This window comes from Asterias rubens, chromosome 18 (assembly GCF_902459465.1).
Source record: "Asterias rubens chromosome 18, eAstRub1.3, whole genome shotgun sequence".
NCBI lineage: Eukaryota > Metazoa > Echinodermata > Asteroidea > Forcipulatida > Asteriidae > Asterias > Asterias rubens.
Genome location: NC_047079.1, coordinates 2,126,087 through 2,198,175, shown reverse-complemented (window position 1 = coordinate 2,198,175; position 72,089 = coordinate 2,126,087). Strand labels below are relative to the sequence as shown.

General features: G+C 39.7%; 4 protein-coding genes across 5 annotated transcripts in view; 2 read left to right on the top strand and 2 right to left on the bottom strand.

The window, feature by feature from the left end:
- The window catches only part of LOC117302575 (alkaline phosphatase, tissue-nonspecific isozyme-like), an 11,703-nt gene extending 6,842 nt beyond the window's left edge, over positions 1–4,861 (top strand). The window contains exons 6-10 of the mRNA XM_033786553.1: positions 1–94; positions 2,097–2,102; positions 4,047–4,169; positions 4,473–4,523; positions 4,665–4,861. The exon at positions 1–94 is cut by the window's left edge and continues 107 nt beyond it. Coding sequence (XP_033642444.1) covers positions 1–94; positions 2,097–2,102; positions 4,047–4,169; positions 4,473–4,523; positions 4,665–4,861 — 471 coding nt within the window. The remainder of the gene's footprint in view (positions 95–2,096; positions 2,103–4,046; positions 4,170–4,472; positions 4,524–4,664) is intronic.
- Positions 4,862–9,998: 5,137 nt separating this feature from the next.
- LOC117302574 (complement C1q and tumor necrosis factor-related protein 9-like) lies at positions 9,999–17,321 on the bottom strand. Its single transcript, XM_033786552.1, has 2 exons — positions 17,185–17,321; positions 9,999–10,811 (listed from the first exon to the last, which is right to left on the bottom strand). The coding sequence occupies exon 2, from the start codon at positions 10,809–10,811 to the stop codon at positions 9,999–10,001; it is 813 nt and encodes a 270-aa protein (XP_033642443.1). The 5' UTR covers positions 17,185–17,321.
- Positions 17,322–24,783: 7,462 nt separating this feature from the next.
- Positions 24,784–31,533, bottom strand: LOC117302573 (complement C1q and tumor necrosis factor-related protein 9-like). Its single transcript, XM_033786551.1, has 2 exons — positions 31,440–31,533; positions 24,784–25,584 (listed from the first exon to the last, which is right to left on the bottom strand). The coding sequence occupies exon 2, from the start codon at positions 25,582–25,584 to the stop codon at positions 24,784–24,786; it is 801 nt and encodes a 266-aa protein (XP_033642442.1). The 5' UTR covers positions 31,440–31,533.
- Positions 31,534–44,232: 12,699 nt separating this feature from the next.
- LOC117302529 (ubiquitin carboxyl-terminal hydrolase 48-like) lies at positions 44,233–70,317 on the top strand. 2 transcript variants are annotated; one of them, XM_033786503.1, is made up of 27 exons: positions 44,233–44,311; positions 45,650–45,799; positions 46,515–46,635; positions 47,639–47,698; positions 48,407–48,497; positions 48,747–48,837; positions 49,458–49,515; positions 50,814–50,938; positions 51,424–51,532; positions 52,129–52,262; positions 53,108–53,190; positions 53,899–54,075; positions 54,841–54,936; positions 56,222–56,425; positions 57,445–57,605; positions 58,007–58,170; positions 59,307–59,413; positions 60,816–60,887; positions 61,743–61,867; positions 62,561–62,677; positions 63,315–63,487; positions 64,319–64,449; positions 64,538–64,728; positions 65,507–65,641; positions 67,229–67,406; positions 68,137–68,166; positions 69,103–70,317. In XM_033786503.1, exons 2-27 carry the CDS (start codon positions 45,666–45,668, stop codon positions 69,129–69,131), a joined length of 3,096 nt encoding a protein of 1,031 aa, XP_033642394.1. In that variant the 5' UTR covers positions 44,233–44,311; positions 45,650–45,665; the 3' UTR covers positions 69,132–70,317. The 2 variants fall into 2 exon arrangements, with proteins under 2 accessions (XP_033642394.1, XP_033642395.1); XM_033786504.1 differs by lacking the exon at positions 44,233–44,311 and adding an exon at positions 44,376–44,527.
- Positions 70,318–72,089: the final 1,772 nt, after the last annotated feature.

The following is a 72,089-nucleotide window of genomic DNA, read 5'->3' as shown; positions in this document are numbered from 1 at the left end:
ATGGAGACTCTATTTATTGTAACTGCCGACCATAGCCATGTGTTCTCTATAGGAGGATCAGCTGATCGTGATAGTCCAATACTCGGCAGAGGAGGTAAGTTTCATCCACAAATATAACTTTAAAGGCAGTGGACACTATGACTTCTAACAAGCTTAAGCTCAATGAAAATAAAACTGATACATCGATTGACCCTACTGATTCTGTCAGCAAAATAACATTTGATTCTCATAATACGACAATGATCAAGCAAGTTTCCAGCCTCTGCCAATCAATACATTTTCAATTACGTAACTTAAGGAGAATCAAACGGTACCTGGATAAGGATACTCTCCATCATGTTGTCAGAGCTTTAGTCCTCTCTCGTATTGACTATGGCAATCTCCTTTTATTTGGTGCAACGTCATATGAATTGGACAGAGTTCAAAGACTACAAACTAGTGCAGCTCGTTTAGTATGTTCCACACCCTTGAGAGAACATATGATTACCCATCACTTAGGGAACTTCATTGGCTACCAATTAGAGAACAAACCCATTTTAAGATTGCTCTTCTCGGTTTTATGCTTTAACAAAACTACACCTCACTATAACCACTTAACTGTCACATTACACTCCTCCACGATTTCTTCGATCAATCGCTTGAATGCTCCCCGAGCAAACAAAGTTCTGGGGCAGAAGGCGTTCAGTGTGGCTACATTATGATTCCAATTGCAAGTAGAGTGCGATGCGCATTCTTTACAAGTTGCTTTAATTCACTTTCCTTGGTCCCTGCCTGCTACCAAATGTAAAAAAAATTCATAGAGATAGAGATCATAAACAGTTTCTGTGCTGCAGATGGTTTGGAGCATCCAATCATGTCCAGCACAAATGTGGGAAATTAAAAAGCCTCCGCTTAAAAGTGTTGGAAAAAGTTTGCCGAGATCTTATTAAAAACAATGATACTAACGATTTGCGAGATGAGCGTAAGAGATCATTTAAAAGGAACACGTTGCCTGGGATCGGTCAAACTGGTCTTTGAAATGTGTTTGTAACCTTTTGTTATAAAATGCATATGCTTATAGAAAGATGCTTTTTGGTGATACTTGTGTGGATCATTGTTTTCTACTTTTAAAATATCTTTCTAATCATATGCATTTTGTAATAAACGGTAACAAACGCTTTTCAAAGACCAACTCGACCGATCCAAGGCAACATGTTCCTTTAATGAAACAACATTGAAAGAAGTTGTAAATACTTGCACCTGCTCAACCTAAATTAGTAAGATGCAATTGCAGTGACAAAAGTTTACTCATCCTAGTTTGATTATTTTTTTCCATTCACTATCTTACTAATTCATTGGTATATATGTCTCTGAGAACGATCAACAAAAAACATTGTCAAACATTACCTGCTGAATTGTTTATCACGTTAAATAAACCAACTCTGTTATCGTTTGCAACAGTACAATTGAAAGGAACCCCACCATGGGTGGGGGATCTGCTTACCGGAGGCTAAGACAGAGGAAAGGCCATTTAGATGGAGACAGTATTTGTGCACTTTTAGAGCCTCTTTGTTCTGATGGGGATGAAAATGTTTAGTTTGGTAGCAGGCAGGGGACCAATTAGACTGTTGTAAGGCCATGTATAGACAACTTGTAAAGAATGCTCATCGCACTACTTCTCTTGTGAATCATACATGGACAACTAGGTAAAGTAGTCATGACAAAACAAGAACTCTCAGTGGCAAAGCATGGTTGTGGCTTAAAAATAAAAATGTTGTACTTGTCACTTTAAAGAGCATGGAAACAGTGTTTAACGATCATGCTAGTTTTTGTGTTTTATCAATTCAAACTAAGGGTTATCTTCAAAATGAATTTTTATTGTTGTCGGAAAAAATACTTCGCCCCAGCAGACATGCAAACCACAATGATAGCCCAATCACAACCAAATGGGAAGTATTCTGAGAACAAATAAAAATTAAGACAGCACAAACTTTCTTGATGTGCAAGGGGAATTAAAAAATGTGACTTTCAAAAAAGAGGCGCTGTTCACAAAACTTTGTTTAATGCAATGTCAAGAAATATGAGTGGGGCGGAGCCAATGTGGGGTAAATTCTAAGATTTAGGTCAACAACAAGTCCTGATCAATGTTGGGTAATGCACTAAGCCTACAGAGTGCTTATATGAAAAGCTGCCAGATTGATGGAATTATTACTTCTTTTTGTTATAAATTCAAAATGAAACAAATATTTCAAAACGCATTTCTCCATGTTTTTTGGGAAAAGGGTCTACTTTTGAGACAGCACTGTTACATTAGGATACAATTGCCCAAGTTTTTCTTACCAGAAATAAAAAGTCAAATTTTGGCCCTATTCAAAACCGAAAGGAAAACACTCTCCTGAAAAAACAATGAAATTTTGAGGTAAACAAATATGGTTAAAAATGTTGATTTTGCAAGTTCTAAAAACATACTCTAATGCACGTTCTAAAAAAAGCACAAGGGTGAAATTTATAACAATAATTTGTTGTCTCAAGTAAAGCCAAGGATGGTAATTTGTAGTGATAGAAAAGGTTTTGGGTGGAGTGGAGTTGTAAATATTAACTAAAAAACAGTTGTTCAGTCCCCCAAATCGGCTTAAAGTGGCCTAAACACAAATGAACTGTTACCATGGCAACGTATTATATAATGATTTGAAATGTAAATTTTGTTTATTTGGACACCAAGTCCCTACCATCCAGAAAGTATAAGAATTTGTTTTCTTTTTTTTTTCACCATGGACACGTATGTCAATATTATTTGAAAAGACCCTTAAAAAGCATTTTTTTTACGTTTTTGGGGAAAAAGTCTAGTTTTGCGGCAGTACTGTCACAACAGGATATAATTGCCCAAGTTTTTCTCACCAGATATGAGAATACCAATGTTGGCCCTAACAACAGCCGAAAGGAAAATTTTCTGAGACCCCTAGCAGTTGACATTTTGGGGTCCAAAAATAGGGTAAAAATTGCGATTTTGCAAGGGGTTAGTTCAAAAAACTGTAATAAACGATGCAAAAATGGCACAAGGGTGATATTTAAAGCAATATTTTTTTTCTCAAGGACGGCCAGGGATGATACTTTGTAGTGATATACTAGGTTTTTTGAAATATTTTAGCATTTTGGTGGGGTGGAGTTGTAAAAATGAGCTAAAAACCAGTTTTTCAGACCCCAAAATCGGCCCAAAATCACCAAAAAACAAAATGAGCCGTAACCATGGCAACGGGCTATATATGGAATTGAAAATGCAATTTTGTTTACTTGCACCCCAATGCCCTTCCACCCACAAAGTATAAAAACACATCATTTTTTTGACCGTGAGCAAGTATGTTATTTATTTACCTGAACTGACTCATAAATACTAATTGTTATGTTATGTTATTGTTATTGGTAATTACTCAAATTAATTATGAGCATAAAACCTTACTTGGTAACGAGTAATGGAGAGCTGTTGATAGTGTAAAACATTGTGAGAAACGGCTCCCTCTGAAGTAACGTAGTTTTCGTAAAGAAATTTTTCACGAATTTGATTTCGAGACCTGAGACTTATAGTTTGATGTATCGAAATCAAGCATCTAAAAGCACACAACTTCGTGTGACAAGGGCGTTTTTACTTTCATTATTCAACTTCGACGTTTGATATTTTATTGTCTTTGACAATTACCAATAGTGCTAGTGTCTTTGAACAAATAAAAGCTATATCTTTCTAAATATCATTTGTATGCAAAATAGTATACGATGAATTTAAAGAGAGACTGTTTCTAACTATTATTATTTATTTACTTCCCTTTTTTCAATGGGCGATATCTCTCGATAAATCCAATTGTTTGTAGACTGCAGCTTGATTATGTTTTGAAACAAAAAGTAAACTCCGTTAAGTTACCCGAATTCAGTGAATTTTACTGAATTCTGACCAGTAAGTAATGTTAACAAGTTGTGCAAGCTTCTCAGTTTTCTATAAGTGAATGGTGACTCATCGTCAAACCATTCATATTTAAATTCTAATTACAACAAAATGGTTTTGCATAAATGGCAAGGTCTGATGAATGACGGTTTGCCATTTACAACACTCTCATATGCAAACGGCCCTGGAGGAAATGAGGAGTTAAACAGCTTTAAAAGTACTGGTTCGAGACGGAATCTGACGGATACCAACACAGGTAAAGCTCCAATTGATTACTTTTGAGTATTGGTTTGTACCACTCAAGTACACCACTCAGTAAAATTAAATCCGAGTATATGCAGACTTTTTGATTTGTTTTAAATCTTAAACATATGATAACTTGGCAAAGTTACAGGGAAGTATTTGCAAACACGATTTTGCCAAGGGAAAGTGCCCCTTTGCCATTTCATAGAGTTAATCATTAACTTGTGTAAACAATTATTTTACTGGTATTGTGATAAATATTGTTTTATCATAATTTTTATTGTGATAAACAATGTTTTATTATGTGTGTGTGCAGAGGCTGCCGATTTTCACCATCCAGCGCTTGTCCAAATTGATTCAGAGACTCATAGACCTTTTCGCAAATACTTGGGCGCGCGCGGAAAGCTTGTAATTAGGTGCATTGTGGTCTAGCTGGTATCCATATCTATCCCACAATGCACCTCATTCCACAGTCTGCGCTTGCGCATTGGTATTTGCGATAAGGTCTATGGTGGAGAGGACGTCACTATTTACGCCAATGGACCAATGTCGCATCTTTTTCACGGGGTACATGATCAGCACTACATTGCCCACGTGGTCAGATATGCTTCCGGGTTAAACTGCCACAATGGAGCGCCCTCTACTGGACCAAATTCCATTTTGGCTTTACTGTTGTTTTCTTTCGTACGGAAGTTTATAGATTGAAAAAGAAATTCAATGAATGTATTTTGTCCAGTTTGTAGCAAAGACAGCCAAGATTATAGTGTTTGCAAACAGTAAAACAAACAACCCAAAACATGACATCTGTTAACTTTTTTTACAACCGCTTAAACCGGACCGACTTTTTTTCAGTAATACCACTTTTGAATCATACAGTTAAAAAACGCCAGGCCTAAATGAGAAACTGACTGCTTTAGTTTAGTGTTTGATGAAAACAAATCACAAAAACAAATTACTTGGACATTTATGAACCTGCGATCTTTATATTAACGTAGCCCTGGTGTTTCCTTGCCTTGTCAATATACTTGTTCGCCAGGGCCAGAGACGTGGCCAGAGACCAGTTGACCCGCTCTGTAAAAATGAGTAAAATTTCACGCAATGCAGTAGCGTGCAATGGACGGTTACATGTGGAAGGGGTCGTTGTGGAGAGGTTTTTTATGTTGTAACAATGTTTTTTGTTCTACTTCTTTAGGATCTATATTTTCATTGTCAATATTCAGATAACTTAATTTTAGCCATGAAGCTAAAAAAACATGATTTTTTTAAGTGAACGTATTTTTGTTTCATGTGTGCCTCTTTTATTTCTACATAGCGCGAAGTATCGCTGATTTGTTTTCCTCGCAGTTTTGTCGTTCGGTACACCCCGACGTACATTATGGTATCATCGGAAACCTTTGACCCTCGTCTTTCCTAATATTAGAGGAGATTAAAGCCATGGTTAAAACTAAGGCTGCACAATTGTTTGACCAACAGAGGGCGTTATTTATAATACTCGGATGTTATTGTGGGCTTCGTGTGTGTGTTCGACCCCCCCCCCACCCAGTTTGTAAATATTATTTCAAATGTGACGTCAAGATCACATGGGGCTCCCTAGGGTGATCAACCATTTCCCTCCAATAGACCGTGTAAGTCTCACGATGATAAGGTCGCCACTGAGCTTCCGGGCACCACATAGCCATCAGCTGGGGGAGATTAACGTGCGTGCAATTGTAGTGTGATTTTGTTTCTGTCTGATCACTTTTTGTCAATCCCTAAAACATATTTGTCGAATGATTACAATTACAGTTACCAGTCACTAAAATCTGTTAACTTAAACAAATTAAAATGAAGCAGTAGAAGTGCCCGATTGGTAAGTAAAGTGAATTTGTTGACTACACTAGCACACCGAAGTTAGTTTTGTTTAAATAAACATAAAATGTTCATCTTATTCGAGCAAAAAAATCAACCTAATGTTTCTATGACACATCATTGCCCCCTGGGACCCAAACTCCCACGGCAGTTTCGCTTTTATTCATTGAACATACATTTATTAAATTTTAAATTAAATTGTTACCTCAAACAAGGTAAAAAAAAAAAAAATACATTGTCAATTTTAATGTATTTTGTCAGAGCAGACTAATTTGCAAGCACATAAAGCAACATAAGGCCAGTTGTGTATTGCTTTTTACACGAACGTTTTACTATACTACTCAAGTCAAGCTTTAACAACTTTTTTTCAACAAACTGAGGATTTTAATTTGAAGACACCTTTTCTGGGGTACGTTTACACTAAACCATAAGTTAATGGCTAAATTCTGTTGTTTTGAAGCATTTTCTAATACCTTTCAAAATTCAACAAATAATTGTGAGCATAAAAACCTTACTTGGTAATGAGCAATGGAGAGATGTTAATAGTATAAACAACATTTGTGAGTAACGGCTCTCTCTGAAGAAAACTAGTTTTTGAGAAGAAGTACTTGCTCGAATTGTTGAGGTCTCAAATTCCATGCATCTGAAAGCACACAACTTGTGCGATAAGGGGTGTCTTCCCATTATTCTCTCGCAACTTCGACGGCCAATTGAGCTCAAATTAATGTTCACGGGTTTGTTAATTTAAGAATATGTTGAGATACACCAAGTGGAAAGACGTGACTAGTGCTTGAAAGTTTTCTGTGTCCTGCCTGTGCCCTTAAAGGGTAATTTTAAACTGATTTTCAATTGTATCCTTTGTTTTCTCAGAGTCTACTTTCGCACAAATGCTTTTGGGAAACAAGAATATTCAATGGAGCAAAACAAATTAAATGAACACATTGCGAACAAAATGTATTTACTATTTGCAACTTTTGGATGAGATTGAAGTCTTTTTGATTGTTTAACACGCAACGCAGGATTCCGCCTTGGGCCGGTGTTTCATGGAAATCTGTTCCCTGAGATTCTGTCCCAATTTTCGGGAGGACTTACTTGTCAGGAGATTATGTTCTCCCAAAATTCCCTCCCCCTTATACGGCAAACTTGTTACAAACTACTTGTGACAGCGCCTTCGTTTAAGTCACCCTCACTCAGCCCATGTTATAGTTTCCCAAACAGGGGAAAGAATCTCTGGCAGCAGTCCTGGATAATTGCTCGTGGCCCATGAGGTAGTTTCCTCCTCCACAGTGAGCGGTGACCATCATGGTGGTTTTTTTTAATTTCGAAAGCACCCTCTTTTGGTTCAATCTGCTTCAGACCGTAATGATATCGGAATCTCCGACGACAAATCTTTAGCACTCCGGCTCTTCGTTAACTGCGGCCCCCACCAGCCTGGGAAACCTAGGAGGGACCAGTTCATTTCGTTTGTTTGCAGTTTTTTCGAAAGCAACAAGAAAAATGAGCAGAGTTTTGTTCCTCCGACAACGGAGCCTACAATCCCGGCCAAAATGCTTGGGCCAACCATTCCTACGTTATATATAACCACTCCCTGTACATTTCACACTGACAATAAACCTTGTCTGCCCCCGTCAATTTTGAATGTAACGAAGACCGGCAGTCGGAACAAACATTGAAATGGGGCAGGGGGCCCAAAAAGATATGGCCGGGATTGCAGTCTGGGTAACAACACCGCACACTGTACGGTCGTAGTAAATAGAAGCAAAAGAGGGCGCTATTGTAATTTTCATCCCCTGGTTTCCAAGAAAACGGTGTTCGCAAGCACACACACAACCAACGTTCGGATCTGCACACATCACATTGTACATTGGTGACAAATTTATACGAAGAGAGCGCTTTGAAAATATATTCCCAATTAAAATAACAGCGCCCTCTACGTATATTTTCTTACAGTTTGCCGTCTACATAGGGTGCGTTCGATTAGCTTCCCTTGGTCGACCCCGCGGTGCTCACTCGGATAAGAACTAATCGAACGATCACACTCGCCCTCTCGTGGTGACGGCATGCACCTCAGGTCACCCCAACTGACCCACTCCACAAGCAGGGCACTTGGGGTTGACTCGGGTGAACCCCTGAAACGACGTACAGGCTATTTGAACGTACCGAGGGCAGACCGGGGTTGACCTAGGGAAGCTATACGAACGCAACCATAGATTGTTGGTTGTGTACAGGGACCGGGGTTTATTTGTCGAGGGTTTAGGTCCAATGCGCAGGTGCGTAAGTCAGTCAATGCATGTGCTGATTAATGAGGCACTAGGACCGATTTGCTCGACCCCACCGGTCTCATCTAGCAACACTGGGAAGGGCTGATGAGCTTGTACAACTTATATCATTCATGAGGGTCTGGTCAATATTAAGAGAACAAGTTGAATTCTAGATTATCAGACTATAAGAAAATAATGCTTAACATTACTTAATTGTGCTGGGCAAACGGTTGTTATACCATTGTGCCATTAAAAAAAGCGTGCTCTGAACTATTTGACATAGCAACTTTAGTCTGATGATTTAAAATTTAAGGGTTTGGGTTCTTTTTGTAGGAGGACAAAAACACAATGTTCACTGATTTACATTAAACTTACACTGTTCAAAGATAGTAGAACGTTTCTCTTTAACAATTACTTGCTGAGGTGCTGTAGTTTTTGAAATGTAGAAAAAACAATGTTGGGGAAATTGTTTAGCTTGTAAACTGTGTGTAGCAGTAATGATATTTAAAAACTCATTATATATCCAAACGGAAAAAAAAAAACTAAAACGATCGACTGATACTACGTCAATGTTTATTCCTTAAAACGTACTTATTTAAACAAACAAAATACACTATTTCTAGAACTATGATATATATCTTAACGTTAGTACCCTAAAATAATGATTAATAGTTTGTTGAGAAATAATGATTTGTAGCAATATATGTATCAATTATTATGTCATGTATTCTAACGTTAATGCAAACATTAAACACATTCAAGTGGTTTCGACGACCTCTAATGTTTTTTTGTTTAATTTTACTGCCAACGACACTTTTATGTAGTAAGTGAGATCAAGATAAACTGCAATATTGTGTAACCAGCTCATGAGGAAAATTGTATTTTCCAAATTCACAGTAAGATGGTGCTTTTTTTTTTGGTAAACCAACAAAACGAATACCCAATGTTTCATCTGCACTAAAAAGGTGCTCTCTCTTTTAAAAACAAACTCACGCGAAACTACGAGGAACAGTTATATGTTTCACAATATCGAGACGTGTTCGGGAAAGGAAGACACAAAAGAACTGTTTTCCAGGAACTTTAAAACGCTATGACCTTTTGATCAGAAGTTATCAATATTTTGTTTAATATCATAAGACATCAACATAAGACAACTGTTACCAGGTGTTAGGTGAATTATTTGTATTTTGTTGCTTCAACAGGGTACACCCTTTTCCACCAATTTAAAATGTTTGAATAAAAATTGCAGGCATAACCGGCGGCCATAATGAATTCCATCAAGGAATATAAAGTTACAGTTGTTTTTATATACTATTAACTAAACTGTCGTTTTTTTTATTGCGTAGTTTCATTTTGCATATTTATTTTGGAAAATGAATGTCGTAGAGTCGTTTCAAGGACTCATCATTGCACCCTCGGAATTACAGTAGAAATATAAAATTTTCCCGAAGATGTGATAAAAAAAAAAAAAAAGATGAACTGATATTTGTTGAAAAAACAACACATTTTAATGTTTTCGTCACAAAAAACACGTTTGCAATACCACGCTCTAAAACATAACGTTTTTAATCAAACTAATTGTCCTACATGCATTAAAACAACTGTTAATTTATTATTTTCATCTAAACAAACTGCCCCATCTAAACACAATTAACTAGGTGATTATTGTATTTCGAAACACATAAAGCGTTATATAAAACAGTAAAACGTTTCCGTGTGTTTTTATGTTTGATTTAGATTTCGTACAGCAGGAATCCAGTAAAAGACGTGTAATGGCTAGAGCTACTATATACTTGACCGTATAAAGCTAAGTGAACTTGATCTCCATAGTGCAGGGGAATCACTGCACTGCTGCTCACTTGATGATAACCTAGATCGCGTACATGCCCTGAAACAATGGTGTTACCGTTCTTCCTCAGCTGGACCCATAGGGAAGACCCACTTGATGATTTATTGACTGAAAACATCAATACGTATACCCCAGGCACATTACACGTAAACGTGCCGTTATTCAAGTTGAAATCAGTCCCTTCCTCTGAAAACAATAACTCTTCAAAGGGCAGAGGATCATAAGCGGATGGAGGGCTGAAGGCGGTATTCCTCACTGCAGTGAAGGCAGACCGTCGCGTACTACATTCACCTGCTTCACCAGTCTGTCCAGCTGGTCCAGGTTCACCTCTCTCCCCCTTCAGACCATTCATCCCAGGCAGACCTTGAGGTCCTTGTTTCCCTGGTTGACCGAGTCCTTGATCTCCCTTCAGTCCATGATCCCCTTTAGCGCCTGGCTCACCAACCAGTCCATCTGACCCCTTGTCTCCATTAGCCCCGGGTTGACCTACCTCACCAGGGGAGCCTGCATCACCTCTCGGGCCTACAAGTCCCTGACCATGGTTCCCATTAGATCCGGGGATTCCCGGTATACCGGCTGGGCCTTGGCAGCAGGAGTTACACGTCAGTCCCGGATCAGGTGAAACTGCTGCTGTAGCCACCAATAACCAAACTTGCATAAAAGCCAAGACAATGGCCACTGCTATAGTAATCTTCATCTGTAAGTTAAAAGACAGACGGAAAACAAACAATTACAACATTTATAACAATGTTTTCGTAGCTGGGAGGGTTGGTCATGTGTCAGTTGGTCCAAACTTTTTATGTATTTTTATAAAATGGTACATTAGTTGACTAACCGAATTAAATTCTAAGTTCGATGAACTAAATCGGTAAATGAAGTGGTTGTTAATTTTATTTTGAAATCACTTTTTTTTTTCAAAAGAACTGGACTTATAAACAAAGTTAGCTTTAGTTAGTTGTCAGAATTACCCCCATTCTAATGTATGGTGTTTGTTTTGCAGGAGCAGACATACTAATGAATATGTATGTTTAAGTTTACACTAATGAATATGTATTTTTCTCCCAAAGGCTGTGAACTCTTGTTATTATGCTAATGTTGTAACTTTGTATATTAATAGGAGTGCAGAGGTCAGTGTCTTCCCTTTCCTTGTGGTATGCAATATTTTAGGGAGTGGCATTGAAGTGCCTATATCTCAACAGTGTCGCGCTACAATTACAACCTTTGAGGTTGTTCTTTTACTGCAATTGTAATGCTAAATCAGAAACAGATTATTCAGGCTGTTATTTTAAGCAGTTGATTGGCAGAGAACTGAGGCGGCAGAGATCGGCAGTTTGAGATTGGAAACAAGGAGAAAATCGTAAATTGAGGATAATGATTCTAATTGAGCAGAGTTCTTGAAACTAAATTGTTCTTGGAAATGTGTATTTCATGCTGTATTAATGGAGCATTGGATTTGAATAGCTTTGTAATTTGAATACTCTGAATTTGTAGTTCACCATTTTTTGAGAAGAAATCAGACAAAGAAATAGTTTGAGAAGTGCATGTGTATTTATCAAACTGAAGGAGAGCATCAGGCATTATTGTATTTGTTTTAATAATTATTTTATAGATGGCCATGATGTTGAGGTGGGAATCTAACCCTCTCCTAGAAGTTTAAAGGGACTATACCCTCATAGATTGAGAAGCGTTAATGGAAGTTCTGAGACGGACAAAAAGGAAGGCAGGAGAGTGTATGACACGTGCCTACATAAAGTGTTAGAAGAAGAGTGGAGCAAGACATTGGTACCGGAGGACAGTTTAACCTTTGGACATTTTCACGGTGGGCCAATTTTATTCATCCAATATTTTGAACGTTTTGGTCGGAGTTGAAGTCAGAGTTGAAGTCATAAGCTTTATTTGACAAGATTGAGACGAAGTGTTTTGAGTTTATTGATTAGTTTCCGTATAATCAAAGATATAGTTATTCATTGTAGTTTTTCCAGAAATGGGGCAGTGTCCCCAGTGGTTGTAAATAAATGTAAAATAATTGTAAATACAATATCTTGTCGAAGAGACTTTTGTTCTAGAGTTAGCAAACTGTCTTTCGCGTCACGGTTGCATTGAGTTAGCTGTGACATAAGTTTTCCAAAATGTTGTGGTCTTTTTGAAAGCAACTAAATGGGAATGCCTTTAGAGTGTTAAAACTGTTTATAATTGATATAATTGTCAACAGAAGTTTCGTTGCCGAACGGTTTAGAGCCGGGACACTTATTGCTACGTCCTTAGGAACGTAAAGCCGTCGGTCCCTTGTGTTGTGTATAACGCATGTAAAAGAACCCAGTACACTTATCGAAAAGTGAAGGGGTTCACCCGGTGTTGGCTGCTGTGTACGCCGTGCCACCTTGTAACCCCTTCTTAGGTGTTACATAAATGGTTCTCATCGAGTTCCTCGAGTTCATCACTTCAATAAGTTATCTTTCTGAAAGTTGGTAAAATTATACTCAGCGCCTTGAGTACCTTGTTGGTAGATACGTGGGCTAGATAAGACTTCGATGTCATTAATGTGTATTATTCGTCGGATTGCCACTCTACGGGTGCGAATGATAACAGGTCTGTTGTATATAATTTGGTTTGCGCCTTTAACACCATGTGTGTATCTACTTGCCAGGTAGAGTTTGTTCTTAGAGAACTGTCTTGCTTAATGCTACTACCGCGGAGTAGATTGTTCGGGTGCTCGGGAGACTTGTCAGTTCTGAAAAGAACTGTACTGCTTATTAACTATTACCTGGGCGGATGGAATAGAAATAGGCTGGGACTATTACTTATTACTACCGCGGAGTCAGTTCTTAGGTTGCTGTAGTCATCGTCAGGAGACTGACGATGACTAGAGCAACCCAAGAACAATGGAGGTTGACTTTATAAATGAATTTTATGTTGTTACTATTGAAAGACCAATTTGAGACATCACAGTTTCGATCCATACATATGATACCTAATACGTTACTCGGCGATCATGTGGTGTCACTTGGAGCCACTCAGGCAACAAAACTGACTTGAAAAAAACCCACAGCTAAAATCGTACTCTTGAGTCTTCGGCCGATTGTGGCCATCAACGTCAGTTTTGATCATACTCTCATGACTACATCAACGTACCTTTTCAACACGTTTGGTGACTAGGCTGGTGACTTGGCAAAGTTCAAGTATGGCGTCTCGTTCAGCACGGATCAACTCAATGCTCTACGTGGTCACTTATTGAGTTGATCCACTTAAAGCCATTGGACCCTTTCGGTAAACAGTTTGTCCAAGGCCCACACTTTGTGTACCACAACTTCTATATCAAATAACAAACCTGTGAAAATTTAGGCTCAATCGGTCATCGGAGTCGGGAGAAAACAACGGAAAAACCCACCCTTGTTTCCGCGCGTTTCGCCGTGTCATGACATGTGTTTCAAATAAATCCGTAATTCTCGTTAACGAGAATTTATATTGTTTTGCTGTTTTCTCAAAAAGTAAAGCATTTCATGGAATAATATTTCAAGAGAAGTCTTTCACCATTGCCTTCTGTAAACCCTGTAAGTTATTTGTAAATCTGTGAACTTTTTTTTTTTCTGAACCGAAAGGGTCCAATGGCTTTAAAGTAGTTTCTACTAAATAAATTCCGGATCTTATTCTTAATTACAGTGATTTGACTTGAGCAAAGACAGTTTGTCAAAAGTGGAAAGTGAACCTGTGACCCTCATTTATCGGCACTCTCCAACGGAGTTATCAATCAATATTGTTCACGGTTTACCTATTTTGCCAGCAAATCACAAATGTTTACAACAAAAGAGTACGAGAAAACAGTTGACTGGGATAACAGGGTAAGGGTAGAACCCAGAGACAACCTCAAATTGTTTTTATTTTTGCTCCTTTGCTAAGGCTTGCTCACACTATGACAATTACGGCTAGCTACGTTTAGCTGCGAATCGCAATTTTTAGTTTGCCGCCATTCATCGTGTGTTGCCGTCAATTGTCGCTGACGAATCCGCTAGCGACCACAGATGGCTGCAAATTAGTCACGTCTGTCGCTACTATGTAAGCCAGACTTTGGCTGGCTCATTTAGTGGCGGCAAAGACCAAACGGAAAGTGAAGAACGTGAAAATCCCAAGACCTTGGCGGCAAAAGGGAAAAAACAAAATTGGCTGACGGTTGGGAACGACCTTCAGCGACAACAGGAAAGAGGTCAGACGGCTGGCAGCGGAATGGGATGCGGCAAGGAACGGTGGCTGACGGTGGGTTGCGGCGACGATGACGTGACTCATTTGCCGACATCAAAACCTCTGTGTGTAGGTTGTATAAAAAGTCGAGTTTGGCGTTCCCACTCTTCACAATATTCTGGTCATCCATTCATCAGACATCATGACTACCAACGAAATGGACCCTTCCCATGAAATATGTTAATACATTCACGCGTGCGTACAAACCCTGTTGGCTGGCAAACACCATAGAGTTGTGCACTAAGTAGACGCGCGATTGCGTCTGCGTCACCCATTGGCCGTGTACAAAACAGCGCGATGTTCCCTCAATTTGCCAACCAAAACGTTAGTGCGCACGCGCTATGTGTAATTTACATATTTCATGGGAAGGGTCTATTGTGACGAACTCAAAACGACAATTGACCATAGATATATGCAATTGACCCCATGCACGCGCGTCACACGCGGCGACTGATGCCACGCTCACCATGTTGGTGGTCAATAGATTTACGTGTAAACGCAGAGTCGCCTGAAATGCGCACTTCTCTGAACAACACACGTTGACATTGACCACCAAAATGGCGCCTCCAAGATTATTTTGATGATGACGTCAGGTAAATTGGGTCAATAGGCGGAATCGTACGGCATGGAAATGTCATAGACCTTATCGCAAATACCAATGCGCAAGCGCAGACTGTTGAATGAGGTGCATTGTGGGATAGATATGGATCAAATTTGGATACCAGCTAGACCACAATGCACCTAACTCCAAGCTTTACGCGCGCGCCCCAGTATTTGCGAAAAGGTCTATGCGAATGATAATTGCGGCCGTCTGCGTCAAGAAAATGAGGGTTGCGTTCTCCAACAAAATCTGAACGCAATCACAATGATTTGTTTTGCTGTCACAACTTTGCCGACGGACACGACTGATAATTTCGACCGTCTGCGGTCTCTAGCGGGTTCGTCAGCGACAATTGACGGCAAAACACGTTGATTGGCGGCAAACTCAAAATTGCAATATGCAGCTCGACGTTGCTTGCCGTAACCCTTATTTGTCATAGTGTGAGCCAGTTAGCACCAGGCCGATGACTTGTTTAATCACCCAAAACTAGGACACTGTGGTCGAGATAATACTTTTGAAGAATTCGTTGACAAGAATTTAGTTTTGAGATGACCTCGTTTTCAAAAGTGATGATTTCAGCGCAGCTATGCATGCAATAAATTATCGGCATTATATAGCCCTGTTCGTACTTCCTGCGAACGCGAATGAGATACGAATGTTTAAGCCACATCCCTGTTTTTGCAGGGATTGAACACATTTCAACTGATGCGAATTAGACGTTGCGATTTTGTGACGTCAACATTTGTAAATATTCGCATTCGCATTTGCAGGAGGTATGGACAGAGATTTTTCGCTTGAAAAAGCTAAACATCATGGCAATAACGGTGCTTCTAACAAATTGCAGGCGATTAATTAGCTGACCGACTCAATCACAAAACTGTTCATAACAAAAATAAAACTGGTACAAAGACAAACAATCACATTTCCTAAAGGGTGAAGACATTATTTTGTAAAACGCACAACAACTGCACTGTAAACAAAACAAGTTTTTAGGTTATGTAACAGCTTTCGAACGCGTCAAAGGGTGTATAGGGTTAACACGTAACAGTATATGGGGCCAATAAGTTGTGTTGAAAGCAATGGTTTTTGCCCATTTATAAACGGCTGATGCGTCAAACTAAACTCGTCAAGCGTTTCGTTTTTACCATGATGCGTTTAGTTTGACGCATCAGCCGTTTACTTTATGTTAAGAATGTGTTTATAAGAAGCGTTTAAAATGTGTTTAGCACATCAACGATTCCTGATCGCACCAGTGTTTAAGTTTGATGTAGAAAATGGGCGAAACCCAATGTTTTACAACACAACTCATGGGCCCTATACAATGTTACGTGTTTAACCGAAACCCTTAGATGCGTTCGAAATTTGTTACAGAACCCAAACACTTGTTTTTATGGTGTTTCTTGCTGAGGCTTACCACCATTTTAGTTTTTATGTTTGCCATTATTACGTTAAATTGGGTCGAATTTTGCCAATTTTGTTGTAATCTCGCAACATGGCAATGTAATGCCTTAAAAAAAGTACTCAATTGCCCTGGTTAAACAAAACAACTGTCCCCTTAACCGTGGCCCGCCAAGGTTAAAGGATAAAGTGTAAAGATTATCTTAAAACCTTTTGAGCAGGCGATACACTCGTCTTGCCTCGGTTATTGCCCCCTCGGTTTCCAAAAAGAACATCGACATCTTATTCTAGGTACATATCTTGTATAATGTTCAATCTGAAATAGTCTACCTAATTACTATATATACAATAATGCAATGGTCACGTCAAACAATGCAATGCCATACATTTTTGACCATAATTATCTTTAAACACTATGCTTTAAACGAGCAGAAAGTCAAGCGCCGTTTATGTCAATCCATGGATAAGAACTTGAAGTCAAATTTTTTAACAAGGCATTGCACTGAAAACCAGCGTAAAAATTGCCTCGTCCAAAACCACCTGCAAGTGTAAACGCGAGAAACAAAACCTTTGAGGCAATTACAGCAAGGTTTCAAAGGGAGATGCGACTGGGTGCACATGTTTGTGTACAATCATAGTACCACCACAGTTCACTAAGATGGCAGAGCTTTAGGAGAGAAGAGACCTTAGCCACTGCATGAGAATATCAGCTGTATCGAGTGGTGTCCCTTTTGGAGCAAAAACTGCAACCGCATTGCAATAGGCTAACCTTAAACCCACCACTTGTATCTGGAAACGAAAGCTTCAGTACGGCAGTAGAATGAGGAACACTTACCTTGATGATGTGTTCTTGTAGTCCAAACCTTCTCAGTTCCTCTCTTCTGATGCAAAGTTGTTATGAACACTGCTGCTGGTGCAGCGCGTTTAAATACTGCTGTATTTCCATTGAAGTGCTCATCAGTCTACTTCGGGTTTGATTGACAATTGATGAGCAGCCAATCATAGATACGTCTTAAAGTCACTGATTTATTGCAGTGACTTACTCTACCATCGGTTTGAACGAGGCTGTATGTTACAATAGTGGATCAATACCGTGTTAAAGTCACTGATTTATGGCAGTGACTTACTGTACCATTGGTTTGAATGATACTGTATGTTGAATGGATACCAATGGTGTAAAACTCTACACTACATTGTGGATGTGTTAAAGTCACTGATTGAAAGCAGTGACTTACTCTATCATTGGTTTGAATGAGACTGTATGTTGAATGGATACCAATGGTGAGTCAGTGATTGAAAGCAGTGACTTACTCTATCATTGGTTCGTATGAGGCTGTATGTTACCAATGGAGCTCAATGTGTACATGCTTTAATGGTATGGTATTTTTACATGTATATCCGCCCTACTGGGTTGCACTGTGTGATTGCTTCCTGAAGTTCCTGGCCGTTTTTCTTCTATTTCCGCTCAATTGATGTATTTCCCTGATGATTGTGAGTTAAAGTGCAAGTTTATTATCAAAGAAAGAACTGTGTACGCAATATATATACTGTTCAGATGGATCTCTTTCGTGCTTCCTCTCTTTTGAAGTATATGTTTACTAACACTAAAACAGTGTGTTTTTTTCCGAAATCGAAATGCAATGACAATGTATTTATAGTAGAGTGCGCCACCAACAGAGCAACATTAAAGGCACTGGTCACCATAGGTAATTACTCAACAGAATTGCTAGCATAAAGACTTACTTGGTAATGAGCAATGGAGAGATGTTAATAGTATAAAACATTGTTAGAAACGGCTCTCTCTGAAGAAACCTAGTTTTTGAGAAAGAAGTATTTTCTCGAGTTGTTAAGGTCTCAAACTGAAGGCATCCGAAAGCACACAGCTTGTGCGACGGGGGTGATTTTCCCATTATTCTCTCGCAATTTTGACGACCAATTGAACTCAAATTAATGTTCACGGGTTTGTTAATTTAAGAATATGTTGAGATACACCAAGTGGAAAGACTCACTAGTGGTTGAAAGTTACCTATTAATGTGTCCTGCCTTTGCCCTTAAAGGGTATTTTTAAACTGATTTTCAATTGTATTCTTTGTTTTCTCAGATTCTACTACCACCGAAACGCACAAATGCTTTTGGGAAACAAGAATATTCAATGGCGCAAAAACAATCAATACAAACCACACAAATCAAAAACAATCAAATGAATGTTTTAAAAAAACAGGTAACACAGGATTCCGCCTTGGGCCGGTGTTTCATGGAAATCTGTCCCCGGAGATTCTGTCCCCATCTTGGGCAACCTCTTTGACATAAAGGACTCGTTCATATATTGAAAATCTCATACTTTACATATAATTTAGTACTAGTAGTTACGTTTCACTCCTAAGCTAGGAGCTTTGTCAATTATATGTTTAGTAACATCGTCATAATTTTGGTATGTAAAAACGAATCTTCTATTTATGATCATCAACAATCCAGACGAACTTATCGATATGCAGTGGACACTATTGGTTATTACTCAAAATAATTATTAGCATACCTTACTTGGTAACGAGTAATGTGGAGAGGTTGGTATATACAACATTGTGAGAAACGGCTCCCTCTGAAGTAACGTAGTTTTCGAGAAAGAAGTAGTTTTCCCCGAATTTGATTTCGAGACCTCATAATTAGATTTTGAAGGCCCCAAATTAAGCATCTGAAAGCGCACAATTTCGTGTGACAAGGGAGTTTTTTTCTGTCATTATTATCTCGCAACTTCGCCGACCAATCGAGCTCAAATTTTCATAGGTTTGTTATTTTATGCATAATGTTGATATACACCAAGAGAGAAGACTGGTTTTTGACAATTACTAATAAGGTCCAGTGTCTTTAATGGTAATTAATATATTTACCTTATAATTATTCTTGTCTGTTTATGTTATTTAAAATTTTGTGTTCTTGTAGAAGTAGTTTCAGTTGATCAAACCTTGACTCTATAGATGTTTTTTTTTATAGTTCCACAGCATTTAATTTAGTTTCGGTCACATGAAGCTCTTGCTATATACTACGAATTGAAACAATCAAGCAAGGATTTGTTTCACTAGTTGTTTTACAATATGTTTTGTTTAAGACGAATGGCAAGCAGGTAAAGACAAGACAAACAGCAAGTACGTGTGGAATTTGGAACAATTTAAAGACGTCAATCCACTTGAAACTCACTGACAACCTTTTAGGTGAGTTGTTGTTTTATGTACCAATTTGAACAAGTACGAACAATCGTCTGTATGGCACAGCCAACCAAGGCATGTCGTTCGGAATATGATTGTGCCTACAACCTTTGCGCCGCATAAATCTTGGGCTAAATGTTTATGTAAATAGGTCTAGGATGTTGGCTTAGTAGAGGGTTTCATTTTGGTATCGAAGGTTGTGTCACTTTATATTTGGCTGGAGCTTTGGGCTAGGTGCCGTTGATCTCGAATTCAAGCATCTGAAAGCACACAACTTCGTGTGACAAGGGTGTTTTTTTTTTCATTATTAACTCGCAAGTTCGAGGACCAATTGAGCTCAAATTTTAACAGGAGCGTGTTTTGGCGACCATGACCAGAAACAAGTTGCTGACGTCAAATTCACTGACCGAAACAATTTCAGAGAGCTACGCGAAAACGGGTCGGTAACCAGAAACAGTTCATGACGTAGGTACATCTCTTGGAAATTTATGTTCTAAAAATATATTGCCGTCATTTTATTATCGAGGAATGGAACTTAGTCTTTGTAATTTTATCAACATTATTTAATTGTTATGCTTCAAAGTATTTCATTTTAAAAAGAATTTCAGTACGTTTTCCGTTAGTTTTTAGAGTCCGCCATCTTAAAACCAAGCCTAACCGAGCCAACAAGTCGGTTACGGTTTGGTCGGAACAGCGGTTCGACCGAACACGCTCGACCAATAACCAAAGCTCAAACATGTTTCTGGTTAGGGTCGCCAAAACGCGCTCCAGGTTTGTAATATTGTATGCATATGTTGAGATATACCAAGTGAAGACTGGTCTTTGACAGTTACCAAAGGTCTCCAGTGTCTTTAACACGTTTTATATTCAAGCAAACCTAAAATTATTGGTTGTACATCATTACATTACTTTGTTTGCACTCATTTTTTTGTTAAATTATATCACAATAATATTACGTGTCCGTCTTAATAGGGAGCATTCATAGGGAGGGAGGAAACCTTTGACTATCTGATTTATTCAAGGAAAAGTGAAAAGGCGTAGGTTTGAACTTTATAACTATAGCCAGGACGATTTAATATTGAAACTTTTGTTTGACAGTTATAATAAGTTTGCTTACCTTTTAGGTTTGTTTGAGCCCAGTCATATGCAATTTGAAGGTAACCGAATGAATGACGTAGGGGGTGAGCCCTCATTGTCTGAGATGGTAGGAAAGGCAATTGAGATACTTCAGAAGGACAAAGACGGGTTCTTCCTTATGGTTGAGGGTAAGTTATTATTACAACATACAGGTTTCTGGTTTTTGTAGAGTGTTGGTTAATTAGTTTCATGAGCCCAAGCCTTGTCCAAGCCTCTATACGCAAGCACCGGCCAGCTCTGAATTCACGAACTGCATAGATACTATACCGCACGGTACAACAGTACTTGATACCGAGTCTAGTTGCAGCCTCGTTGTATGAGGTACGAGAACCTCGAAAAACCATGCTTCGACCCCACGGTATTAAGTACTGTAATATACCGTGCAGTATAGTAACTATGCAGTTCTTGAATTCATAGTAGCGAGCCGGTGCTTGCGTAAAAGACCTTGGACAAGACTACATGAGCCCTTTGCGTCATTGCTGCTGTTTCACAAGAGGTTATCGTTATAGGCCCTACCTCTTAATTTTGAGGCTTAGAAAATCATTGACAATCTGAAACCTCGTTATATGGAGTATTTACATTGTCTCTTTGATGCCGTTGTCCAGTCACAGATTGTATGTATTTTCATTGTTGATAACAAGACCACGCAGGTTGGCATGGGCGGCCGAATAATATAGCAAACATGCAACCGACCTACTAGATTTTGTCACCAAAGTAGACTATTCTGCAAACTTGTAATTTGGTTGTAAACAATCATTTTTAAAAACTAGGGCCATCGTTTGTTATCTTTATATTCCTAGTTTTCGAATCTTGGTTGACAAAAAATCCGTCTATGATGTTGCTTTATCACGGTGTGGACATCTTGATTTTACTCCATTCAAACTCATTGTAACAAAACTTAGGCTGGACGAAATAATAGTCTGGTGCCATGTTTGCAAAATGAATGTTAGCATTCATTACTGTTATGGAAACAGGGAACATGACCGAGATGGCGACAGCGTGATTATAGACCTTTATCACGGTGTGGCCATCTTGACTTTATACTCCATTGTAACCAAACTGAGGCTGGTGCCATGTTTGCGCAATGAATGTTAGCGTTCATTACTATTATGGAAACAAGGAACATGACCAAGATGGTGACAGCGTGAACATTCTTCACGAACAAGACACACTACCAGATATTTCATAAAATGGAAATAATTCAAACACAAATAAATCATACTATCTTGAATTGATACACCAAGGTGGCCGATTTGACCATGCGCATCATTACGGGTTAGCCTACCACGCCCTGCATGATACCATTGCAATGGATAAGGCTGTAGCCAAGGCGATGTCAATGACCAATGAAATGGAGACTTTATTTATTGTAACTGCCGACCATAGCCATGTACTCTCTATAGGAGGAGCAGCTGATCGTGGTAGTCCAATACTCGGCAGAGGAGGTAAGTTGCATCCACAAATATAACTTTAAAGGCAGTGGACACTATGACTTCTAACAAGCTTAAGCTCAATGAAAATAAAACTGATACATCGATCGACCCTACTGATTCTGTCAGCAAAATAAAATTTGATTCTCATAATATGACAATGATCGAGCAAGTTTCCAGCCTCTGCCAATCAAAACATTTTCAATTAAGTAACTTAAGGAGAATCAAACGGTATCTGGATAAGGATACCCTCCATCATGTTGTCAGAGCTTTAGTCCTCTCTCGTATTGACTATGGCAATCTCCTTTTATTTGGTGCAACGTCATATGAATTGGACAGAGTTCAAAGACTACAAACTAGTGCAGCTCGTTCCACACCCTTGAGAGAACATATTATTACCCCATCACTTAGGGAACCAATTAGAGAACGAATCCATGTTAAGATTGCTCTTCTCGTTTTTATGCTTTAACAAAACTACACCTCATTATAACCACTTAACTGTCACATTAGGGAGGACCTCGTATTCTAACATGCGGTAATACCTTGTTGTACCGCGGTGTACGCGAGGTATTGAGCTGAAGGTATTACTTGGCTGTAATGAGCACGTATTATCTTCGGGTCAATGCAAACCACTGCATTTCGTCACACGCATATTCATGACCGAACCCAGGCTGGCCAGTCAAGGTAGAGGCACAAAGGGACCAATTTATATGACCTTAATCCCCACTAATCTGGGGGTAATCTAACAAAAGGGTGATAACGCCTCGTTTAGCAGCCCCTGAGTTTGAAAATAACACCCAGTTGCAATAGTTGTTGCCCATGTCCTGCCTGTTATCCCTGTTCTGAAAAAAATTCAGTCTCATAATATTATTTTCCCCGTCCTGGGTTATTTCCCCGTCCCAGGTTTATTTCCCTTAATATTTCTCTGTCCCAGGATGTTTCCCCGTCCCAGGTTTATTTCCCTTAATATCTCTCCGTCCCGGGTTGTTTCCCCGTCCCAGGTTTATTTCCCTTAATATTTCTCCGTCCCGGGTTATTTCCCCGTCCCAGGTTTAATTTCCCTTAATATTTCTCCGTCCCGGGATGTTTCCCCGTCCCAGGTTTATTTCCCTTAATATCTCTCCGTCCCGGGTTATTTCCCCGTCCCAGGTTTAATTTCCCTTAATATTTCTCCGTCCCGGGTTGTTTTCCCGTCCCAGGTTTATTTCCCTTAATATTTCTCCGTCCCGGGTTATTTCCCCGTCCCAGGTTTAATTTCCCTTAATATTTCTCCGTCCCGGGATGTTTCCCCGTCCCAGGTTTATTTCCCTTAATATCTCTCCGTCCCGGGTTATTTCCCCGTCCCAGGTTTATTTCCCTTAATATTTCTCCGTCCCGGGTTGTTTCCCCGTCCCAGGTTTATTTCCCTTAATACTTCTCCATCCCGGGTTGTTTCCCCGTCCCAGTTTTTTTCCCTTAATATTTCGCCGTCCCGGGTTGTTTTCCCGTCCCAGGTTTATTTCCCTTAATATTTCTCCGTCCCGGGTTGTTTCCCCGTCCCATGTTTATTTCCCTTAATATTTCTCCGTCGCGGGTTATTTCCCCGTCCCAGGTTTGTTTCCCTTAATATTTCTCTGTCCCGGGTTGTTTCCCCGTCCCAGGTTTATTTCCCTTAATACTTCTCCATCCCGGGTTGTTTCCCCGTCCCAGGTTTTTTTCCCTTAATATTTCCCCGTCCCGGGTTGTTTCCCCGTCCCAGGTTTATTTCCCTTAATATTTCTCCGTCCCGGGTTGTTTCCCCGTCCCAGGTTTATTTCCCTTAATATTTCTCCGTCCCGGGTTGTTTCCCCGTCCCAGGTTTATTTCCCTTAATATTTCTCCGTCCCGGGTTGTTTCCCCGTCCCATGTTTATTTCCCTTAATATTTCTCCGTCCCGGGTTGTTTCCCCGTCCCAGGTTTATTTCCCTTAATATTTCTCCGTCGTGTTTGGGAAAGGAAGACACAAAAGAAATGTTTTCCAGGAACTATAAAACGCTATGACCTTTTGATCAGAAGTTATCATTATTTTGTTTAATATCATAAGATATCAACATAAGACAACTGTTACCAGTTGTTAGGTGAATTATTTGTATTTTTTGCTTCAACAGGGTACAGCCTTTTCCACCAATTTAAAATGTTTGAATAAAAATTGCGGGCATAACCGGCGGCCATAATGAATTCCATCAAGGAATATAAAGTTACAGTTGTTTTTATATACTATTAACTAAACTGTCGGTTTTTTATTGCGTAGTTTCATTTTGGAAAATGAATGTCGCAGAGTCGTTTCAAGGACTCATCATTGCACCCTCGGAATTACAGTAGAAATATAAAATTTTCCCGAAGATGTGATTAAAAAAAAAAAAAAAAAAAGATGAACTGATATTTATCGCACTATTAACGTGACAGAAAAAACAACACATTTTAATGTTTTCGCCACAATAAACACGTTTGCAATACCACGCTCTAAAACATAACGTTTTTAATCAAGTAATTGTCCTACATGCATTAAAACAACTGTTAATTTATTATATTCATCTAAACAAACTGCCCCATCTAAACACAATTAACTGGGTGATTATTGTATTTCGAAACACATAAAGCGTTATATAAAACAGTAATACGTTTCCGTGTGTTTGTATGTTTGATTTAGATTTCGTACAGCAGGAATCCAGTAAAAGACGCGTCACTATATACTGGACCGTTTACAGCTAAGTGAACTTGATCTCCATAGTGCAGGGGAATCACTGCACTGCTGCTCACTTGATGATAACCTGTATCATGTACAAGCCCTTTAACAATGTTGTTACCGTTCTTCCTCAGGTGGACATATAGGTACGACCCGCTTGGTGATTTCAGGACTGAGAACATCAATACGTATACCCCAGGCACATTACACGTAAACGTGCCGTTATTCAAGTTGAAATCAGTCCCTTCCTCTGAAAACAATAACTCTTCAAAGGGCAGAGGATCATTGGGGGATGGAGGGCTGAAGGGGGTATTCCTCACTGCAGTGAAGGCGGACCGTCGCGTACTACATTCACCTGCTTCACCAGTCTCTCCAGCTGGTCCAGGTTCACCTCTCTCCCCCTTCAGACCATTCATCCCAGGCAGACCTTGAGGTCCTTGTTTCCCTGGTTGACCGAGTCCTTGATCTCCCTGCAGTCCATGATCACCTTTAGCGCCTGGCTCACCATCCAGTCCAACTGACCCCTTGTCTCCTTTAGCCCCGGGTTGACCTACCTCACCAGGGGAGCCTGCATCACCTCTCGGGCCTACAAGTCCTTGACCATGGTTTCCATTAGATCCGGGGATTCCCGGTATACCGGCTGGGCCCTGGCAGCAGGAGTTACACGTCAGTCCCGGATCAGGTGAAACTGCTGCTGTAGCTACCAATAACCAAACTTGCATAAAAGCCAAGACAATGGCCACTGCTATAGTAATCTTCATCTGTAAGTTGAAAGACAGACGGAAAACAAACAATTACAACATTTATAGCAATGTTGTTTTCGTAGCTGGGAGGGTTGGTCATGTGTCAGTTGGTCCAAACTTTGTTTGTATTCGCCCGTAAGGATAAAATGGTACATTAGTTTACTAACCGAATTAAATTCTAAGTTTGATGAACTAAATCGGTAAATGAAGTGGTTGTTAATTTTATTTTGAAATCACTTTTTTTTCAAAAGAACTGGACTTATAAACAAAGTTAGCTTTAGTTAGTTGTCAAAATTACCCCCCATTCTAATGTATGGTGTTTGTTTTGCAGTAGCAGATATACTAATGAATATGTATGTTTAAGTTTACACTAATGAGTATGTATTTTTCTCCCAAAGGCTTTGAACTCTTGTTATTATGCTAATGTTGTAACTTGGTTTTTTAATAGGAGTGCAGAGGTCAGTGCCTTCCCTTTCCTTGTGGTATGCAATATTTTAGGGAGTGGCATTGAAGTGCCTATATCTCAACAGTGTCGCGCTACAATTACAACCTTTGAGGTTGTTCTTTTACTGCAATTGTAATGCTTAATCAGAAACAGATTTTTCAGGCTGTTATTTTAAGCAATTGATTGGCAGAGAACTGAGGTGGCAGAGATCGGCAGTTTGAGATTGGAAACAAGGAGAAAATCGTAAATTGAAATATTGCTTATTGTTTTTGAGGATAATGATTCTAATTGAGCAGAATTCTTGAAACTAAATTGTTCTTGGAAATGTGTATTTCATGCTGTATTAATGGAGCATTGGATTTGAATAGCTTTGTAATTTGAATACTCTGAATTTGTAGTTCACCATTTTTTTTGAGAAGAAGAAATCAGACAAAAAAATTGTTTGAGAAGTGCATGTGTATTTATCAAAATGAAGGAGAGCATCAGGCATTATTTTATTTGTTTTAATAATTATTTTATAGATGGCCATGATATTGAGGTGGGAATCTAACCCTCTCCTAGAAGTTTAAAGGGACTATACCCTCCCTCATAGAGTGAGAAGCGTTATTGGAAGTTCTGAGGCGACAGAAAGGAAGGCAGGAGAGTCTATGACACGTGCCTACATAAAGTGTTAGAAGAAGAGTGGAGCAAGACATTGGTACCGGAGGAAAGTTTAACCTTTGGACATTTTCACGGTGGGCCAATTTTATTCACCCAATATTTTGAACATTTTGGTCGGAGTTGAAGTCAGAGTTGAAGTCATAAGCTTTATTTGACAAGATTGAGACGAAGTGTTTTGAGTTTATTGATTAGTTTCCGTAGAATCAAAGATATAGTTATTCAGTGTACTTTTTCCAGAAATGGGGCAGTGTCCCCAGTGATTGTAAATAAATGTAAAATAATTGTAAATACAATATCTTGTCGAAGAGACTTTTGTTCTAGAGTTAGCAAACTTTCTTTCGCGTCACGGTTGCATGGGGTTAACTGTGACATTAGTTTTCGAAAATGTTGTGGTCTTTTTGAAAGCAACTAAATGAGAACGCCTTTAGAGTGTTAAAACTGTTTATAATTGATATTATTATCAACAGAAGTGTCGTTGCCGAACGGTTTAGAGCACCAAACTCTGGTGTTTCTGATCAGTAGAGTTAGGGTCCGTTCCCGAGCCGTGACACTTATTGCTTCGTCATTAGGAAAGTAAAGCCGTCGGTCCCATGTGTTGTGTATAACGTATGTAAAGGAACCCAGTGCACTTATCGAAAAGTGAAGGGGTTCACCTGGTGTTGGCTGCTGTGTACGCCGTGCCACCTTGTAACTCCTTCTTAGGTGCTACATAAATGGTTCTCATCGAGTTCTTCGAGTTCATCACTACAATAAGTTATCTTTCTGATAGTTGGTAGAATTATACTCAGCGCCTTGAGTACCTTGTTGGTAGATACAAGCGCTAGATAAGACTTCGATGTCATTATTGTGTATTATTCGTCGGATTGCCACTCTACGGGTGCGAATGATAACAGGTCTGTTGTATATAATTTGGTTTGCGCCTTTAACACCATGTGTGTATCTATTTGCCAGGTAGAGTTTGTTCTTAGAAAACTGTCTTGCTTAATGCTACTACCGCGGAGTAGATTGTTCGGGTGCTCGGGAGACTTGTCAGTTCTGAAAAGAACTGTACTGCTTATTAACTATTACCTGGGCGGATGGAATAGAAATAGGCTGGGACTATTACTTATTACTACCGCGGAGTCAGTTCTTAGGTTGCTGTAGTCATCGTCAGGAGACTGACGATGACTAGAGCAACCCAAGAACAATGGAGGTTGACTTTATAAATGAATTTTATGTTGTTACTATTGAAAGACCAATTTGAGACATCACAGTTTCGATCCATACATATGATACCTAATACGTTACTCGGCGATCATGTGGCGTCACTTGGAGCCACTCAGGCAACAAAACTGACCTGAACAAAACCCACAGCTAAATCCGTACTTTTGAGTCTTCGGCCGATTGTGGCCATCAACATCAGTTTTGATCATACTCGCATGACTACATCAACGTACCTTTTCAACACGTTTGGTGACTAGGCTGGTGACTTGGCAAAGTTCAAGTATGGCGTCTCGTTCAGCACGGATCAACTCAATGCTCTACGTGGTAACTTATTGAGTTGATCCACTTAACGTAGTTTCTACTAATTATATTCCGAATCTTATTCTTAATTACAGTGATTTTGACTTGAGCAAAGACAGTTTGTCAAAAGTGGAAAGTGAACCTGTGACCCTCATTTATCGGCACTCTCCAACTGAGTTATCAATCATATTGTTCACGGTTTACCTACTTTGCCAGCAAATCACAAATGTTTACAACAAAAGAGTACGAGAAAACAGTTGACTGGGATAACAGGGTAAGGGTGGAACCCAGAGTTAACCTCAAATTGTTTTTATTTTTGCTCCTTTGCTAAGGCTTGCTCACACTATGACAATTACGGCTAGCTACGTTTAGCTGCGAATCGCAATTTTTAGTTTGCCGCCATTCATCGTGTGTTGCCGTCAATTGTCGCTGACGAATCCGCTAGCGACCACAGATGGCTGCAAATTAGTCACGCCTGTCGCTACTATGTAAGCCAGACTTTGGCTGGCTCATTTAGTGGCGGCAAAGACCAAACGGAAAGTGAAGAACGTGAAAATCCCAAGACCTTGGCGGCAAAAGGGAAAAAACAAAATTGGCTGACGGTTGGGAACGACCTTCAGCGACAACAGGAAAGAGGTCAGACGGCTGGCAGCGGACTGGGATACGGCAAGGAACGGTGGCTGACGGTGGGTTGCGGCGACGATGACGTGACTCATTTGCCGACATCAAAACCTCTGTGTGTAGGCTGTATATAAAGTCGAGTTTGGCGTTCCCACTCTTCACAATATTCTGGTCATCCACTCATCAGACATCATGACCACCAACGAAATGGACCCTTCCCATGAAATATGTTAATACATTCACGCGTGCGTACAAACCATGTTGGTTGGCAAACACCATAGAGTTGTGCACTAAGCAGACGCGCAATTGCGTCTGCGTCACCCATTGCCCGTGTACAAAACAGCGCGATGTTCCCTCATTTTGCCAACCAAAACGTTAGTGCGCACGCGCTATGTGTAATTTACATATTTCATGGGACGGGTCTATTGTGACGAACTCAAAACGACAATTGACCATAGGTATATGCAATTGACCCCATGCACGCGCGTCACACGCGGCGACTGATGCCACGCTCACCATGTTGGTGGTCAATAGATTTACGTGTAAACGCAGAGTCGCCTAAAATGCGCACTTCTCTGAACAACACACGTTGACATTGACCACCAAAATGGCGCCTCCAAGATTATTTTGATGATGACGTCAGGTGAATTGGGTCAATAGGCGGAATCGCACGGCATGGAAATGTCATGCGACTGATAATTGCGGCCATCTGCGTCAACAAAATGAGGGTTGCGTTCTCTAACGAAATCTGAACGCAATCACAATGATTTGTTTTGCTGTCACAACTTTGCCGACGGACACGACTGATAATTTCGACCGTCTGCGGTCACTAGCGGGTTCGTCAGCGACAATTGACGGCAAAACACGTTGATTGGCGGCAAACTCAAAATTGCAATATGCAGCTCGACGTTGCTTGCAGTAACCCTTTTTTGTCATAGTGTGAGCCAGTTAGCACCAGGTCGATGACTTGTTTAACCACCCAAAACTAGGACACTGTTGTCGAGATAATACTTTTGAAGAATTCGTTGACAAGAATTTAGTTTTGAGATGACCTCGTTTTCAAAAGTGATGATTTCAGCGCAGCTATGCATGCAATAAATTATCGGCATTATATAGCCCTGTTCGTACTTCCTGCGAACGCGAATGGGATACGAATGTTTAAGCCACATCCCTGTTTTTGCAGGGATTGAACACATTTCAACTGATGCGAATTAAACGTTGCGATTTTGTGACGTCAAAATTTGTAAATATTCGCATTCGCATTTGCAGGAGGTATGAATAGAGATTTTTCGCTTAAAAAGCTATACGTCACGCTTCTAACAAATTGCAGGCGATTAATTAGCTGACCGACTCAATCACAAAACTGTTCATAACAACACAAAAATTGGTACAAAGACAAACAATCACATTTCCTAAAGGGTGAAGACATTTGTAAAACGCACAACAACTGCACTGTAAACAAAAACAAGTTTTTAGGTTCTGTAACAGCTTTCGAACGCGTCAAAGGGTGTATTGGGTTAACACGTAACAATGTATGGGGCCAATTAGTTGTGTTGAAAGCAATGTTTTTTGCCCATTTATAAACGGCTGATGCGTCAAACTAAACGCGTCAAGCGTTTCGTTTTTACTATGATGCGTTAAGTTTGACGCATCAGCCGTTTACTTTATGTTAGGAGTGTGTTTAAGAAGCGTTTAAAAGGTGTTCAGCACATCAACGATTGCTGATCGCACCAATGTTTAAGTTTGATGTAGAAAATGGGCGAAACCCAATGTTTTACAACACAAATCACGGACCCTATACAGTGTCACGTGTTTAACCTTAACCCTTTGACGTCACACTTGTTTTGTACGGTGTGTCTTGCTGATGCGTACCATCAATTTAGTTTATCTGTTTGTCATTGTTTGTTAACGTTTAAATTGTGTAAATTTTGCCAATTCTGTTGTAACATTCTTGCAAGATGTGCAACAGAATGCCTCAAAACAAGACAATTACCCTAGTAATACAGAACAACTGTCGCATAAATAGTGACGGTTAAATAGTTTTGTAAACCTTTGGAGCAAACGGCACACCCGCCTTGCTTCGGTTGCCCCTTGCTGTAACAAGACAATCAACACCTTATAGGGTACTCATATTGTACAATGTTCAGTCTGAAATATCCCCCGCCCATAATAAAAAAATAAAAACAAAACATTTTTTATAAAATAATGCAATGTAAAATCAACAATCTCATCATTTGTTGTTACCATTCTTTACACAATGTTGTAAACGAGCAGAACGTCGCGCACAGTTAAAGTATTGACAATGTAGTGGACAAAAAATATAGCAAAAGTTTTGCACAAGACATTGTTGCAGACCTCTGCAAGTAGCGCAAGAAAAACTTTAGGAAATTACGGCATGGTTTCAAAGGGATATGCAACTGGGTGCACATGTTTGTGTACAATCACAGTACTACCACAGTTCACTAAGATGGCAGAGCTTTAGGAGAGAAGAGACCTTAGCCACTGCATGAGAATATCAGCTGTATCGAGTGGTAGCCCTTTTGGAGCAAAAACTGCAACCGCATTGCAATAGGCTAACCTTAAACCCACTACTTGTATCTGGAAACGAAAGCTTGAGTCCGGCAGTAGAATGAGGAACACTTACCTTGATGATGTGTTCTTGTAGTCCAAACCTTCTCAGTTCCTCTCTTCTGATGCAAAGTTGTTATGAACACTGCTGCTGGTGCAGCGCGTTTAAATACTGCTGTATTTTCATTGAAGTGCTCATCAGTCTACTTCGGGTTTGATTGACAATCGATGAGCAGCCAATCATAGATACGTCTTAAAGTCACTGATTTATTGCAGTGACTTACTCTACCATTGGTTTGGACGAGGCTGTATGTTACAATTGTGGATCAATACCGTGTTAAAGTCACTGATTTATGGCAGTGACTTACTGTACCATTGGTTTGAATGATACTGTATGTTGAATGGATACCAATGGTGTAAAACTCTACATTACATTGTGTATGTGTTAAAGTCACTGATTGAATGCAGTGACTTACTCTACCATTGGTTTGAATGATACTGTATGTTGAATGGATACCAATGGTGAGTCAGTGATTGAAAGCAGTGACTTACTCTATCATTGGTTCGTATGAGGCTGTATGTTACCAATGGAGATCAATTTGTACATGCTTCAATGGTATGGTATTTTCACATGTATATCCGCCCAACTGGGTTGCACTTTGTGATTGCTTCCTGAAGTTTCTGGCCAGTTTCCTTCTATTTCCGCTCAATTGATGTACTTCCCTGATGATTGTGAGTTAAAGTGCAAGTTTATTATCAAAGAAAGAACTGTGTACGCAATATATATACTGTTCAGATGGTTCTCTTTCGTGCTTCGTTAACCACTCTTTTGACGTAATGTTTACGAACACTAACTCAGTGTTTTTTTTTTTCCGAAATCGAAATTCAATGACAATGTATATAGTAGAGTGCACTGGACACCATTGGTAATTTATACTCAAAATAATTTTTAGCATAAAAACCTTACTTGGTAATGAGCAATAGTATACAGCATTGTAAGTAACGGATCTCTATGAAGAAACCTAGTTTTTGAGAAGCAATTTCTCGAATTGTTGAGGTTTCGAATTGAAAGCATTTGAAAGCACACAACTAGTGCGACAAGGGGTGTTTTCCCATTACTCGCAACTTCGACGACCAATTGAGTTCAAAATGTTCACGGGTTTGTTAATTTAAGAATGTTAAGATACACCAAGCGGAAAGACTCACCTGTGCTCGGGAGTTAACTAATGTGTCATGCCTTTGCCCTTAAAGGGTAATTTTAAACTGATTTCCAATTGTATTCTTTGTTTTTTCAGAGTCTACTACCACTGAAACATACAAATGCTTTTTCGGGAAGCAAAAATGTTCAACGGAGCAAAAATAATCAAGTGAACACATAGCGATTGCAATTTATTTACTATTTGTCACGGGTGCGATGCGAACCCCCCACATTTGTTTTTATGTTACGTAATCATTTGCCTTAATTGCATGGCTAGCGCCCTTTTTGCGGGCTGCTTTCGGGGTCAAGATCATTCTGTTTTGGGCCGAAGACCGAAACTGACGTCTTTGTGTGTCTTCACCCAATAGGTAAAGATCTTGTTATATTTTGCATTTAAATGTTTTCCTAATTACTACTTAGATTATTTTTAATTGGTATTTAATAAGGACTATCCTCAAGTCTCATTTTGTTTATAAAATGTTGTTGACTTTAGTGGATATTTGGTTGCTTTTGCAACATCAGGCTAGCTATTTATTGACTTGCGATGTTTAGAACTATTTATTACCTCTATAGACTTTCCTAAAAATCTTAGCAGTGTTACTTAACGTAACATTTTGGAAATCCTTTAGTTTCTTTCATCATTGCATCTGGGATTGGAAATAACCTGTTTATATTGCATGTCACTGTTAAATTGCCTGAAATCCAAGATGGCGGTCGCGTCCATAATTTTGGCACGAACCGCGGGTATTGTTTTATCGTTTCATTGTTTATTCTTTTAAAGTTTAGCTTATGTAATTATTATTGTATATTTTGTACGATCATTCTGTTTTGGGCCGAAGATCTAAACTGACGTCTTTGTGTGTCTTCACCCAAGAGATTCACCGTTTACAGATCTCAATAAAACTAAAGAGCTACTATCAGACTTGCCGTTTCATGCACGTACCTATTCCAAGGGTCACATATTAACTAACAATTGATGATGAGATTGAAGTGATTTTGATTAAGTACTCTTGTTTAACACGTAACGCAAGATTCCGCCTTGGGCCGGTGTTTCATGGAAATCTGTCCCCAGAGATTCTGTCCCCAATTTTGGCAGGTGTGTCAGGAGATTATGTTCTCCCAAAATTCCCTCCCCCTCATCCATGTGAACCTTGTTTACAACAAGTGCGACCTTGTACATTCTTGAAGTATTCTGGCAGGCACTGTACTACACTGGTCCTATGGGAAAGTTGACATCTTGTGTCTAATTTCAACGTTAAACCAAGAGTTATGAAAGTAAAAGCTGGACAAGTTTTGAGATGTGCCCTCATCATATCAAAAGTTGATAAGAATAAGACAGTGCAATCTCCATAAAATATAAGATTTTGTTACAAACTACTTGTGATAGCGCCCTCTGTTAAACAACCTCACTCAGCCCATGTTAGTTTCTCAAACAGGGGAAAGAATCTCCGGCAGCACTGATTCCACTGAGACACCGGCAACCCATCCGGGCGCCTAGTCCTGGAGAATTGCGCGTGGCCCTTGAATTGCGAGTGGCAGGAGATTTTGTCCCTTGGAGCTGGTTTCCTCTTCTTACAGTGAGCGGTGACCATGGTCGTTTCTTAATTCTGAAAGCACCCTCTCTTGATTCAATCTGCTTCAGACCGTATTGATATCAGGATATCGGAGGAAAAATCGATACACTCCTGCTCTTCGTTAACCGCGGCCCCTACCAGCCTGGGGAAGGCAGGAGGAGCCGGGTCACTTCGTTTGTTTGCAGTGTTTCGGAAGCAAAAATAAGACATCATGTTTGGTCGCCAGTCATATAAGACGAGTTGTGTTCCTCCACAACGGGGCCTACAATCCCGGTCAAAATGCTTGGTCCACCCATTCCTACGTTATATTAAACCATTCCCTGTCCACTTCCCACTAACAATAAACATTGTATCTTTTGCCTCTTCCCCCCTCTCAATGTTGAATGTAACGCAGAAGACCGGCAGTCGGAACAAACATTGAAAGGGGGCAGGGGCCGAAAGAGGTATAGCCGGCATTGTAGCCTGGGTAACAACACCGCACACTGTACGTTTGTAGTAAATAGAAGCAAAAGAAGGCGCTTTGTAATTCTCATCCCCTGGTTTCAATGAAAACGGTGTTCGCGAGCACACACAAAACCAACACCTCACATTGTACATTTTTGATAAATTTATACATAGAGGGCGCTTTGTAAGTATATTCTCAATAGACCTTATCGCAAATACCAATACACAAGCGCTGACTGTTGAATGAGGTGGATTGTGGGATATTTTATATGGATCAAATTTGGATACCAGCAAGACCACAGTGACCTAATTCCAAGCTTTGCGCGCGCACCCCGGTATTTGCGAAAAGGTCTATTATATAACACCACAACGCCACAGCGCCCTCTACGTATTTTCTTACAGTTTGCCGCCTACATAGGGTGCGTTCGATTAGCTTCCCTTGGTCGACCCCGCGGTGCTCATTCGGGTGAGCCCCTGACAAGAGCTCATTGGACGATCACAATCGCCCTCTCGTGGTGACGGCATGTACTTCGGGTCACCCGCAACTGACCCACTCCACAAGCAGGGCACTGGGGGCTGACCCGGGTGAACCCCTGGAAGACGTTAAAGCTATTCGAACGTACCGGGGCAGGCCGGGGTCGACCTAGGGAAGCTAAACGAACGCACCCATAGATTGCAGCCTGGGCCCCTGTCTTTATCCGCATTGATGAAGACAGGTACCTGCTATTTAGATCCAGTGATTTCATTGGATACAAAGATGTAATTGAATAAATCAACATCAAGTCGAGCGCCATGTAGGAGCTCGAGCCTGCCCAGTGATTACTCTCCAGATGTTCCAATCCAGCATGCAGGTGCGTAGTTCCTCAGCGCGGGCTAAGCCGGTGTCTCGATTCAGGGTGTCTACGAAGGAGAGACGTCTTAAATTGGATAAATTCAGTGGATGCTACCGTATCTGGGCTTGTTTCGATTTGTCTGAGGAACGTCGGTCGACCAATCAAAAGTCAGATATAGAAAGCTTACTTTCGGCCGCCCGTTTGCTTTGTGTTCTCATGTGTGGTGTCTGTAGAATATACATACAACGTGCATGACATTCCATGCAATATTGGTGTAGAATTTGACCGCGTATTTTTAAGTGAAATGAACGTATGTAAGAGGTGAACATACACACCGGTTTGAAGGCCGGTCTCTGGTGTTACTCACGAGCCCCGAAGTGTGACGTCAGATGTTGAGGCTACCGTGAGAGCGTTCAACTAGCTTCCCCGGGTCGACCCCGATGTGCTCATCCAGGTGGCGTATTTTTTTCTAGGACGAGCGTGGGCAGATACTTACCACGCTTCATCCTCGAAAATAAATACGCATCATCACGTGACCCTTCTCCTGGTGACGTCAGTGCACCTCGGGTCCGCCCCAAGTGTCCCGCTTTTCCAGGACGAACGTAGGGTAGTTATCTGCCCACGTTCGTCCTGGACAAAATTACGAATCTTAGATGAGCAAACCGGGGTCGACCCAGGGAAACTAATCGAACGCATCCATAGATTGTTGGTTGTGTACAGGGAGAGGTGACTGGGGTTTATTTGATCAGGGTTTAGGTGCAATGCGAAGGTGCTTAAAGCGATTGGACACTTTCGGTAAACAGTATTGTCCAAAGCCAACACTTCGTGAATCACAACTGCTATATAAAATAACAAACCTGTAAAAATTTAGGCTCAATCGGTCATCGGAGTCGGGAGAAAATAACGGGAAAACCCACCCTTGTTTCCGCACGTTTCGGCGTGTCATGAAATGTTTTTAAAATGCATCCGTATTTCTTATATCGAGAACTGATATTGGTTAATTGTTTTCTCAAAAAGTAAAGCATTTCGTGAAATAATATTTCAAGAGAAGTCTTTCATCATTACTTTCTGTAAACCTTGTAAGTTATTTGTAAATCTGTTAGCCTTTGTTTTGTTTTCTGTAAGTCAATCCATGTGCTTTTGAATGAGGCACTGGGACCGATTTGCTCGACCCCACGGTCTCATTTAACATCACTGAAAGGGGCTGATGAGCTTGTACAACTTAAGTGTCACTACTGGTTTATGAAAAGAGAGACAGTTCAATTTGAATTTCTCGGAATAAAAGAGAATAATGGTAAACATTAATAAATGGTGCGGAGAAGATGTTGTATAGGAATTCCCTCGTGAATAAACCATTGTGATACTGCCAAACGCGTGCTCTGAACTATTTGACATCAACTTGAGTCTGATGATTTCAAATTTAAGGGTTTGGGTACCTGTTGTAGAAGGACACAAAACATCGTGTTCACTGAATTACATTCAACTTACACCGTTTAAAAATGGTAGAACGTTTCCCTTTATTGACTACTTGCTAAGAAGCTGTGTTTTTTTATTTTTTTATTCAGTCAACCATTTATTAATGCCAGAAAATATATTTTAAATTGTAAAAGGTATTAACAAGTAATAATGTTTAAATATAATTCAATAGTCAAAACCAAAACAATCAACTGATACGGCGTCAATGTTTATTCCTTCAATGTATTTAAAACATTCAAGTGACACCTGACTATTTCTATATCTTAACTTCAAGTACACTAAATGGATAATAGTTTTTTTAGGATAAAATGCTTTGTAGAAATTAATATGTTGTTGATATAACGTTAATGCAAACATTAAGAGTGTGTTTTTGACGACCTTTAACGTTAATGTTTAATTTTGTTGTCAACGAAACTTTTATGTAGTAAGGGAGATCAAAGTAAAATGAAATAGTGTGTAACAAGCTGGTATTCCGAAAGATTAAGTCACAATCAAAGTGAGGAAAATCATACTTTCTAAACTCACACCCAGATTTGTTTTTTATTGATTGTGTCTTTTTACAGCAAGATTGGTTTCATGCCGTTTTGACGGTTAAACCAATCGCTGTACCGAAATGTAGATCCCCGTTTTAACAAGTTATTGTGACATCATCAAACGTTTTATACAAAAGTTGTTCAAAACGAATACCCAATGTTTCATCTGCATTAAAAAAAAACAAGTGCTCATGTAAAAACAAACAAACGCAAGACTACGAGGAAGAATTATATAATATTGAACCATATCGAGACGTGTTCGGGTCAATACGGCAGAAAAGAAATGTTTTCCGGTAATTTTCAACGCTGTATCCTTTTGATAACAAACTTGCATTAGTTTCATATCATAAGTTTTGTTCATTAACCAAGATATCCACAGAAGACAAGCAGCTGCTATGTGAATTAATTGTATTGTGTTGCTTCAACAGGGTGCAGCTTTATTCACCAATTAAACACTTGTGAATTCAAAATGGTGGGCGAAACAGGTGGCCATCATGAATTATGTTTTTTGCTGTCTCGGTCTGTATCAAGGAAGGTTAACTGCTATGCTTTTCTTTACTACTTATTAAACTATCCAATTTGTTGTTGTTGTTTTTTGTTTGTAGTAATTTCAATTCGTTTACTTTTTTTTCGGGAAACGAAATCGTCATCAGGTACTTATTAATGCAACCTCGGGAATCGACAATGAAAAGTAGACATAACCAATTTCCCCGAAAATGTGGTAAACTAAAACCATAAGGATAATCTGATATTTAGTACACGTAAACTTGAAAAAAAAAAAAAAAAAAAAAAAAGCGCTTTTTAAAATATATTGTGTTCTATCAAACTAATTGTCATACGTGCATTAAAACAACAGTTTATTTACCACCTGATAAATATACACAGACACAAGGATTTGTTGTTGTAGTGAACTCTGCCAAGAGTTAATTTATTCCGTACTCTGAATTCCGTGGTAAAACGCCAATTCATAATAATATAAGGGATTTCCCTTTATTTAATTCCATCTAGTGATATCCACTCATAAAGAAGTATACCAGTTCCAATTATAAATACCCTTTGCAGCCAATTCGCAAAGGTTCCCAATTCCTCACTTTGCGAACGGTAAATCTCCAATCCGCAAAGAAGGTTCCCACTTCTCGGCGATTTGCCAAAGAAGGTACAGACCAATTACAATTATTATAATTATAAATGCACTCATTGACTGGAGAAAACTCCGGGTCAATGAGGTTCCCACTTCCAGCGAGTTGCCAAGAAGGTACCAATTTAATTTACTTCTTTATATACAATCACATCATTTTATTACCACCATATTTATCCATATCAATTCACATAAATTAATTTACCACTTCCTCACAGGCTACCATGTCTATTAGCTTCTTGTTTATAGGAACAACCTAAACTTACCGCCAAAGCAAATTTTGATATAAAAATTTTCCCAACCCCCCCCCCCTTTTTTTTTTTTTTTTTTTTTTTTACAAAACTTTGTCCGAGTGTGTAGTGGAGAACCTCAACCCGTCTGATAAATGTTGATGGACCAAATGAATCATGTCTTGCCAGTACGCACCTTCCGGGAAGGGTTAATGAGATGGGGGTGTTTTATAACATGTGCGTTTTGCATCTCCCGAAGTATCTTCTTTGCATACATATTAAAATCCCAAGTGCAGCGTTTGTCTGCCCTCCTTTAACTTTGCCTTGATACTTCGCCCTCAACAAATTGTCTGACCAAATTAACCGTGTGTAGGGTAGGATATTCCTAATTACCTTTAGGCTCTCTTTTACCCTATGTCTAATCAATCCCGAATTTTCCTTCAAGATATCTTTGGTCCCTAGATATGACACTATTGTCGTTGGGGCCTCGCTTTTGCCAGGTATCTCCTGAGCATATTCCCAGCCGTCCAGGTGTGCCCCAGACACGCCTTTCCATGTCACTGTACTACCACCGTGCCGCTGCTGTGGCGAATGATATTGTCCTGGTACCCACGTTCTTGCTTCGGATTGATGAACATCTTTAGGCTCCCTTTTACCCTATGTCTTATCTGTCCCGAATTTTCCTTCAAGATATCTTTGGTCCCTAGATGTAACACTATTGTCCTCGGGACCTCGCCTTTTGCCAGGTATCTCCTGAGCCTAGTCCCAGCCGTTCAGGCGTGCCCCAGACACGTCTTTCCATGTCACTGTACCACCACTGTGCCGCTGTTGTGGCGAATGATACTGTCCCCGATAAACATATGTATACAAAAAGAAATTCCAAAGAAAAACAGCCTGGGTAATCTGTTCTGACTAATATTTTATCTTCTCACAGTCTTGTATGTAGTTGAAAATTTTGTACACAATCTGTTACCAACCAACTCAACATTCACCAATCTTGTAAATGATGATTTATCTTAAACAGCAATATGCTATTTAAAGAAGCGGTTGCTCTACACTGCTTATTTATGACCTTACTACTAGCTAACCCCTTTTAGACAATTGAAAACATCAAGTCTGGCCTAATGTAGGATTCAAGTGCTCCAGACTTCCATCTCCCCATACTTTTGATTTGTTCCTCCCGAACTCCAAACATATCCTGCAACTATGAACTGAAAAAGCGTGTGGGGTTTACCTGATGGCCTTAATCCCTGCATTAAGATATGATAAACTTGTCTGGCTGACAAAGGGCCCCCCTAAATGTACAAACAGTGAAGTATTGGCATTCCTGTCAATAGAAATGATTTAACTTTACCCACATGATCCGTTTTTGGATATCTTAGAACTACTTGCAAATTCCCTTCCTGATTAAAGGAAATATAACCAATACGCAACGCCCGGGAATTTGCCAGCATGAGTTGTAAACTCACTCACCCTCAGTATAACCGAAAAGGGCAACCAAGAATGCTGCTTTTAAAAGCAGAGCTTCATATGCTGATTATACTTTAAACATTAATTATGCTACTTTAATAAAGGTCATATAAGTCAAATATGGTATGTCTGCAAGTTATGCTGCAACCGGATGAAGATGACTGCAAGCTATGCTGCAACCGGATCAACTGATCCCTTTTTAATCATTCATCTTCTCTTTTCATCTTTCACTCTTCTACGTTTGTATCGAACATTTTTTGTCTTCACTGTAAAATTTACACCCTGTAATTGAACCTATTTCAATCATGCATCTTGTCATTTCATGTGTATGCTCTGTTACATTTTAATCCAACATTATAATGTTTGTTACTTTTTGTAACCACTTACGAGTTGTTGTCTTCACTGCCAATCATTACACATGTTACACTGAAAACATCTAGTAGTCAATTTGGAGAAAAAATTAGTCAACTACGCAATAAAAATTAGTCTTTCCATTCATGACTAATTTTTCAATCCGAACTAACTAATAGGAAACATTTTTACTAATTGAGCTAATGAAATTACTAATCAATATTTTTTAAAGACTAATACGAATTTGTTATTTCTAATTTTGTCCGTAGACTTGAATAACCGGATCAACTGATCATTTTTAATCATGCGTCTTCTCATCTCATGTACATACCCTATTACGTTATAGTCCAACATAATGATGTTTGTTACTTTTTGTAACCACTTTACGAATTTTTGTCTTAACTGACAATAATTACACCTTGTAACTTGAATAACCGGATCAACTGATCATTTTTAATCATGCGTCTACTCATCTCATGTACATACTATGTTACGTTTAGTCCCACATTATAATGTTTGTTACTTTTTGTTACCACCGAATTTTTGTCTTCACTGACAATAATTACATCCTGTAACTTATATAACCGGATCAACTGATCATTTTTAATCATGTGCCTTTGCTTTTAATATACGTAAGCTTTACGGTTTAGCCCACATACAATGTTCGTTACATTGTGTACCGACAATTTTACGACACAACGTGTCATTGCCATGGAACATCAGTGCTGTGTTGACCGCCATATACGAAAAACCAACCGATATTGGAAACGTACACCTGATCTATGCAAATCAACTCTTTCAGGCTCAAGCTAGTACTGACCTCCCTGCTAAGCTATGGTAGCTGCTACTGTTACTGATGATACTTAAACTATATAACGACTAAGAAAAGACTAAATTAACAAAACTTTAACGTGTATATTGATAGCATAGCAAGCTAAGCCTTACCCTGGGTACCGCACCCAGTCCTATTCAATGTTCCCGCCGAACCATTGAACCGTGTAACTCTTTATACATAACAAGTATAAAGCAGATTTATTCTAATTCGCCCCGGGACTCAACCGAATAATTCAATATTTTGCAGACTGGCGGTAAAATACTAACCAGACTGCTCAGCACTGGAAATGTAATGGGACATCTTGAATCTTGCCGAGGGTCCAAGCGTCTACAAACTCTTTCATCTTAGAAACAATGAAACTACCCGTGGGATCCTCCCAATTGTGCAATTGATGAACATATGAAATAATAACTGCAAGTATAGAGAATCACACTGGATTCAACAACTCAAGACAGTCAAACCCTTTGGACTAAACATTAACACTGGTGTTAAATAACTTCCCATTACCCTCCACTTCACTTCTGCCTGAGAACTATATGTTGTTTATATTCTGTAAATAAAGTATAAATTAATTTTTTAAAGGTGTTCCTATATATTTGTTACTATAACTATCTCATGTAAGTAACCCCCCTTCTTTTTTCCACAGGTCCCTCATACCTATTTTTAATACCATCGTACTTTTGATCTTGCTTTTCTCTATTAATTGACCATTGTTAGTTGCATCATGATGCAACTTGTTCTCTAATTCTACCCTTTCATGTTTCCCTGCATTGTTAACGAAAAATGCATTTACCACTTTTATGGTCCAGTAATCCATCCTTTCATATGAAACATCCTTTGTCCTCGCCACTTTAATCGTATTGGTTCATAGCCACAAATTGTTTCTGAAATAAAAACTTTGATTGGCTGTTATTTTCCCGCTTCTTTCTTTCCCGCTTCTTTCTTCCCCTAATCCCTTTCCCCTCTCTTTTTCAAAATGGATATGTATTTGTTTGTTTTATGCCTCTGAACTATGTCCGGTTTGGATTGAAAACTAAGGCCATCATACCCTATTCATTAAACATAATATGAAATACCAGATACGTATGTACCAATGGAAGAAGATGCAAAGGTCTTTAATTTTAATATTATGCAATAGGCTACGATTGATTTATGGAAGCTGGCCATTTAGTGCCTAATAATGATCAATCATTCCAAAAGGCGATATTGAAACTTGCTATTGCCCTTCTGTTCTTTATGTACACTTTGTTCTAGAGCTTGATGAACACATAGTGCTGTGACGTGCAATGCCCATAATTCATCGTCAATTATTGATGCCCATGATCTAACTGGTGTTAATTGCTGCCTCATTCTAAAAGTGCGCCATCCCCCCTTATTGGACGAGCTGCTCTCTGTGCGTACAATCTGACAATATTTCAACAATTCTAGGTGTTCTATGGAGATGAGCTCGCAAATACACTGCTGCATAAGTCAAAATGCAGAGGTCCATGTATGTATAGAAGTAATTGCACGCCTGTGTTTATTTTCTTTCCATATTATAGAACCCCCCTCGTTTACAGCCAGCAAAAATTATGGTGTATTGACCGCTATGTGTACTACTATAGGATCACTCTTCTTTATAAGATCACAGCGAAATCCACAAACTCGCTATGAATAATCTTAAAATGTTAAGGTTAGCGGTAGGCCCTCGCCCAATTCGCTACAAACCGATATCAATGGACTAAAGGGAGTTGATGGCTAATTCATATATGCTGCATGTTATTCACCATCGGTATGCTTCAAGATCCCGCTGTGCAATCAATGGACCCCTACATGCTACTGCTCCCTACTGTATTTATGTTGTAACCTGCATTTGAAAGTTGGGCACCACCCAGTTCTATTGAAGATGATGTCCCTCCTAACCTATTACATGCCCCATCCCTGTTATGCAAGGAATACCCTGAATATTGACTAGAGTTCGCCAAGTTGTACACTAAACTACTAGGATTACTTATTCCTGATTGGCCTGACTAACACAAGCTCTGACTAACTTTCATATTAAACGGCAAGCTGCCAGAAAAATTATGATTGTTCGCCCTTTCTTGTCCTTGTGTACCTGTACTCGTGCTTTGAGAATGTTGGCGCGTTATACCCCGAGTAACCTACAAGGGCCGTGAAATATCGTGACTATTAATCTGTGGGATGTTCGCAATTATTAGCCCTTTATACACACTAGATGTTTGAAACCTTTCTGTATTCACGGTACCCGTGTTACCTACTAGCGTTCCTGTTGGGGCTGTACTTGCCCCATCATTAGGTCTAAAAATGTAGCGACTCACCCGATGGACCGATTGGCCCGGCTAGTAAGCCATCGGCTTCACCACTCTCTGTAGCCGCCCATCTTCGCCCTCATCATCAGGTATCCCTAGGATTTCTTCAATGCGGTTCCCACGTCCAGCGAGTTGCCAAAAAGGTACCGAATTTTTGCACAACTATACAATCTATCTTAACTCCTCGGTGGCAGAATATTCAATGACGGTTCCCAGAAAGACAAGTACCCTTTCCCCGAAATGCATTGCTTTGGTTGGTTGAAAAGAACAATGGAACCACGTCTGAATGCGCCCTGACAATCCCAATCGCTTAGCCCCGACTGTGCAACGTGACTATAATTATGCATATTTCCCGGTGTTAAATCGGTTTACTGTGGTTAATACGTTTTAAACTAACATCTACCACGTATTGCACCCAGACGAAGTACTCAAGAAATACATACAACATGGTGCTGGAAAACTGACTACTGCTTTCAGAATCGAATCCCGGAGCCAAAAATTATAATTAAGTGGTAAAATTAAAATTGAAGTTTCTTTGGTTTGGCATCAATCCAAGGGTAAGTGATTTTTCTAGTGTAACTATTGCTGAATATACTTGATGAAGATGTATTTCGTAAACTGCATGCATCCGTCTTTGCTTTGGTGTCGTCCGTCATTTTGTTGTCCTTCATGTTTCGGAAAAGATTGATTGTGTTCACTTTTTTACTGTGAAATTATTAATCACAAGGCCGTGAACTTGAATGAAGTGTTTACAAAAAGGGCTGGCTGCAAAAGTAAGACTAAAAATATAATGATCGAATCCACTCCACGATCAAAACAATCGTCGTAAGCCCAAATCGTCCACAGTGTTATTTTCTGTAAAATAAGCTTTGGTGTAATCCATGAATGATACAACACAGTTCAGATTTATCTGGAAGTTGAAACAACTCAACGCTGGCAACTAAACATTAAATAATTAATGGCAATACAAATTATTATTAATAAACATAATTTATGACATAAAATGATTGATAGGCCCCCTTTCCCCCCTTTTTAATCTATTCTTACTTACTACATACATGTACTGTGCTTGTGTTTTTGTTGATAAATATTTTTGTTTATTGGGAAAAGTTTCTGTATCCTGGCACCACTTTTTCACAAATTTTTACAAAAAAAGGAATTTTATCTCATTTGAGTACTTAACTTTGAAGTAAATTAGATTTTATTTAATTTCTAATTTATTAAAATTAAATAATTGAAAAAATGTATTGTATTGAAGCCGGCTAGCATGCCCGGTGTAGTCAAATGTGAACCAAGACTTTTGCCTTTACAAACCCCTTCGGGTCCTACTAGTACTAGAGCATTGACAATCTTACAGGTGCGGACTGAGGTATGACGTAGTTTCTCATACCTCCATGGTTTACTATACCAAGCTTACACCCCCACTCCTACTTCTAGCTACCTTGTAACCTAGAAAAGAAGGCTCAGTTTCTAGAAGTACCCCACCCCCACTCCTCTGATTCCATCTTAATCCATCATCTCAAGGGTGTGGTCAGGTTGGTGAAGTGGTGTCTTACGTACCTCGCTTCCACCTCTGGGACCGGTTAAAATCCCAACGGGGGCTCTTTATGTACAGTATGTGAATTGGGTTTTCAGTCCCTACTTCACTGCGTTGGATCGTGATCAGTACTGCAAGCAATCTCCCAATTAGGGATGTATAGGTTGCAAGGTTGGTTTACCCTCTGTGGTTTTCCTCCCACATCTAAAACTTAAACTTCTTCATTGTCTTCTCGGTTCTCAACTGGCTCTAATTAGAGCGCTGTGAATATATACATGTAATACATAAAAACAATCAAAGCCGAGCTCAATAGTTTATATTGTTTGTGTGTGATACACGATGACACTTCACATTTTAGAGGTGGCAGGTCAAAGATGCCAGCCAAACAACAGCTTGATAAACTGAGCTGGCAGTGGACAGAGACGGTTCAACCTGAGGCGGTTACCAGAGAACATGTAGAGCTTGCATACCGCATCGGGCTTGATCCCTGCCAACGAAATATTTGCAGGTGAGAAAAATAATATATAGGATTTGAGGCATTGCATGGTGAGGTATATCAATATATATTTTTGGTTTGCGATAACACCACCTGTGTATCTACTTGCCAGGTAGAGTTTGTTCTTAGAGAACTGTCTTGCTTAATTCTACTACCGCGGAGTAGATTGTTTGGGTGTTCGGGAGACTTCTCAGTTCTGAAAAGGACTGTCCTGCTTATTAACTATTACCCGGGCGGATGGTTAAGAACAAACACTACTGCAAACCGAAAATATAGAAAAATTATACCTAAAAATCTTTGCAGTCCAAACTGTTTGTTTACCCTCCGAGAAAACCAAGGGGAGCAGACAGAAGGACCAGTTCCTTAATCATAGTTAATAATAACTACAACATGCATTGTTGGTTTAGGTCCGCAAAGTTTAAATGGTCTGCTTTCTTTTAATCATAGAATTTTGTCTTGGAATGGTTGCATTCCCTGTCTGTTCATAACGGGCATTCTTCTTCAAACTTTAGTCTGTTTTCCTGTTTATTTCGCCCTTTAAAAAAAATCAGACAAATGTTTAATAATAAAGCCCCAAAAGTGTATTAGATCCTACTCCATGTGCACATGTAGGCCAACCCTTGTACTCAGTAAAATTGTCTAACCCTTTTCTAGGGACCAATTGTGCCTGTCATGATGGTTACTTCGTCTGTAAATTGTTCCCTCTCTATTTTTAAAACAACTCCAGGCGCAACTGCAAGGGAAACCCAAACTGCCTGATTGGTTTGGGAGAGAAAGAATGGCTCTGTGACATCGATGAAGACAAATGGCATGAAATTGAAGACCCAAACCTCGAAAGGAGACAGAAGGTTGGTACAACATTCTCCTGGACTTGGAGGGTACTCATTACAATTTGTTTGAAAACCGATGGGGCATTTTGCAGAATTTCTCTTTGAAGTTTGGCTGAAGGATGATGAATTGAAAGGTTTTCAAAACGTTTTGGTTTTAAATTCCCTAAAGTGCACTCTGGAGCATTACAAATGGTTCTAGCCACCGGGCAACCTCGATAGTCTAGTTGGTAAGACACTGCTCTAGAAATGCAAGGGTCGTGGGTTCGAATCCCACCCGAGTAACATGCCTGTGATATTTTTTTCACAGGATTCTGGAAAGTACTGAGTATACAGTGCTAACACACATCGATGTATGGGTAAAAAAAACAAAATTAATATTCTTTATCCCCGATGCAAATTTAACATCTCTTATTATGGTTTTATCTTGACAATATTTTGTGAAATTAGTAATAACAAAAGAATAGAGAAAAAGAACAAATTGGCTGATTGGCCCACATTAATTGTGCATATATTGGCTCGCATTTGTGTGTACCGACCTGATACTCTAGCTTGTGAGGAGCTACATGTACCTGGCTTGATTTTCAAGAATCTTCAAGAGGCTGCAGCTTTGTAGCTTTGTAGCTTACAAATTTCACTGGACCAGAGAATTCTCGAGCTGAAATATTTCTGTTGCGGTGTTCAAGCTTTGGAAAAACATCCACAAGGCTCGAGTGCCTGTAGCTCAGAAATTGTACTGGACCTGAATTATTTGTGTAAGACCTGAATCATAGTGAGAATAACAGACCAGACTTGAAATGACATTAAAATGACAACACAGTTTAAAATTTAGCTTTTGTGATTGCATAAATACTAGGGTAGATTGATATGGTTCTCTGCCCATTGTGGCGAGGCTAGGTACAGTACATGTACGTGCAGCATTTTCCATGATTAGACCTCAGCAGCGATGACGGTCTTATTGTGGAATCTCTGGTTTTGCTCTTCAATTTGATCTGAAAAACCAAAATTGTTCTCTCCCTGGTAGGATTCATTTGTTGGATTGAAGAACCTTGGTGCTACGTGTTACGTCAATACATTCCTACAGGTAAGTGTAGAATATTTCAGGCCAGATACTTCACGTTGCCTTGGTGCCCTTGAAATGCTCCAGTAGAAATTTACAATTTCCTCATAGGGTGCCCTTTGCTTAAGAGAAACAGCCTTGGTGCCCTTGCCTTTTCAAAAACGAAGCATACAGGCCTGATATTTGCATGCCCACAGGCAAGTGGTGTTAGTGATTGTGGCATGTTATGGCCTAGCGGTTAGGAGCACTGAATTCAAACTCCGGTGTTTCCGATAAGCAGACAAGCAGAGTGTTGGTTCGAGTCCAAGTTGTGACACCTGTGTCCTTAAGCAACACACTCAACCATGGTGCTTCGTCCTTCGAATGGGACGTAAAGCAGCTGGTCCTGTGTGTTGTGTAACGCACGTAAAAGAACCCAGTGCACTGATTGAAAAGAGAAGAGGTTCGCCCTGGTGTTCCTGGTTTGATTGGCAGCATATTGCACCACATCACCTTAAAAACCATTATATTGTGCTATGTAAAAGGATTAGATCTCATAATTCAAACGTAGTCGCACTTACATGTACCTTGCAGGAAATACTGTATCGTACAGACTAGGAGTGTTACTGAGTGACGGATATGCGAGCTATATAAGAAGCCAATTGTTATTATTATTAATCAGAGGTATTGTCTTGATTAACTATTTACATAAATATCCTAAGAGATTCTTTTGTTTTTGTTTTTGATTTGTAGGTGTGGTTTCATAATAGAAGTTTCCGCAGAGCGCTGTACAATTGGCAACCATTGCAGTTATGTGCATTGTCAAGTGCACACAATCAATCAGGTGAGTTTGTCCTGACTGGACAGGCCTTGCCCTTAAAAAAGATTTTTGATTAAAGTCGCCCACTCGGATAGTTAACTGTGTGTTTAATAATTGACCAGGAAACCAGTCACAAACGGTACACAAATTTAATTTGAGCTGGTGACCTTATGTTGGTAAGCAAAACTGTAGTGTGCTTTATTATTAAATATCTTGCCCCATTAAAACTTGGATCAGTTGGTAAAAAGCCGGAGTTTTCTTTGAATGTTACAGGAAGTAGTTCATCTAGTGAAACTCTTACACCAACGTGCATCTGCAGCCATTTACAGTTACTGTTTGCTTTGCTCCAATTCACAAACAGACGGTAAGACAGACATTTACTGACAGGTCTGTGTTTGTTCTTGTAGTAGAGATGAGGGTTGGTCTCTTGAGAGAAAAAACAAAGTTTAGTTTCAAAACAAACGGTTTCAAAGCTTTTCATAGACCAACCCTCCCGATCCCAGGCATTGTGTCCCTTTAATTTGACTAGTGACTGACTGGCCTGCAGGACCAGTTAGCTTGTTATTTCACTAGTCTACCAGTTTTTTTTCCACTAGTATGTTAATCAAGAAACAGGAATGCTTTCTATCACCGAACTAGCTGACTACTGTTAAGGGAGAAAGCTGATAATTTGAATTTCTACTTGAACAATGCGATTGTTTGTTCTTGTTAGGCATGTCTTAGCTGCTTCCCAGGTTGTGTTCCTTGCTCGTTGGTTGTATCGTATACTTGGGTGTAGTCCCTGGCTGCACACTTGTATGGTTTCTGTCTGGCACCCCCGAACAAACATTATAGACGAAATAAGGAGACTGTCAACATAGGGCTAGATAGCTTAGTTTGTGGAGTCACGGCATGTTAATCCGTAGGTTGTTGGTTCAAATCCCGTTCAGGTCAAATTTTCTTTGTTCAACCTCAAATCATTTTTTAACATCTGTTTTATGGCAGGTATATTGACCCGTCTGGACTCGTTAACTGCCTTGGATTGGATGCTGCATTACAACAGGTATGTTCATGTAGAGTCAGGCTTTGCCCTTAAAGCTTTAAAGCGCACCAGGCTAGTAATAATTCTAGGTTCTTACATAGCGTTTTATCACATCCCTAAGGTGCGTATCAAAGCGCTCAGTATTTTGTCCAGCAAGGTATGTGGAGCTTCGTATTGAAGTATGTGGCCTGTTCGTTTAGAGCACCAAACAATGGTTTACAAGGTGCTGTGGCGCAACATGCTGCTGATCAGACCAGGAACACAGGTTGGTTTTCTACTCTTTTCGATAAGTGCACTGGGTTCACTGGGTGCATATTACAACACACATGTGACCAATGGCTTTACGTCCCATCCAAGGATGAATTATTATTGAGATGAATTTGTGCTAGTGATCACAACCAGTTTATTGGTAAAATTAAATATCAAAAAAAATTAGTGTTCACATCCCAAAATGATAAAAAAATATGAGCATGAAGTAAGTAGGTTGCGCAGTTGGTAGCCACAGAGCAAGTTAAGAAGTGGTGTTACCTAGCCCTTAGCCGTATTAACTAGATGATGTACGGTAGGCTAGTGTAAAGGGTCAACCCTGCAAAAATTGATTCAATGAAGAATTTACTCTAAAACACTAACCCTCCGAATTAAAGCCTGGTTCATACTTCCTGCTTATGCGAATGCAAAACAAAATCTGACGTCACAGGGCTGTTTTCCGCAGCGCATGTTCAACGATGGTAATTTGTGACGTCAAAATTTGCATCGCATTTGCATTCGCAGGAAATATTCGCAGGCTTTACTCCAAAGTCCTCTTCAGGAAGCTTGTTGAAGATTGAGGACTAGCTTGTAAACTTCCAATACCTCAGGAGTTAAAATCGATTAGTTACCCTCAATCCATGCTCTATTTGTATATTAATTTTGTTTTAAAGACACTGGACACTTTTGGTAATTGTCAAAGACCAGTCTTCTCACTTGGTGTATCTCAACATATGCAAAAAGTAACAAACCTGTAAAAATTTGAACTCATTTGGTTGTCGAAGTTGCAAGATAAAACACCCTTGTCACACGAAGTTGTGTGCTTTCAGAGGCTAGATTTCGAGACCTCAAAATCTAGTTTTGAGGTCTTGAAATCAAATGCAAATATTTTAGTGGAAAATTACTAAAAACTACATTACTTCAAAGGGAGACAATTCTCACAATGTTTTATACTATCAGCAGCTCTCCATCATGTCCATTGCTCTTTACCAAGTAAGTTTTTATGCTAACAATTATTTTGAGTAATTACTGACATTGTCCACTGCCTTTAATGAATTATCAATCTAACCTAGGATGCGCAAGAGTTTAGCAAACTGTTCATGTCATTGCTGGAGGAGACACTGTCACAACAAACACAACCGGATGTGCGCAACATCATCCAGCAGCAGTTCTGTGGCCAGTACGCGTATGTGACAAGGTAACTATGGCAACAGTAGTTAATAATAATAGTAATAATAATAATAATAATAATAAAATTTAAAATTTACATTGCGCTTCTTACATTCAAAATGATCAAAGGTGCAGAACACATATTGAAAAGCACAGAGTGGAAGAAAAAGACTAAGAAAAAGACTGGTCACCAGTCCAGTGCCCAAACAAAGGTATGGGGATAGGTCTGTCCCGCAAACAGAGAACTAATAGTTACTTATTGCATAGGCCTATCCCCGCTGGCATCGGTAATGTTTTGACCTTTTTAGGAGACAGACGTCTCTAACCCTATCTAAGCTAGTTATGGTTATGATAAGAGCTTAATTTTATAACTACCATTGCAGGGTTCAAACCTCACCCATGTCCTTTTTTTTCACATGGCTTGGAAAGCACTGACTTCAGGCCGCAATTTCACGCTCAGGTAATGAGTTTAATTGATTCAATAATGGCTGCTTTTTCATATTTCTGCATCAGGTGTAATAACTGCGGCAACGGTTCGGAGAGACCTTCTAAATTCTACGAGTTAGATCTGAACATTAAAGGTCATCGGGAGCTCAAAGAGTGTCTTGGAGAGTTCCTTCAGGTTGGATAATATCTTATTGCTTTCTATGGTGTGTCATGGCCGAACGGATAATAATAATAATAATAATAATAATAATAATAATAATAATAATAATAATAATAATAATAATAATAATAATAATAATAATAATAATAATATATAGTATCCACCAAAATCCACCAAATTAAGGGTCTCAAGGCGCACAGTAGAGAAAGGAAAATCGGACAAAGAACAATTAAACTAGCTTACTTTCAAACTCGTCTTAAAAGTATCAACACTAGAAATATTACGAACTAAAAGTGGTGAGTCATTCCAGAGAGTGGGTCCAGCATGCGAGAATGATGTATTGCCCCAGGATTTCCTACTCATAGGAACATGTAACAAACATTAGAAGATCGAATAGATCAAAGGGATAAGAGCACCAAACTCAAGCTCTTGTGTTTCTGATCAGAGCTGCCTAGGTGGTGCATGTATGTTGGTGGCTCTGCCTGGAGAAGGAGAACCTTCAAGTTTTTGAACCGGGAGCCAGTGCAGAGCCTTTACGATTTTGGAGATGTTCTCTTCTTAAAACCGTGCATGGTTTTTCTTGATGATGTTTTCATTTGTTCTGTTTATAGGATGAGCATCTTGAAGGAAGCAACCAGTACTTATGTGATTGTTGTAAGACCAAGCAGAATGCAACCAGACGTATACAGCTCCTCTCTCTACCTCCAGTCCTGAATATCCAGTTACTAAGATTCATATTTGACAGGTATTATTATTATTATTATTAAAGGCAGTCGACACTATTGGTAATTACCTTAAATAATTATTAGCATAAAACCTTATTTTTGGTAACGAGTAATGGGGAGAGGTTGATAGTATAAAACACTGTGAGAAATGGCCCCCTCTATGAAGTAACATAGTTTTTGAAAAAGAAGTAGTATTCTATGAATTTGATTTCGAGACCTCAGATTTAGAATTTGAGGTCTCGAAATCAAGCATCTGAAGTACACAACTTTGTGTGACAAGGGTGTTTTTTCTTTCATTACTATCTCGCAATTTCGGCGACCGATTGAGCTCAAATTTTGACAGGTTTGTTATTTTATGTATATGTTGAGATACACCAAGTGAGAAGTCGGGTCTGTGATAATTACCAATATTGTCCGCTGTCTTTAAATATTTTTTTTCTGGGTTGTTGATAATCATGAATGAGGAGGTTCCTTTTCCAAGTCCAAAAATAATGTAGATGTTACTTATTATTTTGTGTTAAAAACCACAATGGAAACTTACTGCGTAAATTTAGAAAATAAGGTGCTCTCCTGGCTGCCGCTCACAGGGTGTATCATAATCTTGGTATGTTTCCTGGCTACACGGCAGTTAACAGTTTTTGACTGGCAGCCCCGAACAAAGCTACTGACCAAAATAGGGAGACCTCCAACATGAGGCTGTAATTCTAGAGTATACCAACTAGACCACCTGGATTGCCTGGTTGCTCTACGAAAGAGACGAAGCGTTGTCAGAGAGGGTGCAGGGTGTGGTCCATTGAGAGTGTTGAACACAGTAAGACAAATCTAGTACAAGATACTCAGGTGGGTTTCCATATATTTTTTACAGACAAACAGGAACCAAAAAGAAGTTGAATTCTTTCATCCAGTTTCCAGAAGTTCTAGATATGACGCGTTATCTCCCAAAGGAAGGTAATATAATATTCCTTTTTAGTATTTCTACCAATAACAAAATGTGGGCGTAACGCCTAGTTCATACTTCCTGCAACTGCTTTGTGCTATTTGACACCACAGCTCTGTTTTCAGTGTGTAGGTTTTGGAAGAGTCGAGCACGGCAGCTCGAGGTTGTTTACTCCCCAGGGAGCTAGTTTTTGACCCAATAACCAGAGCCAAATTGCATAGAGCTGCACATTTTCTTCTCAACAGGCTATCACATCCCTGATTGTGCTTTGTGTTGTACAAAAAGTACAAAAACCCGCTATGAAATTGGGCGCAGGGCACTTATATAAAGCGCAGTTATATGTTATTGTAAAAATTAGCTATATCAGAACTAGAGCAAGCTAGTCGAAACACTGAGACCAATTCAGAACTGACTCTACGGCAGTACAGTTAATTACGATCCTATAAGCTAAAGTAGTAGTCCAGTCTATTTTCTATACCATCCGCCCTGGTAATAGTTTAAAAAGCAGGACAGTTCTTTTCAGAACTGAGAAATCTCCTGAACCTCCGATTATCTACTCTGCGGCAGTAGAATAAAGCAAGACAGTTCTCTAAGAACAAACTCTACCTGGCAAGTACGTAGATACACACATGGTGTTACCGCAAACCAAATATACATATAATTTTTGGTTTCTAACATTCATTCATTACGGTTGTGTTTATCTTTTCAACCACCATCAGATCAAGATACTATCTATGAGCTCACAGCAGTCCTAATACACCGTGGTCCTACAGCCTACTCGGGTCATTACGTTGCCCATATAAGGGAGGAAGGGGTGTGGCATAAGTTTAACGATGAGGAGGTGGAACGAATCGAAGGGAGGAATCTAAAACTTGGTTCAGAAGATGACCTTCAAGGTATGTGGTAGTTGTTTTATTTGGCTACTTCATTCAGGTTTAATGGATGTTAAACTAGGTGTTTGGTAATTGTTAAATACCAGTCTTCTCACTTTGTGTATCTCAACATGCATAAAATAACAAATCAGTGAAAACTTGAGCTCAATTGGTCGTCGAAGTTGCAAGAGAATACTGATATAAAAAAACACCCTTTTTTTGTACAAATTTGTGTGCTTTCAGACCCTGAGAATCTTTAAATTTTTGTGTGAGAAATTGCCTTTTTCTCAAAAACTATGTTACTTCAGAGAAAGCCATTTCTCACAATGTATTAAACTATCAATGGCTCTCCACGTGCTTGTAACCAAGTAAGTTTTTAAGCTAAAAGTTATTTTGAGTAATTACCAGAGTAGTTTCCAGTGCCTTTAACATCTATTAAAACATTGCTGTACCTGCTGCCAATATAGGTGGCGAGGACATGATCAGAGAAACAAAACCACTTTTCTAGAGTGTCATGGCCGAGTGGTTTGGGTGATATTGTGTATGAAGAAGCCACAAGCCCCTTACAGGCAGCTCAGGGCTGTATAATCCCCAGGGAGCTGAGAAACATTAAAAAGGGATGTTATTGGCCCTATGACCAGGGCACTAATGTAAAGCGCACTGATACGGTTATTGTGACATGAGCTATATAAGAATTTGTTGTTATTATTATTATTAGATTGCAGATAGAGTGCAGATTGACACCAACCAATTAGGTTTCTCAGACAATTGTTGATTGTGTATTTACAGATAGCGGTGTTAAACTAGGGAAACGACCAAAGAACATCAAAGGATTCCATGCTTCAAAGAATGCTTACATGCTTGTGTACAAGAGAAAAACACCAGGTTGGTAGATACTTGCTTACTTACACCAGGTTGGTAGATACTTGCTTACTTACACCAGGTTGGTAGATACTTGCTTACTTACACCAGGTTGGTAGATACTTGCTTACTTACACCAGGTTGGTAGATACTTGCTTACTTACACCAGGTTGGTAGATACTTGCTTACTTACACCAGGTTGGTAGATACTTGCTTACTTACACCAGGTTGGTAGATACTTGCTTACTTACACCAGGTTGGTAGATACTTGCTTACTTACACCAGGTTGGTAGATACTTGCTTACTTACACCAGGTTGGTAGATACTTGCTTACTTACACCAGGTTGGTAGATACTTGCTTACTTACACCAGGTTGGTAGATACTTGCTTACTTACACCAGGTTGGTAGATACTTGCTTACTTACACCAGGTTGGTAGATACTTGCTTACTTACACCAGGTTGGTAGATACTTGCTTACTTACACCAGGTTGGTAGATACTTACTTACTTGCTTAAGTCGAGTGATGTCCTCGAATCACGATGGTTCCTCAAGCCTTTCTGTCCCCCATTGCTGACTTGAAATCTGCTGATTCCAGACCCGTGTCTATTTTGAGAATGTCAGTGTAAGTTATTGCCGGTCTACCAGGTTTCCTCCTTCCAGGGGTCCACAGAACAATATTGGACACTGGTTCGTCTTTGCTCCTGTAGCAGTGGCCAGCAAAACGCATCCTTCTCTGTCTGATTTTTGTTGATAGCTTAGGTAGGTTCCCATATAGGACTTTGTTAGTAATATGTTGACTCCAGTGGATGTTAAGAGCTGTTCTTAATAGCCTTGTGTAGCACCCATTGATCTGCTTTTCCAGTTTTGGAGTAGGAGTCCATGCCTCACAGCCGTATAACAGCACGGACTCTACTGTTGCAAGGAAAAGGCGCTCCTTGAGCCTTCTAGGAAGGTCTCTTTTGTTTGTTTTTCTTCTGTGGTTGCCTTCCCAAATAGTTTATAGATTTTAAGTAAAGTAAGGTTGGTGGTTACACCATGTAAAAAACTCTTTTGTGAGTAGCGGTGGTTTTGAGAAGAGCTGGTTTGTACTGCTGGACGTTTTGGTCAGTGTGCTCTGACCACCTTCTGAAGAAAGGTTATGGTGTGATCATTTTATAGACCAGAGCACACTGAGCGAAACATCGAGCAAAACAACCAAATTAAAACAATCAAACAGTTTAAAAAAGCACAGGTATACCGCGTCTTTAAAAAGCATGTAAAAAATGCCTGTCACTATTATATTATGTGATTTGTTTTCTGTTGATGTAGAAACGCAACCTGATACTTCTGAGTTAGATGTCATCTCAGAGGTGACGTTACCCGCTTACCTACAAGCCCTCATCAAGCAAGACAGGCAACAGTTTGAAGAGTGGACTATGGACATGACCAACATGCGAGAAAAGAGCATTGCTAACGGCAAAGCGAGACACGAGGAGGTGACGAGACTTTATCTGATGCTGCCACCAAAACCTGGTAAGCCGGCATCTTAGAAAAATCTGTCCCCTGAGGTTCTGTCCCCTCGTACGGAAAGTTAACAGGGGCTGGAGGAGGAGGAATCAAAAGAGGGCGCTATCAAAAGAAGTTTGTACACAGTTTGCCAAATGGCATCCTAGAGAAATCTGTTCCTTGTGATTCTGTCCCCCCCATACGGAAAGTTAACGGGTTGGGGAGGAGGAATCAAAAGAGGGCGCTATCAAAAGAAGTTTGTACACAGTTTGCCGTATAGCATCCTAGAGAAATCTGTCCCCTGTGATTTTGTCCCCCCATACGGGAAATTAACGGGGGTTGGGGGAGGAGGATTAAAAAGAGGGCGCTATCAGAAGAAGTTTGTTCACAGTTTGCCGTATGGCATCCTAGAGAAATCTGTCCCCTGTGATTTTGTCCCCCATACGGGAAGTTGACAGGGATTGGGGGAGGATGATTCAGAAGAGGGCGCTATCAGAAGAAGTTTGTACACAGTTTGCCGTATGGCATCCTATTGAAATCTTTCTCCTGGGGATTCTGTCCCCCCTCATTAGTTGAAGGTTTTGATATTAGCATATTTAGCTTTTTAGCTTTCTAATTGGTTGAAGCTTTGAAGATTTTGCATATTTTGAACAGTGGTGTGTTGTGGCCGAGTGGTTAGACAGAGTGTGGGTTCGAGAGTCCTGACACATGTGTCCTTAAGCAAAACTCTTGACATTTTTGCTTCGTCCTGATGGGACGTATTCCCTTTGGTCCTGTGCGTTGTGTAACGCACGTAACAGATCCCAGTAACATTTATCGCTAAGAGAAGGGGTTCGCCCTGGTGTTCCTGGCAGTGACTGCTGAATGCGCCGTAGCGCCTTGAAAACCAGTATAAGGTGCTACATTGGGTCTCAGAATTCAAAACTTCAACAACCTATTTTTCTGAAAAAAAATTATAAGAATATACTAAGCACCTTGAGTACCTTGTTGGTAGACACGTGCGCTATTATAATAAGAGTTTGATATTATATTCAATCTTATTTCAGGAGAAACCTATGAATGGTTGCGTTCTGACTGGTTGAAGCACTGGCTTAACACTAACAACTCAACCCCTTGCAAACCGATTGATAATAGTGACCTACGCTGTTGTCATGGTAACCTGGATCCAGATAAGATTCAAGACGTCAAGCGAGTTACACAGGAAGCTGTGAGTAAACTTAGTAGATTATTCCAGAAGCTTTCAAAGTTTAAGCTGCAATTAATCTACCAATTTGATATTGGCATTATTAGTATAGGCCTGGGCGACTAGTGAAATTGACTACTAGATCAGTCATGCCAGGTTGTATCGGAAACTTGGGTGTGATCTTTCGCAACATGGCAGTTAATGGTTGTATGGCTTCTGACTGGCATCCCGAACAAAGATATTTACATAATAGGGAAACCACCTACAGAGGGGGCTAGATAGCTCAGTTGGTAGAGTGCCGGTCGTTAATCCGGAGATCAATGGTTCAAATCCCGCTCTAGTCAAGTGTTCTTTGTTCAACCCTAAAGCATTCAACCAGTTTCCCTTTTGTGGTTTACATGTATTATTTGTTATTATCGTTACAGGCGGCGGTCCTCTTGTCCAAATATGGAGGCGGCCCCAGCCTAACAGCCAACAACCTTTGCCTGAAATGTGTTCGTGAACAATGCCATCTGATGAGGCTGAAGACGAACCTCAATGAAGATAGTAAATTTGTTGCCGGTGCAACCAAGAGTAAACTAGACCCAGGGTGAGTGTTACAACCTTGTCACAAGTTTTACAGACAACTGGTGCCTGTTTCCCTCTATCCTACAACTGTTTTAAGAGGAATATTAACTTCTACCTTTATCTCCCCTGAGTTCTTTGCACATTAAACAATTTTTCATCTTGTAGCCCCATACCAAGAGTGGCTTTCAGCCTTGTTTGGGGCGAACTTGAAAAAAAAAAACACCCCCAAAAAACTCAAGTGCAGTGCATGCTATATAATAATAATAATAAGACATTTGTAAAGCGCCTAATGCAAAAGCCTCTAAGCGCATTAAAGAAACAATAAAATAAACAATTAGAGAAAGATACAAGATACAAATAGGCAAATAAAAAAAAAAACACTTTGGTAGCACACGAGTCATTTTTGAAACAACGTCTTACAACCCCCAAGAATAATATCTGAACTTTCAAATGTGAATGGATTCTCTCCTTGGGGATTGCCTGGAACTGGGGTGGATTTCACAAATAGTTCAGACTAGTCTTGTCTCGAAATAGGACGAGTTACTGATCCTAAACTTAGGAATACCCATACATTTTTAACCCCTGGTTGCCTGTAAATTGCCACATGTGACATTACCGTCATACTATATGTGGTCTACAATAAAAAATCAACCTGGGTGGTGCAGACTACCAGTGAATTTGACACGGCCCACAGAATGATTTAATCTTGGTGCAGACCACCAGTGAAATGAAGAACATAAGCTTGGACGCAAACAGAAGAAAAGTGGAAGTTCAAGGGCTACGCATGAGCGAGCTCTATAGGGTCCCTCCAGACGGCGCTATTGACAAGCTCGTAACAGCCTGTCCGAGTGCTTGTCCAGTATCATTGTTGTCTTTAAGTTTTGCCTTGTGCGTGTAGTGGCTGAGCGTTTAAAAGATCTGACGTTTATGATCAGGAGAATGTAGATTCAAAGCCTGGTCATGACATTTTGTATTGCCATCGGAAAAGGATGTTTTTAATCTGGGCTTTCCATTTAATGGTACTTTCTTGTAATGCAGAGTTAAATTTATATTGAATTTATATATTTGTACAAGTTCAATTTCTGTGACTTGCAGCCGGTACAATTTAACTGATGTTAAGGGGGAAACCAAATTATTAATATACTTCTATTTCCACAGGTCTCCTGGTTTCTGGCTCGGTAAGTCCTCATTGAGGAATTGGAGGAAGAAAGTCTTGCACAGAGAAGAACAAAATGAGTCAAGACAAGATGACCCTACCAAGCCAGGTAAGATGCCTGCAGTCTGCCAGCTGGGGCCTTTGTAGACTGGGCCCCTGTCTTTATCCGCAAATTGGATACAATCATCGTTTGATAAACATCTAGTGACACAGATGCCCAAATAGTCACTGCTGTCACGTCCGCTATAGAAGTTGACAGCGTATCTCTATGTGAAATGACCGAGGTCAGAGGTCAAACTATATGGCTGTTTTGATGCCGGTCTCTGGCGTTATTCACGAGCCTCGAAGTGTGACGTCAGATGTTCAGGCTAGGACCCTTTGTGTTGGAGGTAATGGAAGACTTTGGAACACTAGGTGGCAGCAGACTTACCAGATAAAACTTCATTGTTTACCTGTTTACAAAGTTCTGAGCTTGCACACATTACCGAGAACAATGGATTTACCAAGTCTACTGCCACCAAGCATCCCAAAAATCTCCCATTCTAAATATCTCCCTGATTAATGTGCAAAATCTCCCTGATTGCTACAATTTACATGTACACGTAGATGGAAACTTTGGCAACTCTGCAATAGCACTGTGTCCCTCACAGTTAAACAAATAAAACCGTATTTATAAGGCGCCCTTTTCCAAAGGATACAAAGCGCCAGGTATTTACTGCAAGGTGAGTGGGACGAAGTTTGAATCATGAGACCTAATTCTTAGCACCATATAATGGTTTACAAGGTGCTGTGGGGCAATATGCTGCCAATCCTGCCAGGAACACCGCGAACCCCTTCTCACTGGGTTCTTTTACATGCGTTTACACAACACATGGGACCAACGGCTTTACGTCCCATCCGAAGGACGAAGCAATGGGTAAGTGTCTTGCCAAAGGACACAAGTGTCACGGCCGGGGATTCGAACCCACACTCTGCTGATCAGAAACACCAGAGTTTAAATTCGGTGCTCTTAACCGCACAGCCACGACACTTCCACAAATCGGTGGTCTCTATGTCAGGGCCAAACAGCATCATTATGGCACCTCGGTTATTGGCCTGTGTCTGAAGTGGCATCTTCGGCAGTAACTGTGACTGCATTGCTTAACCCTTTAGAGATCGTTGCCGCTACATTGGCCTGTACTAAAATGCCCATAGTGGCTGCAACCAGCCGCAAGGTTTGACCTTTTTCCATTTACCTAAAGAGGTCAAAGTAAAGGTCATGTCCTATTTTGAATTTTTCCAATGTAGTATGTTAACATACACGTACTATCCAAGTTTCTTAGCACCAAACTAAATTTTCTGTTTGAAGTCATTTCTGTTGACATTTTTACTGACAAAAAATTGATCTGAGAAATTAACATAATTACAGTCTATGGGCGTTTTGTGACGACGAATGGTCTTTAAAGGATTAGAAGAACCTTTTTCTGAATGTTTTTGCTGTAACTTACACTTTAATTGTTATTATTTTTTAGATGACAAAGAAGGTCCAGCTGATGAGTCGGTAATTGAAGAAATTTTCAATGGGGAACTTCTCTGCCCTCATAGTAAGTTCTGAATTCTGATTGTACTTTTATTTTTGACAAAGTACAGAGACCTTGTTACCTTTGTTACCAAAATAAAGTGACCTTGTATAACAAATAAAGTGACCTCGTATATTCCGGGGCATTTCTTGGCAGGCAAGATACTTCCCGGCGAGACGTCATATGGGACATTTTACATTTTGTGACATAACGTCCACATAAATTAAAAAGTTAAAACACTAAACGGTTGAACAAGTTTTGAATACAATGTGAATACGAATATAATGTGAATATGAATACAATGAAAACAAAGTGACGCAAGAATTTAAGGAATTGGTAAGCACAGCTTATGTTAGGGAGTGCCCCTACCAGGTGTGAGACTTATCTGCATTTTTTATTTGCATTTTTTATTTTCCCAATTCCCGTTTTTATTGCAGGCCTGGCATTGGGAAGCACCTTAATTGCGATTTGATTTTGACATATGAGTCGGGGATCTAGACCCGTTAAAATGCTCCTTGTTAGTCTTTAATTAAAGCCATTGTTGTTCTTTTTTTTTTTATTTTAAAGCGCAATGTCCCATGATTGGGTGTTTACTAAAAATTGTATTTTTAAAAGCCAACACCTTGAGCCAAGACGAGGCCCATGAACCGTGTATTTTTTGGCGACAAGGAAAATAAATACTAATGGCAGTCGAGGCAAGTCGCACTTGTAGAACACCCCTCTAACCAAAATGGGTTTAGGTTTAAGTTAAACACAAACGCATGCCTCCCTTGGAGCCGGAAGTTAGCAGAAATTGTGGTTGCGCAGTACATACGCTCTTAGGTAGTGTACTGACTTACCAACAGGATAGTTACTGTGTCACGTTTCTACACTTCTCAGATAACTTGAGCACCAATGAGACGTTAAGGAAGCTAGTTTCTACCGAAGTCTGGCAGAGACTTCGTAGGTATTTCCCTGATGCTCCAGAATTCGACCAGGATCAACAGATGTGCCAGATTTGTCGGGTAAGAACTACAACATTTTTACCAGAACGTTTACTGTTTAAAGGGTTCGGGTTCTTCTGGTTCGACATCAACAACAAGACGCCCACAGATTTACTTCAAAAGACACTGGACACTATTGGTAATTGTTCAAGACCAGTCTTCTCACCTGGTGTATCTCAACGTATGCATAAAATAACAAACCTGTGATAATTTGAACTCAATTGGTTTTTGAAGTTGCAAGATAATAATGGAACAATAAACACCATTGTCACACGAAGTTGTGTGCTTCTGAGGTCTCTAAATCAAATTCGTAGAAAATGATTTCTTACTAGAAAACTACGTTACTTTATAGGGAGCCGTTTCTCACAATGTTTTACTATCAACAGCTCTCCAGTTGCTTGTTACCAAGTAAGTTTTTATGCTAACCGTTATTTTCAGTAATTACCAATAGTGTCCACTGCCTTTAAACCTTCAAGGGAAACTGACTGGTTAAGTTTCAGGTAGTTCTGGTTCTAACAAAGACAAGTTTATTGGGGCTGGACTTGAACCCACAACCTCCGAATTAACAAACAGGCACTCTAACAACTGTGCTATGCAGCCCTATGTTGGCGGTCTCCCTTATTAGTCAACATCTTTGTTCGGGGGTGGCAGTTAGAAGCCAAATACTTGAATTGATTTGATTCGATTCGATTTGATTTGATTTGATTTCTCCAGGCACAAGAAGAGGAAGAGCAGCAAGAGAACAATCTACGGATCCTGATGGCCACTGATCAGAAAACGGCTCTGCCTCAACTCTTCAACGATAGACACAGACCGTCCTGGGATAAGAAGGTCGGCCTATGAAACTATCGTTTGTTTTCACTGATCCATGTTGCCATTAAGCTTATAGGCACGGTACACGCTTGATAATTGTCAAAGACCAGTATTCTCACTTGGTGTATCCCATGCATCAGGTAAAAAACCTGTACAAACTTGGACTGGATTGGTCATCAAAGTGGCAAGAGAATAATGAAAGAAAAAACACCCTTGCTGCACAAAGTTGTGTGCTTTCAGACGCCTAATGAAAGGCTTAAGGCCTGAAGTGGTTTAATATTTGAGTGAGAAATTACCTTTTTCTCAAATACTACGTTACTTCAGAGTGAGCCGTTTCTTACAATGTTTTATACTATCAACAGCTCTCCATTGTATATTACTCAGTACGTTTTAATGGTACGGTTTATTTTGAGTTATTACCGCTAGTGTCCAGTGCCTTTCTTAGAGAGGGTATATTTACTTGGTAGTATCACCTTCAAGTCTCCCCACAGGCCTAGAGCTTGCCTCTTGAAGGAGCACAGCAATTTCCCTCTGGTACAGGGGTAACATCTATGAAGAAAATGTAGATTTGTACAGAAACCTTGAGCAGGGCACCACTGCAAAAGCACAGGGCACCACGGACAACATTTTTAACCACTTTGTTTCTATACTTCAGGACATGATGGAAGTGTATGCCATAAGCCGGCCGTTCGTTGAACAGTGGAGGGAATTTGTCCGTCAGCCATTGAAAGTCAGTCCACAAAATGCCGTCAATAACTCCATGCTCCTATGCCATCATGATAAGTTTATCTTTGAGACTGGTTACATGGATGAGCTGGCTCAGAATATGTAAGTTTGGATTATTATTAGGGAGGATGTAGCTTTCTACCCTGGGGTTGAACCTTGTGGGCCCTCCAGGTACCTCTAACCATCTTTCATATAGCACTTTTCACACCCGAAGCATTTCCAACATTTTTACCCCTGGTCACTGTGCCATTTAATTCATTCCTTAAACAATTTTAGCTCCCTGTGGAGTAGCCTATACAGCCTGTGCAACAAATATGCGCTACTAAGCTAAATCAATCACAAGAACCATCTCTACCCTTGCAGGTACTCATTTACCTCATGGGTGGAGAGAAGCAATGACAGTTACGTTTCTTGCTCAGGGACACGATTGTCACGACTGGGACTCGAACCCATACTCAGTTGAAAAGAAACACCAGCTTGAGTTCGGTGCTCTTATCTGCTCGGCCACGGCACCCTCATAGTATTTTCCTTTTGAAAAGAAAGCTCACTTTATATACAGGTTACTACACACAGCTGGGTTTAGTCACCAGTACAAACATGAACAGAGCTGGAGCTGGCAGATCATATTTACATGACATTTTACAAATTGATTTCTGTGTGATCCCCCACTTTATATTTGGTTCGTGGTAATACAATGTGTATATCTACATGATATCATATTGCAGGCTGGCAGGCTTATCTACCATTGTCAGTCAGTAGGAGGGTTGACTGTGTACTGTGTAGATTCGTTCACCACGATATCTTATCGCAGGCTGGCATGGTTTATCTATTATTCAAAGTAGGAGGGTTAAATAAATAATAGTTCATTTGAATTACTTGCATTTAATTTAGGCAAGATGAATATTTTAAAAATATTGATTCTTTTGTCTGTAGGTACACCCTAGTATGGCCACATGAATGGGTTTTTATCTCAAAGAACTTCCAGGTGGATTTTACAATACGGATACACCAGAAAGTAGAATCGTTAGAAAATGGAATAATGCAGACGCTTGTAAGTGAACCAGGTAAGTGTTCAAAACTTTGTTACTGTAAAGATCATAATCTCACAACGGTGCCCTCAAGTAAGCCTTTGTTATCCATGTTTACATACAGAGTCATGTGTTGAATGCATAGCGGCGAGGCATTCCCAGGCTAACCTTGAACGCAAGGAGTACAGCGGTGCACGTATCTACATCCGTAAGATAGCCATGGAGTTGACATCGGCTGGGCCGGCTCTAGTTGAAGATGACCAAAAGGGGGCAAGCGAGGGCCTGAGCAAAGACACTGATCCAGACTTCTTCCAGGTCAGTGAGAGGTTTCGAGGAAGGGATGGTATTGGTTGAGAAACCTGCCAGATGCAGCATATATTTCTGTGTCTTTGCCAAAAACTCAGAGTTGTTTTAAAGAAGGTGCGTTCTATCCAACAAGCAGTGGCGTTACTCTGTTTTTGTAGCGTGGGTGGGGTCAGGGGGCAGGGTGGGCTTGATCCCTTCTCTTCAGAATTGTTCACCTCTTAGAACTCGCGTTGGAATGCCGCCCCTAATTGTGCTAATGTGGCCTGTGTAGTCGAGTGGGTTAGTTCACCGACCCAAGCTCTGGTGTTGTCAGCAGCAGAGTGTGGGTTCGATACGTGGTCATGACACTTGTGCCCTTGAGCAACGCACTTAACCACAAATGCTTTGTAAAAAGTTTGGAAGGTAAGTGCATTCTGCCCTACCAGCCTGGCTCCTGGATGATACCCATGCCTACATCGTTACGGACTGTGAAGGGGCTAACCTTGTTTCAGTCCTAGGTGCAGTTGGAAACGTTTCCCATGTGGCAGTTGATTTTGGTCGACAGCTGACCTGTTCAGTGTAGCCCTCACTTGTGGCTTTGTGATGTAAGCCGATCTCTCATAACAAAAATAAAACAAAATAAAACATTCCAGTATTCAAACATTGCGTATTCAGTCCCTACAGGGTTGCATGGATGTTTCTTTGTTAACTTTATTCTTCCCAAACCTAAAACTTAGCATTTCTTTAGCTAAATTACTGTCTGAAAGTAGGTTTTTTTTCTTCAGAGATTTTATGAAATTATTTGCAGGTCAATGGAGCTAAGAGATTAAAAACCAGCAGCGACTGTGAGAGTGTCAGACGGAGTTCAAGACATCGGAAAGTACGAGGGGAGAAAGAAGTTATCGTGTCCTCGACAAATACTCTGAAGGAACTGAAGATTAAGGTCGGTTTCAGGACGGGGATTTCATCTTCGAAGGGGCAGGGACATTTTGTTTCATAAAGTGGAAGTCTATTGGAATTGTTGCTAGTGTGTTGGAAAGTTTTGAAGGGATAAGACCAGGACCAGCCCAAGACCAGGCAAGAGAGACTGTGGCCTTTATAGCCTTTGTGTTTTTACTTGCCCTGCAGTTCTTATTCAGATCACCCGTCAGGGTGTGTGACATAAAGCCATTGGACCCTTTCGGTTCAAAAAGAAGAAAAAAAAGTTCACAGATTTACAAATAACTTTCAGGGTTTACAGAAGGCAATGGTGAAAGACTTCTCTTGAAATATTATTCCATGAAGTGCTTTACTTTTTGAGAAAACAGCAAAACAATATAAATTCTTGTTAACGAGAATTACGGATTTATTTTAAACACATGTCATGACATGGCGAAACGCGCGGAAACAAGGGTGGGTTTTTTATGTTGTTTTCTCCCGACTCCGATGACCGATTGAGCCTAAATTTTCACAGGTTTGTTATTTGGCCTCGGACAACACTGTTTACCGAAAGGGTCCAATGGCTTTAATGAGATATTTCCATTTGGATGGGCAAGGGTGGGGCAGTGACATGTGCTGCTAAGTATGTAGCACTCCAAGATAAAACAGTTACAAGAACCACCTCTGCCCTCACAGGCACTCACTCACCCCTGAGAGAAGAGAAGCAATTGTATAATAATGAGTGGCTTCATACTAAAGCGCTCATGCAGTGACGCTTATGGCGCTTCAGCATTCACGATTTTTCCTGCAAGGTATCTGGAGCTACCTTTTTGAAGTATGAAGCTCATTCCTTTTAACAGCGCAATGTAATGTTCTACAAGGTTCAGTAGACAATATGCAGCCAATCAAACCGGAAACACCTGGGCGAACCCCTTCTCTTTTCGATGAGTGCACTGTGTTCTTTTAAGTGCATTACACAACATACAGGACCAACGGCTTTACGTCCCATGCAAAGGATGCAGCAATAACGGTAGTGTCTTGCTTAAGGACACAAGTGTCACAACAGGGACTCAAACACTCTGATGATCAGAAACACCAGAGCCTGAGTACGGTGCTCTTATCCACTCGGCAATGACACGCCAAACTAAGCGCTATTCTTTGGACCACAACCGCATGATTTGGCTTTTGTCTAGTTAAAGGAACACTTTGCCTTGGGTCGGTCGAGTTGGTCTTTGAAAAGCATTTGAGACCGTTTGGGATGAAATGCAAATGGTTAGATAGATAACTGAAAAGTAGAATATATTGATCCACACAAACATTTCTCAAAATTGCACAGTTTTCCTTTAATATCGCGAAGAAACACGGTCGGCCATTTTGTCAAGTCAACATTTTGACTCCACAAAATGGCCGACCTTGTTAGTTCGCGACGTAAAACGAAAACCATGCAATTTCAAAGCATGTTTGTCTGAATCATTATATTCTACTTTAAAAACATCTTTCTAACAAACGGTTTCAAACCCTTTTCAAAGACAAACTCGTCCCATCCAAGGCAACGTGTTCCTTCAGTAAGTCTTATGAAAGGAATCTCTGTTACTATTTTCTTTTCTTGTAGGTCATGCATGCCTTCTCTGTGGCACCATTTGATCAGACTCTTGTTCTTCGCGGTCTGCAACTGGCTGATAATGAAGCCACTCTGTCCAATCTGGGAGTCGAACCAGAATGTGTTATAACGCTTAAAGTGGACATGCCATTGACCGAGGACCCATTGGTAATGGATGAAATATATAGAGGTAAGATCGGGTTGATGAAAATATTCACATTACAGGCTCTGTAAAAGATATCCAAGTCAAGACAAAAAAACTTGGAAAGAATAGTTCCTTTTCACTGAGTGGGTGTGTTTACATTGAATTCCTTGGGTCATTAAACGAAAAAGCATGAGCAGTTTGCTTGGGCCGGTCAGCAGCCCTATTGGTTTGTGCATGATCCAATAAAGTCCACTGTTTTGGAAAGGAATTACATGAAGATAACAGGTGTGAGTTGCCAGATGAAAAGGATGTTTTATACTAGCCTCTTTCTTAACCGGAGCTTTCCCATATTGATTGCTATGTAATGAGAACATGTGGTTATATGAGTGTCCAAACTGAGTTGCCTTTGACCAGGTAAAATTCTAAAAGAAATGGACATATAACTGTCTCATAACGCCCCCAGAGTAGAGCTTTTAAAACTGAAGATAAATGTTAATAATTGGGCTTCATGCCCGCAGGTTTTCTAGGTTTTATGCTTTCGCGTTTGCGCTCAAGAGTTCATTTTTTTTATCACATCCCTGTAATGGCTAGAAAAAAAGTTTGCTTTTGACTGAAAGTAATACTGCATGTCACAAAAAAAGAATTGCTAATCTCGTTAGTGCACTTGCTATAAATGAAAGTACAGTTTATTTTAAATATTTTTTACGGTTAAATCTTACCTTCTTTAAGATGAGATTTTCTTAACCAGATTCCTGCTCTCTTCTTTTCTTTTTAGCCTCAAATGTTCCAGAAGAAGGATTTAAAGGTAACTTTTTTAATGAATTTTGTACTTTTTGATGCTCTCTCTCGCTCAACTAAAATTAAAGAGCACTCACTGAATCAAAAGGAAAAGTAAGTTTGTGTGCTTTTAAATGGTCAAGTGGTCTTGAAATGTATAGCTCTTTTCAAAGCCACAACTTCATCTTTGGGATATGTTGTGAGTTTAGGCAATTTGTTAGTATGGCGCTTTCAGTATAAGGCTCACAATAATTTCTGTAGGATTGCTCTGTGAGTTTTTTTTTGCATAACAAGTTTGTGTTGCTAAAATACAAGGTGAAATATTTGAAGAATATTTGTAAACACTTTTTGAGGATGTTGAAATGCTTAAAGATGCTCATTGTAATGCTTTAAGATGCATATCGTAGCGCTTTAAGATGTCCATTGTTTTGCTTTCAGACATGCATCATAAAGGTGCTGATCGTATTGCTTTAAGACGTGCATTATAACGCTTTATAGCGTTCATGATAATGCTGTAAGATAACCCACGTGTTGTTTTAAGAGGCTCATTGTAATGCTTTCAAACGCTCACAATAACTCTTTTAAGATGCACACCCATCGTTTTTCTTTGAGACGCTTTAAAAGAATTGCGTATAATTGTTATTTTTACTGTGGTCAAAGTTAATAGATCCTTCCCATGAAATATGTAAATTGCACACACAGCGCGTGCACACTAACATCTTGGTTGGCAAAATGAGGAAATATTGCGCTGTTTTGTACACGGCTAATTGCGATTGCGCGTCTGCTTAGTGCACAACTCTATGGCGTTTGCCAACCAATAGGGCCTGTACGCATGCGTGAATGTAATTAGCATATTTCTCGGGAAGGGTTCTATTTGAATCACTGTGTGGAATTGTCCTTTCAATGCTTTTTTTTTTCATGTGTCCTTTCCTCTAATCTCAACATCACCATTTTATCTTTTAAGGAACTGGCCTTCTTGGGAGTGGCCTATAAGGGGAGTGGCCTATAAGGGGAGTGGCCTACAGGAGTGGCCTACAGGAGTGGCCTTTGTGGGAGTGGCCTATAATGAACAGAAGATGAAGGAAGTAGGAGCAGACCTCGATATAACCTCTCCTGTGAGAACTCCTTTATCCCAGATGCTCTTGGGTAAAACATTTAATGTCGAAACAAATCTGTGTCTTTTCTTTTGTGCAGAAATAATCATCTGTAGAAGTTTACACCAAAAGATGTCTTGCCTGGATATATTTTTGTACTTGCCATGAGGAGTTGTAGAATTCATTAAAGAGGAATTGGGAATTTTGACGAGAAATTAGTTTTAAAAAGCTGTGAATAATATATCAATTTTCAACGAAACGGGGAACAACAGTGAGAGGTATGAAAATGTAAGAATATTGACAGGCCACCGTGCCTGAATAAAAACTATTCCGTTACTGTATTTTGGGTGATTAGATTGTCAACTTTTGCAAAACTTAGCTCGTCTTTGTTTAAGGGAAGGTATGAGTTTGGTCTCACTTTAACAATTAATGGTAATAAAAAGTTTTGGTTTGAAGCCTACAGCAACTTTGATAGTAAAATTAAAGAATTGTGAGAAACATTTCATTTCAAAGTAATGTGGTTATGTACATTTGGAAATAGTATCAGCTTTGTACGACCCCAAATTTGACCACGAGAGTTACTGTTAGTAACGCTTCTCAGATTGTGTGTTCCTATTCGGGGACATTCTTCACGTGGACATATTCGGTCTGGATTTCTGGTTATTATATCTAAAAAATCAGACCACCTTTTGAAATGAAATGTTCACAAGTTAGTTTTATGATTTTGGGGAATGAACAAAGAATTGACTTGAGTGGGATTCGAACCAACGACCTCCGGATTAACGTACCGGCGCTAGTTTTATTGTATACATCTATGTATACATCTATGTAAAATTTTGATGATCAATCGGTTCCAAAAATCCAAAGGTATACTTTTAGAGCTGTCAACATTTGCATATTAAATACAATCAAATTTTGTACAACAATCTGGAATATGTGTTGAACTACATTCAACATAATATGGGAAAAAGGTTTGATAATCATTGAGACTTTTGCAAATTTGTTCCTCAGAATATGGAAAGATGTTTTTTTTTTGTTCAGGGAACTTTCTGCAGAACCAGGGAGAGTTGGCAGCTTTAAAGGCAGTGGGCACTATTGGTAATTACTCAAAATAATTATTGGCATAAAACCTTTCTTGGTGACGAGTAACGGGGAGAGTTTGATAGTATAAAACACTGTGAGAAACGGCTCCCTCTGAATTGCCATAGTTTTCGAGAAAGAAGTAATTTTTCACCAATTTGATTTCGAGACCTCGGATTTAGAACTTGAGGTCTCGAAATCAACCATCTAAACGCACACAACTTCGTGTAACAAGGTGTTTTTTCTGTCATTATTATCTCGCAACTTCGATGACCGATTGAGCTCAAATTTTCACAGGTTTGTTATTTTAAACATGTTGAGATACACCAACTGTGAATGCTAGTCTACAATAGTGTACACTGCCTGTAAAGGTTAAGTATAGTTGGGGAATGTTTTAAAGCAATCGCACAACATCGGTAAACAGTATTTTCCAAAGGCCCACAGACACTTCGTGCATCACAGCTTATAGTTAAAATAACAAACCTGTAAAACTTAGCCTCAATCGATCATCGGAGTCGGAAGAAAATAACGAGAAAACCCACTCTTGTTTCCGCATTTTCGCTGTGTCATGACATGTATTTAAAATAAATCTGTTATTCTCGATATCGAGAATTGATAATTTTTTTAATCTTTCTTCAAAAAGTAAAGCATTTCATGGAATAATATTTCAAGGGAAGTCTTTCACCATTACCTTCTATAAACCCTGTAAGTTATTTGTAAATCTATGAACTTTAAATAAGACATTATCTTTGTTAAAAAATGATCGAGATGGCAGGACCAATAACATGTGAGTTGTAAGAATGAGCACCATTATAGTTATTATTTTGAAGTGGAAACAAATGTTGATAGTTTTTCTGAGTTCAGTTGTAGAGGATGATCTCGAACACTTGTGCTGGCCTATTACTTCGTTGATAGACAACACAGGTTTTATGTCGTAATGGGCGCCTCTACTACGAGGGCAGTTTAAGTGTACTGGAACAATCAAGATGCACCAGTGCCTTGACCCCGGGGGCATACTAAATACAATTGGTCATGTTGCCTGCATTTGGTATCGGGCCTGAGTGTGGTTGCAAAGATCACTCAAATTAGCTTGTTTGTTTGATAGTTTAGATGATCTCCCGTCAAGGGAACTCTGCAAACTCCCACAGGGGGATATAAACGCCAAGCTGGCAACAACCAATCTCTCTCATACAAACATTGGTTTAACGTCTATGATTATGAATTGCACAAATCAAGAAATTGTGATTCACAGTAACTAGACAATTATTCTAGTCTTTGTGAAATCAGCGGTTAACTGATGTTTAAGAAGTCATACATTTAAGTAAAACATGTGTGGACGGGGAGAACCTTAGACTTCATTTCATGTCTGATGAGATCACATCAACATCAGCCACACAAGACTCTACCCAAAGATTGCATGTACATGTGGCTATCAAACGGCCTAACTTGTGATCTTACGTTAATGACGGAGGTTAATCCACAAGAGGGCGCTGTTTCAGGCAAAAGTGTTTTGGCTATCGGATTAGACTAAAAGCCACGATCACAGACTTTGAACCAATCTTGAAGGACCTGATGTACTACATGTGTACATGCACGTATTAGCAGATGCAATTAGCACAGTGTTGCTTGCAATATTTTTTCGATTGTTAACTCAAGGGTGTTGTAATTTTAAGTACCTTTTGGAGACAAAGGACAACAAAACAAGGGAAAATAAAAGGACTCGGTCCATGGGGGAAAGGGAGAAAGAAATTTGAGTCAGAGTCTACGGAAAACTGTT

Excerpts from the sequence above, each read along its gene's own strand:
- LOC117302529 (XM_033786503.1), top strand. The coding sequence starts at position 45,666 with ATGCCAGCCAAACAACAGCTTGATAAACTGAGCTGGCAGTGGACAGAG. Across the intron at positions 49,516-50,813 it reads TGGATGCTGCATTACAACAG|GATGCGCAAGAGTTTAGCAA; the intron begins GTATGTTCATGT and ends AATCTAACCTAG. Across the intron at positions 64,450-64,537 it reads GACGCTTGTAAGTGAACCAG|AGTCATGTGTTGAATGCATA; the intron begins GTAAGTGTTCAA and ends GTTTACATACAG.
- LOC117302574 (XM_033786552.1), bottom strand. The coding sequence starts at position 10,811 with ATGAAGATTACTATAGCAGTGGCCATTGTCTTGGCTTTTATGCAAGTT.
- LOC117302573 (XM_033786551.1), bottom strand. The coding sequence starts at position 25,584 with ATGAAGATTACTATAGCAGTGGCCATTGTCTTGGCTTTTATGCAAGTT.